The 67,225-nt window shown below is 43.4% G+C and overlaps 1 pseudogene; it reads right to left on the bottom strand.

Moving 5' to 3' along the window:
* Positions 1 to 15,227: 15,227 nt before the first annotated feature.
* On the bottom strand, positions 15,228 to 47,422 carry LOC148522948 (membrane-spanning 4-domains subfamily A member 4A-like; annotated as a pseudogene).
* Between the last annotated feature and the right edge of the window lie 19,803 nt (positions 47,423 to 67,225).

Raw genomic sequence — 67,225 nt, 5'->3', positions numbered from 1 at the left:
TTGGATAGGGGTTACAACCCCCTTGAATTGGAGATCAGTAAGCAGAAGGTTATAAGGTTAAACAGATCTGATTTGTTGGATGGTAAGGTTCAGACCAATAAGCCCCCAGCACTGATTTGGAGGAATCATTTTAGTAATGCTAGTACTAAAATCAATAGAGCTGCCAAAAATTTATGGCCAATGGTTCAATCAGACCCTGATTTACAGCTGTGAAATACTAGACTTATGCCTTGTTATACACGCGGGCACAATCTTCGTGATATTTTGGTGAGGACTGATATTACTACATCCAACAAATCAATTCGATCTACTAGCATTGGCAATAAGTCGAGCTGTTTTCGCTGCACCTGTATGACTTGTAGATATCTATTAGCTGGTGATGTATTTTGCCATCCACATTCTGGGAAGCCTTATCACATCAGATTTACACTTCCTAGTAATTCCACTTTTGTGGTATACCAAATTGTGTGCCCTTGCTGGTTGTCATATATAGGGAAGACCGAAAGATATTTCAAAGAATGTATGGCACTCCATCGCTTGGCCATTCGTGCAGCTTTGAATACAGGTACCAGCGAGCAGCCTGTGGCAAGGCATTTTGCCACAGTGCCTCATACCCTTGCTCCCTTACGCTACTGCATGATTGGCCATGTGCCAGCATCTATCAGAGGGGGTAATCCACCCCTTAAGTTACTCCAATGTAAGACTTGTTGGATCCATACGTTGGGGACCCTTGCTCCCAAGGGGCTCAACAAACAATTTGGATTGAATTGTTTTATTTAGGAGTTCTCCTTCCTTACGTGTAAGCTGCACTGTAATATTGGTTAATGTCTATTGCAGTTTTTCATATATATTAGGGATTTCCTGATGTTTAATTTTTATTGATTTTTTGTGTACAGTTGTCAATATATGTGTGTTAATTTGGTGACATTTAGTGTCTTGCGGTGCTATGTTCTGCATTTTGCTCGATATATGTTTGATAGTGCATTCCCTCTAATTGTGTAGTCCTTATGAACCATACGCTATTGCTGGATCTATTCATTGTAGCTGACATCTATAGTTAGTTTCTTCAACTTATGTGCTGGAATGACCAGTCCATTTATAATAGTCTTGTTGTATTTGTAATTCTTTATGTTTTGTTTCTTTTCTGTAGAGTTTTGTAACTATGCGTGTATCCATGGTGACGGGGAGCACCACCAGGTCATCAGTCTGTGCATACCATGTGACTTGGTGTCTGTTGACGTGTTTTTGCAGCGTCACCCGCTGGGGGAGTGGTCCCAATACGGGCGCTGCGTCTGTTCACTGGGTGCTAGAACTGTTATAAGGTAAGACGTGTTTTATTTGTTATACTAGTCCTGATGAAAAAGCCACAATAAAGGCTTTGAAACGTTGACTTCACACGCTGCCTGTCAGTTGTCATTTGTACCAGGAGTGCCGTTTGCTTTTGCATAATATATATATATAAAAATGTATTCCTTGTCAGTGGCAATTCAATTACATGTCTTGTGACCCATAATAGTTAATAGTTCATGTTCTCTATCACTGCACGCTGTTTATTTTGATAAGATTTATTTTACTTAAGATTGTGCAATATCACCTAACCTAATAGCTTAACCAACTAATTGGCTGCATACCAGTTGCAGATTGGGTGCAACATATTAATTGTTAATTACAGTACGTGTTTCTCCAATTTGTGTGTGGTGTGAATGTTCAGCATCCAATATCCATATGGATGCCTGCCAAGAGTACACAGACTAGTTGACACTTTAATACAATGTAAAAGTGTAGCAAGAATTCTAGTAGAAACATACATATTTACACACACACACAGTGAACACAGGGCCTGATTCATCACGGATCACAACTGCAACAGCGTACGCCAATCAGCCGATAGTGCATACTGTGCAAGAGTCTGCATCACAGTGTATGTGTATGAGTTAGCATTGAGATCGCACTGCGATCACCTACGCATGTACAAAGCCATTGCAGATCAAGAGACGAGGCGTCAGCGTTTGGGGAGTGGTGACGGGGGAGCAATCAGAGAATCCCAGGTGTGCCTGTCCGTTTGAACGCCTTGCATGGGCGTGCATAAATTAGCCACTGCGATGGCATACGCAGCTTGTGTACTCACTGCGTGCGACAAGGTTAGCAATTTCTGAGTAAGGTCAGACCTGTTGTAATCAGGGGCGTCTTAAGAGAGGAGGGGGCCTGTGTGCACTTCCCGTACAGAGCCCCCTCCTCTTGTCCCGGTGGCTTGCAGCTGACTGACGTGGCTGGCCAGCCACCGAAGCCTTAGTGGACTCCGGGCACTAGCGTGTTCCCGGAGTCTGCTGCACATGCGCAGAATGCCGGAAAAATGGCCGCCGCGGCCATTTTCCGGTGGTCTGAGCAGCACTGACACCCAACTCGGGACCACGAACAGGTAAGTTTACAAAAATATGGGTGCAAGGTGTGCGCCATGGTTTGTAATTATGCGTGAGGGGCTGATGTTACTTAATGTTCCCGAAGGTATACGCAGGACTGCAAGGTATTATGGATGTGAGATAGCGGTAGTGGGTGGTAGTGGGCATCTTTATGCTGTCTGTTTGCTGGCTTTGCAATTCATATTTTTGCAGCAGATCTGTGTGCGCAATTGCAGGTGTGATCGCAATAGCGATCCACAGTGCAGACTAAAATTTACCAGAATGAGAATATTAATTACAAATTAGTGCCTAGTAGTAGTAGTGGTCTACAGGCATATTAAACTGCAATCTGCAGCACAATATACTATTTTACCTGACTAAACATATGAGAGGCGTGCATCTTGCAGTGTGGAGAAAATTATCAGCGTGCCCAGCACTATTAATTGTCAGAAGTGCCAGAGAATTGACACCACTATCTACGGTAGACATCCTGTGTCACTCTAGCTGCTGTGGAACTACTGATCAGAGCATACTCCTCCATAGGGCATACTAAACTGTAGTAGAGCATGCTGGGTAGCGCCACAACAGGGCTTTTCTGCACCCTGTGGAGACCACGCCCCCTGAGCGCATTACATTATGACATCCTGCGGAAGGGGCAGGGCCAGCAGTGCCAGGATTTACAGCATTGACTAGAACATAGTCAGGATACTGCAAGTGGCTGTAAGGGCTGCAGTGTGCCCTGGAGCGTACAAAGGTCACTGTGGGCAGCACATCAGCAGCAATTCTGGCTACAGGGTGCCGTTCCAGGCACCCTGCTAGCCAGATGCAGTGGCTGTCGGTGAGCGCTGCTCACACACCCCTAGTTAGTTATAGCACTGATGCTAGGATGTATAGTTTTATAGCAGCTGGAGTGCCAAAGGTTGCCTACTCCTGACGGGAACCATTCTACAAAATGGAGGGAGTGTAAGCTTAGGCTTACTCAGATGGCTGCCGATGGCTGCGATCATTGTGACCAATAGTCTCAATGGTGATCCGATGCAGCGCCCTCGGATGCAGCACTTGGATCTGCGACGCTGGCAGGAGGAAATACGCATCAGAATCAGGGACTTAATACGGAAACATCTTAAACACAAAGTAAAGGATGCATTGTAGAGGAGGAGCAAAAGTCATTATAGTGACAAAAAGATATAAACTGTATAACTCTTCTGCGATGGAGAAGGCTCCTTTGTAGCTGCAGTGACACAATTATAAGGATGTTTTCATATTAGTACTTGATAGTCCTGTTTCAGGGCCTGATTCAGAGCCGGACGCTCTGACCATAGCGCTCGCTCTGAATCAGGGCCCTCCTCCATGAAAATGGAGCGTCCTCCTGGACGCTCGTATAGCTGTGGGTCACCACCCACAGCATATACGAGCGTCCAAAAAGATGGTCGCGATGGTCTTGACCATCGCGACCATCGGACTGCGGTAGGGTCTCCCTGCCACAAGCCCTGGAGTGATTTTGGCTCTATCAGAGCCAAAATCACTCCCACTGATGTCAGTGGGGCCGGCTTCAGACGGTAGGCATTCCCATGGGAACGCCTCCGTCTGGCAGGCACACCCCTGGCACGCCCACCAAAGGGGGCGTGCTGTCAATCAACATCGACAGCAGGCCCCCTTTGGTGCGAGACCCGGAGCGATGGGAAGCCCGTCGCTCCCCAGGTCTCGCGCATGCGCACGATGGAGCTCCCTCCGTCGTGCGCATGCGCAGTGGGGAACATCGACCCACTTGCGAGCATACTGCCGCTCGCGAGTGGGTCTGAATGACCCCCTCAGCTTGGATCGCAGTCGCTAATATGCATGCAATCGGACGATTGTTGCATTCTGCGCATGCGTAGGCATCACAGTGTGCAAACTAGCCACTGCGATCAGCAGAGACTACGCAGACCCATCGCAGAGTGATTGACAGGAAGTGCCATTTGTGGGTGGTGACGGGGGTTTATATATTATATTAAAAGTGAAGTTTTAATATAATATATAATGAGTGCCCCCCAAGAAAGAGAGTTCCTTTCCTTCTATTTTTGTCTTATCTAACATTGTACTTTCAGGGGTGCACCCCCATATATGTGATTCTGGTTAAAAGTGAAATAGTAATAATAATTATCCTGAACAGTGGGTTAATATACAATCTATTTTCATATCATAATATTATTATTTCATTTTACTTTCCAGTGCTCAGGTTCTCCCATATTCCCCTTCCCCTTGAGTGATTACATATCCTTGTGCTGTTAGTTGTAATCCCCATCTCTGCACAGAAGCTTTCAAATTGTAATTGTTATATCCATTAATGTACCGTTATGTAAGTGTGGGATTGCTGGAGTATATATTACACAATAGCTCATATGCTAACAATACATCTAGGGGTAAAAAAAACCTGCAAGTCTAGAACATGTGTTCGATTGGTTGATAAGGTATAATGCAAATGTTGCATCTAAATACAATGTTAGTAAATGAGCCCTTAAACTGTATCTTAAAATTATCAATTGAAACTTTTTTGATCTGGGTTGATATCTTTCTACATCCTCTACATGGGGTATATTAAGTGCAGGTTTTTAAAAGTGGAGATGTTGCCCATAGCAACCATTTAGATTCTAGTTATTATCTTCTAGGAGGTGCTAGATATATGTTAAGTAGAATCTGTGTGGTTGCTATGGGCAACATCTCCACTTCTAAAAACCCACACTTTAGTAAATATACTCCCATGTTCTTATTATGCTTATCCTAATGCCTGTGCTACTTTATATATGAGCTCCCGAGTGGTAAGAGCTGGCTGTTATGTTCTTAAATGTACTTGCACTTTTTATATCACCAGTAATGTCCACGTGATCTCAACCACACTTGGGTACTAGTTGATGACCCACAATGCGCACCAAATTTGGGGGAGTAAATGGAGCAGTGGAAAGGTGGGTATCCATTTAGCGATATTCGCAGTCGATTGCACGATAACGATGTTGTTATCATGCAATCGCTTGCAAATCGCGCATGTATCGGGCACATTTATGTCAGAAACGACCAGTGATGCGCGCCGGCTGGTCGTTTACAACATCTATCATCGCCCGTACATGCCGGTCAACCCTACGATCGCGTCAGGTTCAGCATGTACGGGGATGATGGATGTGCCTATGACTGAACGTTCAGTGTAGGCACATCACAGACTTAGAAACAACAGCACAATTACAATGTCGTAATCGTGCTGTCGTTTCTGTGTCTAGTAGTGGAAATGCACCTTAAGATGCACTATCTAAATTTTTTATTAAGTGCAAGCACCCACCTATTGTGTTGTACGTAGCACAATCAGTTTTTAAAATGCTTTAGTTGAGCCATGCTTACGTCTTCAGATTTTGAAGGTGGTAATGGTTTTGTACATGTCGTGCATCCGATTCTGGCAATATATTTGACTTCTGGGAGACTATGAAGCAACAAATAGGAAGCACTAAAAAACAAGCCATTTCATTGGGGACACCTGTGAATTGCAGCTATTAGAATAAGATAATAAGCATCACTTAGCTGTACACGTGTTCAGTTTATATAATCCCTCTGGGCTATACTGTAGATCACGCAGCATTGTTTTTAAGAGAATGTTTTGGCTCCATCTACTGGTCTTTACTGGCATTTTCTCTTTAAACAAACCATGAAATGGAAGCTCCAAACCATTTCACTCAGAATGGACCTGATTAAGAGTTGGTGAAAACTGACGCATCTCCTATTTTTGAGCAGACGACGCAGGCGTCTTAATTGCAAATCATGGTGCGCGCATATTGAATTGCCATCCAAAATCCCCACGGCGCGGGGCAAAGCTATTCAATTAAATAACCTTTTTCCCGCGCCATAAAATCGGAACTCATGGGCGGAAACACGCTGATTCTGCGTAAACTGTGGAATCAATGTTTTTTTTCCCTGTGCGCGAGGCCGATTTGGTTGCTTTTACGAGGATTTTACCTCCATGAGCTGCGAGGTTAAGTCCGACTGCAGGGACTCCCCGGTAATTGAATTGGTCCGGCATGGCAATTAGCGCGGGGAAAACCCTGCGGCTAATTGAATCTGCACCGTGTGTCCGTAGTCACATTGTGTGCGAACATTGTGCATCTAGATAGACAGAGCAGCTTTGGCTGATGGGTGTGCAATGGGAATTTCTAGGGCATGTATGTAAGGCTCTGTGCAATTCTGGGGCTGGCGCAAGTGCAGGTACTAATTATGACAGGTTCATGTGTGGACGCTAGAACAATGGGCGGTATATACTTGCTCTTTCAGACTCACAGAATTGTGACTTAATTTGGCGGATTGTAGCATTAGCATATGGAAGTCATTACAATGGCACGGCTGTAGGGAAAACCAACTGTAGAAATGTCCAAATTCAGAATTAGACCCCATGTTGTTGGATTTTTTGTAATGTTAAATATGAAGAGTTGCAAATTTCGGATTAATACATTATGTATGTGTGTGAGAAATGAGAATGCACCACACTATGCAGCTGCCTTGGGAGTAATTTACAGTTCGACTTCACCTCGCTGACAGAGCAGTACTCGCCCTCCTCAGCACCACACACGGAGGTGTTGCTTTTACAATTTCCCAGAAACGCTTTTCAAAATTAGCCAAATATGACTAAGATGGCTACTATGCAGACATCATATTAGACGTGTGCACATGCAATAACAAATGTTCACTATTTTCTATTACTGTAACTGCCCTATAACTTTGGTAGCCTGGTGGTTTGTATGAGTGCCAACCACCTTCCACACAAGTCCAATATAACCTACCTGGAATAGTTTGAAAGAGGCAGCTGCAGGGTGCTTTGTACATCTGTTTTTGTATTCCACTAACTCTGCTACTCTCAGCCGGACTCCATCAACTTGACTCTCATCACTTCTGGAATGTAAGGTCCCATCATCTCCATCCTGTCCTTGGTATCCAGGCTTTTCTGCAAAGTATTCCAGAACTTTCCAGGGAATGCATAGGATTAACCGGCGGTCGGGAATGCCGACGGTCATAAGACAAACAGCGTCATTCCAATGTTCAGAATCCCAACAGGGACCACTAAGTAGCCTAACCCACCCCCTCTTGCCCCATAAGCCTAACCCTCCCCCGTTGGTGCCTTACCCTAACCTCCCCACCTGGTGGCGCCAACTCCTAACCTCCTAACCTGCCTACTCCTAACCCTATCCCCCCTGCAGCCTAAACCTAACCCTCCCCAGTTGGTGCCTAACCCTAACCACCTCAGGAGGTCCGTAAATCTAACCACCACATCCCTGACTTGACCCTAACTCTAACCCGCATACTTATCATCGTGATGTAGGAGGTCAGGATGCTGACAATGGTATCTTGATGTCTTCGGGATAGCGGTGTCGGCATTCTGATGGGCGTTGGGATTCTGGAATCGGTATACTGATGTCCGGCATCCCATCCGTCGGCATCTTGACTGCATCCCCTTTCCATAACATAACATAACAAAGAAAAAATAAGTTACAAATTAAATTAAAAATATTAAATAATATTTAAAGTGAGAAAAAGATCAAATAAATTATTATGAAGCATACACACGATTTGAATGATTTTACCAAAGTTTTGAACGATTGAACGATTTTTGACTGCATTAAAATGAATGGAATCGTCCAAGTCTTTTACTGCGAACACATCAGATGTCAGATATCGTTATCTGACAAACGGGAACGCGCATCGTTCATCGTTCAGGCATGTCAGATATGTCAGATTTTCCTTCAGATATGAACGACTGAACGATTTTTAAATCGTTATCGTTCAGATCTGAAAGAAAAATCTGACCGTTTGTATGCACCATTAAAGAACAAAAAACTGTGCTTACAGTTTTTTGGTGTTGAACACTGTCTTGCTCCCATTTTTCAGCCCTTATTCTGATTGGTAGCCACCAGCAATGGGGATCAAAATCACACTTGGGGATGGGGGTGGCAGGGTCAGAGGTCAGTAGGAGGGATTGGAGGTGGGGAGGGTGTGGTCAGAGGCAGACTTGGAGGGGGTCAGAGGCATCTTTAGCGAGGAAGTTTAGAAGCACACCTTGGAGAATGGATTAGTGGCACACCTTTGGAACAGGGGGGTTAGAGGTACACACTTGGAGAGTGGTCAGAAGCACACCTTTTGAGGGGGTTAAAGGCACACTTTAGAGGGGGGTCAGGGGGGAGAGAGGGGGGACATAGGCACAATTGAAGAAGCTTGGAGTTAAAAGCACAGAGGCAAATTTTTCGAGGGATGGATCAGAGAAACACATGAAAAACCTATGCATGTACACCATTACTATAGGAGCAGATGTATGGCAGGCATAGGAGATACAATCGAGCACTACGAAGGGGGTGGAGGAATATCAAGAAGTAGGAGAGTTGGGAAGCAGGAACTAGGAGGACCTGACATCCAGTTGAGATAGATGATCTCACCTAAAAGTCCAGTCAAGTGTTGAAACACGGCGCCATGTGCCAGCCCTGCCCCCTGAATGCATGATGTTACACCGAGCGGGTGGCAACACTAACTCCAGGAAGAACAACACTGCCCAGAACGCCTGTGTGGCACTGCAGCAGCAATACTCACTGCAGGATGCCATTCCAGGCACTCTGCTAGCCAGATGCAGAGACTATGGGGCAGTGATCGAGCCACCATAGTGGCCCATTAGAAGAATCTTAGCTCCACATTCTCTCTTCATAGATCAATAACTGGAGCTGAAAGATATATATTACTTCATGATTACATTATTAGTACGCTTGCTCTTTTATTTTTTTCTGCACATGCCTTCAGACAACAGGGTAGATGTATTAAATTAAAGCTTGGAGATAGAAAAAGTGGAGAGAGATAAAGTACCAACCAATCAGCTTCTTGTGACTGTGTTTGAAAAATGACAGATAAAGCTAATTGGTTGGTACTTTGGGCCGGATTGGATTGTATGCAGATGGCATCTGTGCATGCACAGGACCTGTTCTGTATCACACTGCTTCCTGGTTCGGGTCCCCTGTGCACACTGCACATTCACAGCCTGCAACACCAGGGGGCAACAGTGAGGGAGCTGGAGGTTCCAACTCTGTCACTCCGTGGTGACGCATGCGCTGACCGACAGCTGTGCATTTGCGAATTAGTGGAGGGTGGTGCAAAATCAATGGGTGGTACGACTTTCCTCTTGCAGATACATGGGCCCTCATTCAGAGGCGGTCGCAAGAAGCGATCACTCTCTCTGAATGAGGGTGGGCACTTCTTTTTTTTTGTGCGGCCTCCTGGTCGCTAGCAAAGCTGTGGGTTACAACGGGGCTTGCGACAATACCCTAAAATTTGGTCTCGGCAACCGCAAACACAAGGGAGCTTCCTGCTCTGACTGAGCAGGAAACTCCCCACTGACATCACTGCTGATGTCAGTGCGGCCGACCACAAAACGGCAAGCATTCCGTCAACGCCTCCGTTTGCGTAGTCACCAACCCGCCCCACCTACAAAATGGGCCGAGCTGTCGATGAACATCGACAGCCGGCCCTTTTGTAGTGAGCTCCGGAGCGAGAGAGTTTCTCTCTCGCTCCGGGTCTTGCGCATGCGCAGTGCGGCTGCTGCGCGTGCGCAGGACCAAAACATCAACCCGGTAGTGAGCGTGCAGAGCTTGTGACCGGGTCTGAATGAGGTCCACAATCCTCCACATTAGATTCTCACATTAGCATTCGGTAGTAAATCAGGCTTTTACAACTACCAGCAACTACAGCCACTTTACTAGGGACTCAGAATCAGCCCCATAGGTGGAAACATCTCTTTGCTGTCATTCCCATGTGGGTTACTCTATGTGGGCAAGACTGAGAGACAATTCAAAGAACGCATAGTTCTTTACCGGGTAGCCATCTGGGCAGCCATGCTTTATGGCACTAGCTTCAGATGTGTCCATATCCGTGCGTTACAAGTTGCGTTATACATTACTCGTGAACGCCATGCAACTCAGTAGCGCCAAGTGTCTTCTTGTATGCCTTTTCCCTTAAAATGCAGCTTATTCACAAGAGATGCAAATAGGACACACAAGTAGCTTCTGCTGATTAAAATGATATGCGGCATGCTTATGTTCTGTGTGCGTCTGCGGGTGTATCTGCATGCTACTATACGCTAATGTTTCAGCACCTGTGGTGCTGTAATGTATAATTTTGCATGCAGATATAACCGCAGTCGCACACAGAATATAGGCATGCAGCAGCAGACACTGCTTGTGTGTCCTATTTGCATTGCTTTGCAAATAAGATGCATTTTAACTTTTTAAGGAAACAAAAGTTGCACAAAAAGACTCTAGTAGTAGGGCTGTTTAACGCGCAAAGATGCTACATGTATGTGGACACATCTCTACCAGCCGGTCACACGTCACTTTTCTACTTTTTCCCATCGTGTGGCTTTGGTGAGATGATTTACAATCATTCCCATCACTGGCTAGAGCTGATGATCAAGATAGGCTGTAATTACAGATGTTATTACCTGGGCACTTAGGTGGTTAAATAAATCCCTGGGGGATGCACAATTTCTCATAACAAGTTTTTTTTTACAAAAAATCTTCATTTTTAATCTGATTACAGAAACATTACTCATATTAGTATTAATAGTTGTTTCCATCTGATATACTCCTGTTATGCTTTTAATGTTTGATTGAGGAGTTTACATATTTTTTTTTTTATATTAGATACATTTGATATATACTGGGCCTGATTCATTATGGATCGTTATTTTTGTAATGCGCATGCAACGTGGTTGCTAATATCAGCGGTGATATGCAAATGCATTGCGATCGCAGTATAACATTATGATCACAGCCTCACATAAGGACGCCCACTTTCCCTTGTCTCACAACCGTAATACTGAGCAAGATAGCAAAAAAATCAGTAACATCGAGTAACATCGGACCCATACGCACACTTGCACAAGCCCAGACCTTACTCAGAAATTGCTAACAGGCATGCACGCTACCAGTGCTATGGCTGAGGATAGGCACGCAGTGTATAACTTATACACGCCCCTGCAATGGCATCGAAACACACTGGGACGTCTGCGTTCACCCAACAAATGGCACTTCCTGTCAATCACTCTGCAAGGGATCTGCGTAGCCTCTGCGATCGCCGTCCCGATCACAGTGGCTGGTTCGCGCACACATGCGCTGAACGCAACAATCGGCCCATTGGATGCCTATTAGCAACTGTGATCCTTGCTGAATCAGGCCTACTTCTGCATTATTTTCAGGTTCTATAGGTATATATAGGTACAGTATATATTTACTGTGTTGTATCGCTTTTATCTCTATTTGCTTATGTACCGTATAATAGTGCTTTCTTTACTGTAAATATTATAATGTTTTTTTTCTGAAGTACACACTGTGTGATCGTCATGTTGCTGATGATGTCATTTGTCAACAAACCCAATCCTGTGTCTCTAGTGGTCGAATCTGACTGATTAATACAGCTGTTTTCAAAGTTTGTATAATCTGTTACATAGTTTCACAATACCTATAAAGTTGCAATAAATGTATCGTGTGATACAAACATGTGGTTAGTTGTTACTGCTCACATGTTGATGTTCTCATAGATCTGCATATCATATATTGAATTAATAGTTTGAAATAATCTCCAAAAGGAGCTGTAGCAGCCTGTACTTTATCCGCAGTGAGATCTACGGGGATAATGTAAACGATGGAGTGATTTATTTCTAATTAACCAAATTCCATTACTATAATTGTCCTCTTATGTATTCACCTAAAGTGTATCTCATTCAGACATGCAGAGAAACGTGTTTATTCAGTCTGTGGCTTATTTCAGCATTTCATTTGCACGTTTGCACATATTGTGAATGAGGCTTATATGTTTTGGATATCCTTGAAATCCGAACACACACAAACATTGGGAATCTAAATAGATCCAAGCGGCAGCTCGGATATTTTCGCCTGACTCAGATTCAACTTCGAGGCAAATCGTCAACCTCACAGCATCGGATTCTCGTTAGTTTTGAATCCTATATAAGGAGCTGTGGACGGGACTTTGCAGCATTTCCTTGTTAAGCATGCTACTGTATGCTGCACTTAACTTGCTGTATAGGCTGTGCTGTTGTGTATAACTATACAGTATATATAAGGGGGTGCACACTGCTGTGCTGTACTCTGCTGTGTAGGCTGTGCTGCTTAGTTAATGTACATAGGGGGTGCACACTGCTGTGCTGTACTCTGCTGTATAGGCTGTGTCCAGACTCACAAGTGGCTATGCTGCTTAGTCAATGTGTAGTGTATAGTGGGTGCACACTGCTGTATGCTGTGCTGTACTCTGCTGTACAGGCTGTTTCCAGTGTCCACGCTCACAAGTCACAAGTGGCTGTGCTGCTTAGTCAATTTGTATAAGGGGTGCACACTGCTGTGCAGTGTTCAGACTCCATCAGTAAGACATTTATAAGCATATATAAATGTGCAGAGAAACATAAAATAGCCAACATGCCATACACCACACGCAGTGGCAAGGAAAGACTCAGGCCTTTGATTTTATTTATGAATGGTGGTTTGCTAGTGTCAGTTAGGCATCAATTATCAATTAGAGTGTAGAAAAGGTGTAAAAAAAAATAAAACCACTAAGGCAGTAGAACAAACTGTGCATTCAGAAATAGAAATGTCACAAATCCCTGAGCAGAGTTTACCACAATTCCTGGCAAATTTGAGTGTTTCAGCTGACAAAAGTCTCCTGTGTTTCTGCGATGCTGTGCATGTTTAAACTTAAGCAGTCTCGGACCAAACTCGAATTTTAGTAAGTTTACCCCTTAAGATCACAAAATCTATACACTTTGGGACAAGAAACTAATTACTATGTTAACAGGCCTCATTGCAGATGGCAAGTTAGGATAGTTAACTGTATATTTTATTTTAGATGTATTTCTTCTAATGTTAGTTAACTTATCTGGCTAATATTTAAAAAAAAATGCCCCCAAAATTGTTGATTTGTTTTTATTATCAAATTTTGTAAATAATAACTATTTAAACCGGACTAAGTATAATTATCTTTTAACAAAAATTGAGATTTGTTAATAAAATGAAACACAATAAAGTTCACATAGCCATTATACAGTAATTTGCTAATAAAATATAAGACCATTTTGAGGAAAAATGTTTGTAAAAAATGTTTTATACAGTTTTAAAAAAACAACTTTATTGTTTTTTTTTTACATATATATATATATATATATATATATATATATATATAGAACTCTACAGTCCCGCAAGAGATCACCCAGCAGCAGGGGACGAGCGTTCCAGAGGATTTCATAAAGCATTATGTGTAGGCATGTTTCATATCAGAGGGGGCAAAATTGCCTTGTAGGCAATGAATATTTGGTGCTTGCGATGGGTTGATTATGCAATTCCTGCGCTGATAATGCTGATGGTCACAATCCTGTTAGCGCAATCTTGAAGGTTGGAAATCCTGACACATGTAGGTAAGTATTGTAACCATTCTCCTAACCCTAACCCAGCTTTCCTGCAGCCTAACCCTCCCCTCCTGAAGCCTAACCCTAACCCTCCTTCCCCCTTCGCAGCATAACCCTAACACTTCCTCCACCCACAGACTAACCCTACCCCTCCTCCTAGTGCTTAACCCTAAACCTAACCCTACCACAGAAGTTCCCAAACAGAAGTCCTCAAGGCACACTAAAAAATAAGTTTTTAAGGATATTCATGTTGACCAGAGGTGACTTAGGGGTCTATTCATGAAGCAGAGAAGAGCCCTGTTTAGCTGAAATCAGGGATCTTCTCTGCTTCGTGCTATTCATGGAGCTAGTTTACCGTGCAGAAGTGTATTACTTCTCCAGTGTTAATCCTGCTCCATGCCTGTATCGCATCACCGTACTATTGTATGGCGAGTGTGATTCATGAAGGAACGGAAAGCTGAGATTTCCATTCCTCTCCTGCAGTACACATTCACCATCTGAGGATGGCATTATCTGTACCGCAAGCCGGACAGAGTATGGAAGCTGCATACTTCCCTCCTGTGTGCCCGCAACCCGGCACTGGCTCCGTCCCCTTTTCCCAGCGCTGGCTCTGCCCCCTTTTCTGACGTGACCTGCTGCTCTCGGATGCCGGAGCATGCACAGTGAGGAGCAGACATATTGGGCTCCCGATATATATGTCTTCTCAATGCGTACAGTAGAGCACGGAGGGGCCGGACAGCACCTAAAGACGTCGGACAGGTAAGTGTACATGAATGGCTACTAAACTTCACTATATATCGCATCGATGAGCTGTGATATATAGCGATATCTTTTAGTAGCCACTTCATGTTCTATATGAATAGACCCCTTAATTAGTACTTCAGTCAGTCTCATTTATCCACCTGTGCTCAACCATGGATATCTCTGAAACCTGAACTGTTGGGGTGCCTTGAGGACGGCATTTGGGAATCTGTGCCCTAATCCTAATACTCACCATCGGGATTGCAGCCATCAATATTCTGACTGCTGTCGAGATTCTGGCACCAGGATTCTGACCGCCGGCATTGTGTGCATTGGGATGCCAACTGCATCCCCTTGCGATTATGTTGTCAGATACACCTCTAGATGGATCAATTTGAAACATTCAACCTGCTCTGGTTCTGTAGTATCCTTAACTATGTCTCTCTATACTCCATCTTTAAAAACATGATTGAAAGTCTTGTTAATATTCTAGATTAATGTCGCATTACATTGGAAATGGATATTTACACATATATGTTGACACAATATTAAATTATTAGTTTATAATGCTTTTCTTATGAGTTGTTTGTACACAGCATGTTTACAGTGTTCAAGATGAGCAAATTCATTTATGCCCTTGGTTCAACTTTGATAGCACCTTGAGCCATATAAAATCATGGTGCTGGTGGTGATTGGACAGTTGCTGGAGAGGACGCTGGATATGCAGAAGGAGGTACTAGTAAGCCAGCACCATTCTGTATCATGAACATCTAAAGTTAAGAAAGCATATATGATTAGACAAACTACTAATAACATTATTTCTATTAACCATCTGAATAATTTTGGCCATTCCCATTTGCTGCTGCAGCTCACATTGCCATGAGTAAGTAAGAGCTTTGACTATATATGGGTGTGGCTTTATTCTGAGCAGTCCCACATTACTTCCTAATTGTCTATTCACTGCCTGTCTGAGTGTCACAGGCTTTCTATAGTTTACTTTTATATTTCCTTCTCAGCGCTGGGTACACCTTCTATACTTCATCCATTGGGGTCAAGTTGGGAAACCTCTATTTCCCCGTAGGCTGAGCAGATAGGTTACCTTTGGCACCATACAGTAAATGGTTGCCAGTAGATGACTGTGTTGGCATTGTATAAGTGGCTGGGTCATCTGTCATGCCTAATGACTCTCCTAATTACACCCGTACCACATCACAGTTGCTTGCTTAGAAATACCAGTCACCAATGGATGCTTTATTATTGATAATGCTTCTGCCTTACACTATCAGCATACCTTCTGATCCACCAGCTACACTTGTTAGTCCACTACCTAATGCATCAATGATAGTAATAATAATAATAATAATAATAATAATAATAATAATAATAATAATAATAATAATATGGAGATAATTAGGAATGCAGACATGCATATCTATATAGACAGTTTTAAATATCTGCCCCAACAACCATCTTATTGCTAATGTCATTGTTTCCCATGTCAAGCAATGACTGTATGCTCTGTGATCAGTACTAACAAGAACGCACTTAGGGGGGGTTTAAGTTGACCAGAATCCTCCCTAGACTAGTGAATGATGTGGTCAGGGGCTGGCCCAGTGATTAGTATGAATTTTTGAGGCTGACCCTCCCTGGCATTTTCTGATGCAACCCGGGAATGATCCTGATGTGTTTCTCCCTTACCTGCACCTACTTATGTGCCTGCCTTCACTTCCTGATAGCATGTCACATGTGGGATATGCATCACCAGACATGTGGACAAAATCAGGTTCAGATGATATTGCACAGATACAAGGAGGTGGCTGTGCAATGCTGTCTAGTAAATATTAAAATACTACAGGAGGCGTCTATAGGAAGAAGAAGCCTCCTGACAGCAATAGCAATCTTAGTTAGAATCCATAGACACTGCCTCAGATCACCAATGCCCCCATTGGTCGTGATCGTGGCAGAACTGGCCAGTCTGAGTAAGCTTCAGCTTACTTAGGCTGGCAGCCTGCGAGTCGGGAAATCTGCTTCCACCGATGCAGACTCTGGTCTCTGCACTCCCGGAAAATGAGGACAATATGCCCCCATTTCCAAGAATGCTGGCCAGGCTGTCCTGTGCATGCACAGTTTTTTTGATGGTCTGCAAACTACGTGAGGCCCCACAACAGCGTCTGGAACTGAATCAGACTGAAGAGTTTGCTTCTACAACATATAGTACAACGCTATATAGAAAAAAGGTTATTTTGGGTGGAAGGGACTCAATGTAAACTGGGTGGTGGCATGGGCTAGTAATTTAATAGTTGGGAGTGTCAATAATGATTTAATGGTGGCTATGGGCTATTAATGCATTGGTGGAATGATTGTTGGGGATATTTTTTTGATACTGAGGACTATTTCATATTATAGTAAAGTCATTGTGAAGCCTTTTAATTTACGGTGTGGTAATGATACTAGTAATTTAATGCTGGCTGCCAATAGTTGCTTATCTATGTGCATCATAGGCGTGCGCATAGGATCATATGACTGAAAAATTGGAATGGAGGTGTCGGTGAACTATGTGACCATATTGCATATGACATAAATACGGTATATTATTGGAAGGATGGCCATGCACCACATCTAGCTCTTAAGAGGGTGTCTATGCAGCATACACCTGGTGATTGAGAGGGTGCCTAAGCTGTGAGTAGGTGTCTGAGGAGCATTTGGCTGGCAAAAGGACTATTATTTATTTTATCTGCATATATTTATGGCAATGTAGTACTTATGTAGTACTTGTCTTTTTGCGGAATATAACTGTCAATTGGGTGTTGACAGTGCGTATGACTAGCAAGATCTGTGTAATATATAAGTGGTTATTGCAATTACCTGTGTAATATAAGGCTGACATTAGGACTTATAGTATATTTAAAATACATGGCTGATAATGTGTATCTAATGTAAAAATTAGAGAATAAATCCTCAGATTCCTAGCTCGTGGCTATAATACTTTATAGTATTCCAATTACATTTCTTACCTGTGGGGTATTTATTGGTGGATGATTTAGAGCCTTACACCCAAATACAGAGATGGATACAGAAATGCAGAATAACAGCAGATAGGTAATTACTAAAATTGCACGAACAATGTGTCCTCCATTCTGTGAACAGAAAATCATGGGTGAAAGAGGTATAATGCACATAATAAATATATTTTTATTGGATGATAGAACAGCTCTCTTTATGCCGACACATATGTAGAAGTTACTTACCGACTGCTGCCATATTTTTGAATGTCCAACATCCCAAGACAGTGTTTTATATTAAAAAAAATGGACCGACAGTATAAGCAACAGTATATTCTACAGCAGACTTGGGCTGGGTATACACCATATGACAGTGCGACCCAGCGATGTGGCGAGCGATGTAACGATGCATCACGTGCGCTGTACACACTACACAGTCCGCTGAACGACTGTGCTATGTATTGTTATATGAACTACGGCCAGGAATGACGGATCAGGCATACACACCATATGACGTGTACGATATATATTGTTCAGATCCGCGTTGTGGCAATATATCTGACAACTCACCGTTTAGCTCAGTGATTCCAAACTGTGCGCCGTGGCATCCTGGGGTGCCTCAGGACACTTGCAGGGGTGCCTCAGCTTAGTGGTTCAGCACCAAATCAAATTATTTACGGTCAATATAATGTAAATTTGTGGACAAACAGAAGCGCAAACCTGTCCATCTGTTTACACAAATTAGTAAAATACATAACAATGATTTACATGTCATCATTAATCAGTTAAGAACATCACAGTTGTTGGAAATAATGTATTATCTGTTTCTAATATATTATAATTATAATATATAGTATATTATAATTTCATATGTATAACTCAATTATCCAACCAATCAGCTCCTAACTGTCATTTTTCAAACACAACCTGTAATATGAAAGGAGCTGATTGGTTGGTAATTTTTATTTAATTATCTATTTATTTATTAACAGCTTCTTATATAGCGCAGCATATTCCGTTGTGCTTTACAATCGGAAACATTAATAGAACAAAACAGGGTAATAACAGACAGACATAGAGGTAAGAGGGCCCTGCTTGCAAGCTTACAATCTATAGGGAAATATGTATTGATTCCCAAGGGTAGGTGCTATATATTGCAAATTAATCCAGCCATAATGCAGAGGTTCTTGGTGGGCTGCATGGTCCAGTCACACAGGAATGTCGGCCAAATGTCAGGATTATGTGAAAGAAAGACAATATGTGAGGTTATGTGTGGACTGTGAGAGGGGATGTAATAAGACATGGAAGCTATGAAGGTTATGTGGTCGGTTCTGGAATCTGAAGAGGTGAGTTTTCATGGAACGCTTGAAGGATTGAAGACTAGAGGTAAGTCTTATTGTGCGAGGTAAGGCATTCCATAGAGTGGGTGCAGCTCGAAGAAAGTCCTGTAACCGTAAATGGGAGCAAGTAATGCGTGGGGATGAGAAACGCAGATCTTGTGCTGAGCGGAGAGGTCAGGTTGGGAGATATTTTGAGATGAGTGAAGAGATGTATGTTGGTGTAATTTGGTTAATGGCCTTATGTGTAAGTAACAGTATTTTGTATTTTGTATTGAATACGGTAGAAAAACGGCAACCAATGGAGGGACTGACAGAGCGCAGCAGCAGATGATGAATGTTTGGCAAGGAAGATAAGCCTCGCAGCTGCATTCATAGCCTGTTTTTTTGGGAAGACCAGTAAGGAGACTATTGCAATAGTCAATGCGGGAAATAATCAGTGCATGGATTAGGGTTTTTGCAGTTTCTTGTGTGAGATATGGTCGAATTTTGTATATGTTTTTTAGATGTATGTAACATGATTTTGAGACAGGTTAAATGTGGGGAACAAAGGACAGTTCAGAGTCAAGGATGACACCAAGGCAGCAAGCTTGTGGGGCGGGGTGGATTGTTGAGTTATCAACAGTGATAAAGAGATCAGATTGGTAACTGTTATTGGCCGGTGGAAATATAATTAATTCTGTTTTAGAAATATTAAGTTTCAGGTGGTGAGATGACATCCAAGATGAAATTGCAGAAATACATTCAGTGATACGGACCAATACAGATGGTGATAAATCTGAAGAGGATAGGTAGATTTGACTAATATCTGTATCAGTGGTCGAAGTGGGAATTTTGAAGTGGGGGTATGGAAATGTATTTAGTGTGTGCGCCGAAGGCGCTTAAAAAAGGGTGTGACCACATGTTACAAGGGTGTGGCTATGTGTTATGAGGGGTGTGGCATGCAACCATCTCTCACCCTTTGCTCCTCTTACTACCTCCTTTCCCAAACCAGTATGATGAGAGCAATCTACAGTATCCTAACGAGGACTCGTAGACCCAGAGCTACAGAAAGGAAGATCCAGAAATGCAAAACGGTGCAGGTTATAATCATATACCTGCTATTGGATGTAGTTATGCGCCTGTCCCAATCCCGACACCACAATCCCGGCAGGGGATTTAACATAGGCGTCAAAATACTGACGCCTCCCCACGCTGGGACCCCGCACCAATCGTCCAGCACCGGAGGTAAGTATCGATGTAGCCGGGGATGGGGGAGGTTAGGTTTAGGGACCTCCTCAGGAGGACTAAGGGTTAGGCACCCCCCCCCTCCCCTCCCCCCCCCCTCCCCTCCCCTCCCCCCCCCTCCTCACAAGCAGCCCCCTGGACCTGTAGGACATTTCCTGTTGTTACTAAAATCAAGCAGCTGCATTGCTACCATCATGGGACAAGTCACAGCACTGCTGCAGTGTGCTGCCGAGCTTCACTCTCATGTGGGCTGCCTGCACAGTGAGGAAGTCTTTACTCTCTCCCCTCCTGGCCAGGACTCCGCCCCCTTTCCCCGTGAAGCCCCGCCCCCTTTCCCCGCGAAGCCTCACTTATTTCATTCACGAAGCTATGTCTGGAGTTTTTTTTCCTAGTCTCCATCTCCAGTCTCTCTCCACCCAAACCTCCTCTCCGTCAAGGCTAGATCCTCAGCCCGGCAAGGCAGAAGACACGGTTAAAGTGGAGGGAAAGATTGCAGCAGGTCGGTGAGAGGAAGGAGCAGAGCTTTGGAGGGAGGGGGAGATCAGCATGCACACCAAGCCGTGCTGTCACAGTCACTGGAGCAAGCAAAAAAAAAAATTGTCTCAACAGGTGCCCCAGTACCTACCTGCCACACCGAGCACAAGTTCCTGTTGCACTTTCAACTGGAGTCGAACTGTCAGAGAGGGACCACGGAGCCTCTCCAGTCACTCTGGCTGCTGCAGGTTCGTGAAGGCAGGGAGGAGGAGGTGACCGGCCCCTAGCTGCTCTGGGAGGAGGGAGGGAACTATGCTGCTGCTGTCTGGCTGCCCATAGACAGTGTCAGGGTAGCGGACGGAGGCCACGCCACCGCACTCAGCTCAGCAGCAGCCCATGGAATAAAAAAAAAATGTTCAGTGCTTGAAGTGGCGGTATACCATACCGTTGTATACCGGCACACTTCGAGCACTGATCTGTATACAGATGGTACTGAAATCCAAAAGAGCGGATTAGTTTGCCAAGAGAGGTGGTATAGATTGAGAATAGCAAAGTACCTAAGACAGAGCCTTGCGGTACTCCAACTGATAAAGGTAGTGAAGAGAAGGCAGAATCCGAAAAAGGAACAGTAAAAGAGCGATCTGATAGGTAGCAAAAGAAACAAGAAAGAGCTTTGTCCTTAAGACCTAGGGATTGTAATGTTTGTAAGAGAAGAGAGTGGTCAATAGTGTCAAAAGCTGCAGAGAGATCTAGAAGAATTAGGTGAGTAATGGCCTTTAGCCTTGGCAGTGACCAGATCATTTACTTCCTTAGTCAGTGCGGTCTATCACTTTCCAATTTATCACTTTCTAGACTTAGTACTGTACATCTCCCCCATAGTCCAGAGCTTAGTCCTGTATATCTCTCCCATAGTACATACAGTACCTACCGTACATACAGTACAGTTATCATCAAAACCCCAGCCTCACCTTAGTGTGCAACTCTGGGCAACCAGTGTATCGGGACAGTGTGTCATCACAGCAGACTTAAAATTGATGAGAATCTCAATCTACCAGGGAGATTAATCAAATCTTGGAGAAAGATAAAATGGAGAAGTTGCCCATAGCAACCAATCAGCTACTAACTGTAATTTTACAAGCTGTACTAGAAAAATTACAGAAACTGATTGATTTTATAAATATCTCCCAACTGTATGTATCATTGGAAAAAGTTACAATTCTGCAACCAGATGACACAAGAACAGTGTTTCCACTAATAATAAAAAGATTCAGTCAATATTTGCTTTGTTTTGTTCTGTCTGTTGATATTTGTTCATGATTATGGTTGCATTTATTACATTAATGCAGGACTTATTTATCAATGAGTTTAATCATTCACAACAAGTGATGAAGCTCGTTGCGCATGATAAATGGTGCTCCAGCCAATCAGTGTAGGTGCCGCTCGGGATCTATTGCCACTAGGGGGTTCTGAGGATAATGTTACAATGGGGACATATGGACACGGGATGGGGGGTAGATACACCTAGGTATATTTTAAATTAAAAAACACAGTTGGCAGCACAGCACTGGGACCAATGGTCAATTTCAAATATCTGTGTGGAATTCGAATATTCTCCCCACATTCACATGGGTTTTCCTCCTACATGTCAAAAGCATAAAGGAAGGCATGTTGTTGGACCTTAGGGCCTGATTCAGACCCACTCACGAGCGGCTGTCCGCTCGCAAGTGGGTCGATGGTGTGCACTGCGCATGCGCACGACGGAGGGAGCTCCGTCGTGCGCATGCGCGAGATGCGACGAGCGAAGGACTTTCCTTCGCTCGTTGTGTCTGATCAAAGGGGGCGTGCTGTCGATGTTGATTGACAGCACGCCCCCTTTGGTGTGCGTGCCGGGGGCGTGCCTCCCAGACGGGGGCATTCCCAAAGGAAGCTGGCCCCACTGACATCACGCCCGAAGTGATGGAGCCAAAATCACTCCGGGCCTTGCGGTTGAGAAACTCAACCGCAGGCTTCGGCTCGCAGTGGCGATGGTCGCGATGGTCAAGACCATCGCGACCATTAACCTGCACGCTCGTATATGCTGTGGGTGGTGACCCACAGCTATACGAGCGTCCAGGAGGACGCTCCATAATTATGGAGGTGGGCCCTGATTCAGAACGAGCGCTCTGGTCAGAGCGTCCGGCTCTGAATCAGGGCCTTAGTGTTTGTGTGTATTTGAGTCTTTAAGATTGTAAACTTCAGTAAGGTTAGGAGGACTAATAATAATAATAATAATAATAATAATAATAATAATAATAATAATAATAATAATAATACTATAGATCATTAAAAGGTCATGAATTTATCAACTTTCCTTTATCTGTAACAATGCAATGTCTCTTTTTAAGGGTGAACCAATTGATCTGCATTATTTCAACCTTAATAACTATAGTATATGACAAGTAAAACCACCATGCTTCTCCTCACTTCCTCCCTTAAGCTGGGTATATGTTAGGCGATATATTGGACGATTTGCCGATTTCCAAAGAATCGGAATGACAAATTGTTCACATCGTCCAGTGTGTACGCACTATTGCGTAGTTTGTCGCATCTACAGAATGCTCTGCAGTGCAGGCCAATCTGAGGATTGAAGGAAGGACACCATGCTTCTGGATGCGGCGGGGGAACAACATATCGGGAGGTCATACACCAGATCATGCACTGTAACCGGACCGCCCGGTATATCATCCAGTCGCATCTGCTGTCGCTGGGTACACACATCATCTAGTGTGTACCCAGCTTTCCCCCCCCCAAATCTATCTTCTGTCCCCTTTCCTCCACAGAGATTGATTATCTCTCTGCTAAATCCAGGGGTCACTTTCTTTGTCATCCTTCTGGTCCTCTCTGCAGCTTTCGACCACCCCCTCCTCCTGCACATTCTTCACTCCATTGGATTGTGACAATGGCCCTCATTCAGAGCCACTCGCAAACAGCAGTACGCTCGTTGCGTTCCGATGTTGAATAACCGCGCATGCGTCGGTGTAACACTGCGCATGTGCGTACGGCAGATTGTGAGTTTTTTTGGTCTCGTTCGTCAAATAGCGTACAGGAAGTGACATGTCAAATGTGATTGACAGAACAGGGCGTTTTTGGGTGTTGACGGGGGTGGAGATGGAAAAACGCAGGCGTGGCGAGGCGTTTTTGGGGCGTACATACATTAGCAAATGCGAGCGTAAAATGTGTTCGGACCGACTCATACGTCACTGGATGATCCTCTTTCCCTTCAAAATGCTCGCACAGCTTAGGGTCTGGATTACTCGACCACATTGGCGATGGCCTTCTCCTCCGTCCCGGGACTCCACGATGTTGTTGCGATTAATCGCGGGAGGGCTGAAAAGCAATTAGTGTTGGATTGAAAACCGGCTTGGTATGTGTTTTGAAATCAGTTTTTTGGGATAGCACAAAACCATACGCAGGTGGAACTCAGAGCTGCTAATGTCAGGATGACACAATCAATTTGCGTACATTTGTGGGGGTTTATTTTGCCCTCAGTTTGGTGGTTAGGGCCTATTGTAACAATAATGTCATCATGTTTTAATTTTCGCACCATTTTATTTTTGCCTCTTGAATTTGCCTCGTTATATGATTTTTTAAACGTTCCTTAAAGAGCCCATTTCTTTTTTTTTAATTTTTCTTGTTTTTTGCCAGTTTTTGCCTTTTGGTCCAGGATTAAATGTAACCCATTTGTACAATAATTTCACAATCCAATGTCAGATTTTTTGTTTCAATTTATTGCTCAAACAAAAAAATTAAAAATTAAAATATTGGGGACATCTTTTTTTGCCAAAGATATGTCCCAAAATCAAACAAATTGGCCCAACATAACTGTCGACATAAACATACATCCAAAATTTAAAAACATTTCACAAGAAAGGAGAGGGAAGTTTTGACCAGAAAGGAATATGAGCCAAGCACAGAAGGATTGTGGGAAAAGTCACCATTGCTGTCACCGTTTTTTCACCCGTTTGGATGGGGGAGGGAGGGCGCCAGACCGGGTCCGGGATGTCATAGGGCAGGCCTGTCCAGAGGCAGATGTTGTGGCCTCTGGACTAGGCACAGGGCTAGGCACATTTGGAGGATTGGCTGATGTTGTGCCAGAGGTGGAGGATCCTGATGTTCCGGCAGGAAGGGAGGTCGGCTCCACCATGTGCTGGCGAACGAGCTGCTCCAGGGCATTGGCGATGCGGATGTTGGCCCTGGTATTATACCAGGGCCTGACCAATGGTCACGTTGGCCGCAGCATTTTGCTCCAGGGCCTCAGCCACCCGTACCAGACTGGCGTCCATCCTCTGCAGAATCTCCATATGGAAATCCGATTTGAAATTGAGTTCTGTGAGGAGGGACACTGCCTGCGAGGGGGATTGCCCTGGACTGGCTTCTGCAGGGTCCTCAGCCGGATGTACTGGTTCCTCCCCTGCAGAGCCAGCAGAAATTCGGCGGCCAAGGCTCCCCTCTGGAGCAGACTCATCTGCCTGTGTCTCTGTTAGGAAAAAAGAGAAAAGCCTCACATTAGAATCTACATATTGGCACAATAACATTTCAGAGTTGATGACATCAAAAGATTTACCTGGGACAACATGAGGAGCCGCAAAGTCTGGCATGTCCGTATCCATGTTTGACACGCCAAACACCTCCACAGGCTGCACACACCCCTGTGCCAGCTCTTCTAAATCCGTCAACTCCAATGACACAGGGGTGGGACCCCCACCTGCCCCCCTTGCATGCCTAGCCCTGTCCGCGAGTTTTTGCTTTAGGCGATATTTGAAGTCGCCCCATCTGTGGGGAAAAATGGAAGCCATTATCCTTTTGTTTAAAATGGTGTTTGTTTTTAGTGGGGGCAAGTGTTTACTTACCGCCGTTTGACATCCCGGGCTAGACGGACATAATCACCCACCCTATTGACAGCAACGGCTACCTCTTCCCACATTCTCCCCTTCTGGCTTAGATTCATATTCCTGTCTGCCTGTGGCAGGATGTCCACACACTTCTGTATCAAAACCTCCATCTCCTTTCTTGTGAAATGTGGCTGCCTTTTTTTTTGGCAGCTTTGGCCGGAATACTGGGCCCAGCAGCCTCTTCCATGTCATCCTCCTCACCTATTTGTGTAAATATTCAGATTTCAGCAAAATCACAACTTGCCCAATCTTATGTTTCAAATTAATCATTGATACAAAATGCATGAAAGACTTACCGCCTGACTCTTGGGCATTGTTTCCCTGGTCTGTCGCCATGTCTGAGGTCCAAACAAGAAATACACCAGAATTTTAATTTGTTTTCGTGACGTATTTATACATGCGTCCTTATTTTGCTGCCGCATCATTGATTGTGCGTTCCTATGATCTCTCCTTAATTTGTGCGGGAAACGAAACACTATTTATGGCTTGGTGTGTCTCGAGTCGAGGTTGCGTTTTTGGATTGTTGGAGGTTACCTTGGCTGGAGTGTATTGTTTGCGTATAAAGGAGTTGGCGGTTGGAGATTATTTTGTTTGGTAGATTTGCGTTTTTATTTTCCGTTCTCTTTTTTGCTTTTTATTTTTTGGACCTCGTTTCTTGATTTGGTAAGTTTTATGAAGTCTAACTTTTGATCAATTGTTGTTTCATTGTGTTTCTTCATTTTTTTAAATTTTGGATCCCTAATTTCATCTATTTTAGCTTTTGATTAATTTCGGACCCAAAGACCTTTTGATTTGGACTCTTATATATTTGCTCTTGGTAAGTCCATTTTTTATCTTGTATTTGTGAACTAATTAGTGCATTTTTACTACTTACTATTGTGACTTGTATTTGCGAACTAATTAGCGCATTTTTACTACTTACTATTGTGACTTGTATTTGCGAACTAATTAGCGCATTTTTACTACTTACTATTGTGACTTGTATTTGCGAACTAATTAGCGCATTTTTACTACTTACTATTGTGACTTGTATTTGCGAACTAATTAGCGCATTTTTACTACTTACTATTGTGACTTGTATTTGCGAACTAATTAGCGCATTTTTACTACTTACTATTGTGACTTGTATTTGCGAACTAATTAGCGCATTTTTACTACTTACTATTGTGACTTGTATTTGCGAATTAATTAGCGCTTTTTAAAATGCTTATTAATCATTTTTATATTTTTGAGGTTGCCCTTTCGCTTTTTGTGCAAACATTTCAACCCATTTTGATGTACTGTGTGCAATGTCGTTTTGCACTTTTGCCAAATGTGTGTTTCGCATATTTTAAGTTTGGTCTAGCACAAAATTTAGAAACAAAAATGCACAGAGTGAAATTTGTAAAATAATTTTTGTGATTAATTTCAGTTTGGACGTATCATGACATTACCCCGGCATGTAAGCAGCAATGGATGGTATCATCAAGCTAAGTTGTTTTGAATTTTCTTTTGGGGTGGGTCCAAAGCCTTACATTCCAATCTTGCCATTTCAGGTTGATCTAGGGCGGATTGTTCTGGCCATGCTCCCGGAAGCCGACCAACCTCAATCTCGTCCCAGGCGTAGGCGTGCAAGGCCCCAGATATTTCGAACACGTGTCACCCTTTTTGGAATGCCCGATGATGAGGTTTTAAGACGCTACCGTCTTCCTCCCAAAATCATAATAGACACTCTCTCATTAATAGAGAGTGATCTTGAGCGGCAAATTGACAGTCCTACAGCAATACCACCACTTACACAATTTATGGCGGTGTTACATTTCTGTGCCTCAGGATCATTTCAAACAACGGTTGGAATAGTGGCGGGCATCTCACAATCCTCCTTTTCACGGATCCTGAGGGCAGTGATGGAGGCACTTTTCAAGCACCTCCATCATTTTATTCAAATGCCTTTGGATATGGTTGCCCTTAGTGTGGCCAAGGCCAATTTTTACCAAATAGCTGGCTTCCCCCACATCATAGGGGTTGTGGATGGTACTCACATACCACTTCAGCCTCCAGCATGGCTGGAGGCCATATTTCGAAACAGGAAACACTATCACTCCCTGAATGTAATGGTGGTATGTGATGCCTCCCTCCAGATCCTGTCCCTGAATGCAAAATTACGAGGAAGTGCACATGACTCCTTCGTCATCCGGCAATCAGGGATATGGCACAAATTAAACAACCTACAAGCTGGTGATGCATGGCTTCTGGGTAAGTGGAGACCTTTAGTACATAACAATGTTAAGCTTGATACACAGTGATCCTGATGTTGTCTATTCTTTTTCACAGGAGACAGTGGATACCCTTGCATGCCCTGGCTGCTCACTCCTTACTTGGCTCCCACACCAGGTCCACAAAGTGAGTTTAATACTGCACTTACAGCCACCAGGCAAGTGGTGGAGCGCTGTATCGGCCTTTTAAAAGGCCGATTCAGATGCCTCCACCGCTCTGGTGGCGAGCTCATGTATTTGCCGGATATGGTTTCGAAAATTGTGGTCCTGTGTGGGATATTTCACAACATCGCCATAAGGAGTGGTGTTCCAATGCAGCCAGGGGATGCCTTACCTGAGGATGGCCCCCCCGAGGTTGGTCGGAGGTCAGTATGTGGGGGGGCCATACGCCATGATGTGGTGGCCCGATATTTTAGGTAATTATTGATCAAACAACAGTGTGTATACCCAATGTGTTCCGTTTTTTTAACGTTCATCTTTTTTATATTAATTCTTGCACCATCTTCTGTTTGTTTGCATAATCTTTGGCACTCCCACGATGACTACTTCCTGCTACCCTTCCAAAACCTTTCTGTGGAAACTTCGGGAATATATTCTGACACCAATATTGCAACGCCATATTTTTTAAATCATGTGGGCATGGACTTTCGTCAACCAGTTCTTGATTTGTTGTGTGTTTGTTTAGTTTTTTTGGTATGTGGAGTTTTTCTGATTATCACTGTGTGTTTTGTTTGTGAGTGACCACTTTGGATTTTGATTTCTGTTGTGAATAAATATTTGGAGAGTGTAATTTGTTTCCTTTTTGGGCACGTTAGAAGCAAGTGTAAACAAACTCCCAAATGTTAATTTTACCTAAGGGGTAACCCAGTAATGAAGCAAGTGGAGCTAAAATGTAATATGTTTTCGGGGTACTAACCAACACAACAAGGAATCGTGTACAATCAGTTGCCTTCGTAAGATTGTCCTGAGCAGTTTGGCCACCAAATAGGAACCTGAAAAATGGTGTAAACTATCATGTTGACCACCACAAAAAAGGAAAATGACATTGGTACTGGGAGGTGTTTCTTGTGCCTGTTTGCATTCGAAATACAACACACAATCTGTAGTGAGTTTCTGGGGCAAACCTTGCTTTAAGAGTCTACTTATGTCAGTGTAAAGAATCTTGGATTTACTCCAAACGCATGAGACAGAGCTTGATTTTAAACAGATTTATTAAGAAACAATTTGTAAAAAAAATAAAAAAAAAACTAATTCCTAAGGAGGACCAACAGATGCTCAAGGCCCTGTATTAGCCCGGTGACCTGCTCCCACATACGGCCCACACAATTCAGAATCTCTTCCCGATGCCTCTGTTCCTCTGTGGGTGACAAAAGTTTGGGGATTAATAAATTGATAATGAAGCAACATTGTAAAAAAACAAAAAACAAGCAAACACAAACTTACAAGCTTGTGGGCCAAAAAAAAATTACACGGATAAAACCCAGAACCCCAAAATGTCGTATGCCAAAAATACAAGGGCCCTAAAAAAAGGCACACAGGTGTGATATGTGTATGGTGACATCAGCAGGAACAGGTAAAGACAACCCCCAAAAATACCCTAAGGCGAAAAAAAGTTTAAAAAAATGGGGACGACACATGATTACATACAAACAGTTTGTGGTGTCCAAAATAAACTTTAAAAACATACCATTCTCCAAAACGAGAGAGCCAGAAGCCACTCCCTGGACCACCTCGGAGGTGGCAACATTGCCCAACCCGAGGGGCAAGGTGTTTTCTTGATCCTGGGAGGGGGTATTTGGAGGAGGGACGGATGGAGGAGAGGGGGAATTGGGCTGGAGGGGAAGTAGGCCTGAAATATCGGCCACAGGGTCTGGGGAGGAGGGGGGAATAGAGGAATTGGTGGTTGGAGAGAGGGGCCGGGACCGGCATCTTGTGTGGCGATGCCGCCGTAGTGTTTGCTGTGCCCCTAAAAAATGACCAAAAAATTGTTGTTAGTTTCAACAGGAAACCAAAAAAAAAAAAAAAAATAGGACAGACATAAAAACATGCACATGCAGATATGACTACAATGACTCAATAGGACAGACATGAAAACATGCACATGCAGATATGACTACAATGACTCAATAGGACAGACATGAAAACATGCACATGCAGATATGACTACAATGACTCAATAGGACAGACATGAAAACATGCACATGCAGATATGACTACAATGACTCAATAGGACAGACATGAAAATATGCACATGCAGATATGACTACAATGACTCAATAGGACAGACATGAAAACATGCACATGCAGATATGACTACAATGACTCAATAGGACAGACATGAAAACATGCACATGCAGATATGACTACAATGACTCAATAGGACAGACATGAAAACATGCACACGCAGTTAGGGCCCACAAGAAAAACTTGAAAACCACAGTCCAGAACACTTACTTTCCGCAATCTGCATGCGAAAGCATGCCAGCAAGCGGGGCGTCCGCCGGTGCAGGTCCGACCACCTGCGCTCCAGCTGGCCAATATGTCGGCGTGAGCCGAAGGAGCGCAGGCGTCGACGTACCTCCGCATATGCGGAACGCTTGCGCCTATTGGAGATGGGTGGAGGCTGACTGGTGATCCTCCTGTCCATCACCTCCGTCAGCACCAGCAGTTCGCGCCTGGTGAATGCGGCGGATCTCATGATGACAATGGTGTTTTTTTGACAAAATATTTTTAATAAAGCACCCCAAAAAAATTTGATTGGCTAATGTATTTGGGAAATTAACAGGACCAATTCTATTGGTTAGTGTATGAGTCATGTGTTCGACAGGGCCAGAAATCTCTTGAGAGTTATGATAGGCTTGATGCAGTGACATGCGTAAGCTAATTTAAATAAAGAAATGAACCACAGAAAAATTGTGGGGAGACAAACAAATAGAACAATTGTTTAATTGGGGCTAACATGTCTTTGGAACAATAAAAGCGAAGGTTTCAGCCGTACGTATTCTGCGAGCAAATACAAACACGGACAAGATTAAAGTTTATTGCATTGTGTTGAAAAAAAATAAATAAATTAAGCTAATTGATATATTGATTGGCATGATACGATTGAGGGAGGTAGGCCGAAAAAACGAGCAGGTAATCAAAATCTGACAGTCCCACTTCCGGTTTGTACTTGTGCGTGCGTTCCCTTCAAGCCATTTCGGGGATGTACGCTCGCTATTTGGCACGCTCGTTAGTCAGAGGAGGGGTCGCCTGAGTTTGGGGCGGATTTTTAGCTGCGTAGGAAAAAACGAGCGAGTGCTTGAATTTAAATATTTTTTTACGTACAGCGAACGTGCGTACGCCCACTTGCGAGTGGGTCTGAATCAGGGCCAATGTCCTCTCCTTGTGAACCTCCTACCTTTAAAGTTGCTCCTTCTCTGATTCTACCTCTGGCTAATCCTCCCTTCCTCTCCATCTTCCCACAAAAGCTCCACCTTGGTCTTCATCGATTCTTGTTGGAGTGTACACATCCTTCCTTGGAGAACAATTAAATACCTTCATTTCATAGCACCACCCCATGATGATGACACCTAAATCTACCTCTACAGAACTTAGCTGTCTCCTTCTTTCCTTATTCACCTTCCAGCTGTCTCTCTCTGCCATGTCCTCATGAATTTACGAGCATTTTCTCAAACTTAGGCCCAGATTTATCAACGGACGATATTCTTGTTTTCACTTGTTATGAATCTTACATGGTGCTCCATCCAAACATCTCCTAATTGTCAAGTGTTTGAATAAATGACAGTTAGGAGCTGATTGGTGGGAGCCCCATTTAAGATTCATAATGACTGATAACAAGAATATCATTCGCTGATAAATTTGGGTCTGTATTTGACCAAAATAGAGCATATCATTTCATCTCCCTTTAAATTCTCACATATCCTTCACCACCAACAACAGTACACTCTGCTCTGTAACTCATGCCCGTACACACTGCTCTGTAACTCATGCCCGTACACACTGCTCTGTAACTCATGTGCGTACACTATGCTCTGTAACTCATATCTGTACACTCTGCTCTGTAACTCATATCTGTACACTCTGCTCTGTAACTCATGTCCGTACACTATGCTCTGTAACTCATGTCCGTACACTCTGCACTGTAACTCATGCCCATACACTCTGCTCTGTATCTCATGCCCGTACACTCTGCTCTGTAACTCATGCCCATACACTCTGCTCTGTAACTCATGCCCGTACACTATGCTCTGTAACTCATGTCCGTACACTATGCTCTGTAACTCATGCCCGTACACTCTGCTCTGTATCTCATGTCCATAAACTCTGCTCTGTAACTCATGCCCGTACACTCTGCTCTGTAACTCATGCCCGTACACACTGCTCTGTAACTCATGTGCGTACACTATGCTCTGTAACTCATATCTGTACACTCTGCTCTGTAACTCATATCTGTACACTCTGCTCTGTAACTCATGTCCGTACACTATGCTCTGTAACTCATGTCCGTACACTCTGCACTGTAACTCATGCCCATACACTCTGCTCTGTATCTCATGCCCGTACACTCTGCTCTGTAACTCATGCCCATACACTCTGCTCTGTAACTCATGCCCGTACACTATGCTCTGTAACTCATGTCCGTACACTATGCTCTGTAACTCATGCCCGTACACTCTGCTCTGTATCTCATGTCCATAAACTCTGCTCTGTAACTCATGCCCGTACACTCTGCTCTGTATCTCATGTCCATACACTCTGCTCTGTAACTCATGCCCGTACACTCTGCTCTGTAACTCATGCCCGTACACTCTGCTCTGTATCTCATGTCCATAAACTCTGCTCTGTAACTCATGCCCGTACACTCTGCTCTGTATCTCATGTCCATACACTCTGCTCTGTAACTCATGCCCGAACACTCTGCTCTGTAACTCAAGCCCATACACTCTGCTCTGTATCTCATGCCCGTAGACTCTGCTCTGTAACTCATGCCCGTACACTCTGCTCTGTAACTCATGCACGGAACACTCTGCTCTGTAACTCATGTCCGTACACTATGCTCTGTAACTCATGCCCGTACACTCTGCTCTGTATCTCATGTCCATAAACTCTGCTCTGTAACTCATGCCCGTACACTCTGCTCTGTATCTCATGTCCATACACTCTGCTCTGTATCTCATGCCTGTACACTCTGCTCTGTAACTCATGCCCGTACACTCTGCTCTGTAACTCATGCCCGTACACTCTGCTCTGTAACTCATGTCCGTACACTCTGCTCTGTAACTCATGTGCGTACACTATGCTCTGTAACTCATGCCCGTTAACGCTGCTCTGTAACTCATGCCCGTACACGCTGCTCTGTAACTCATGCCCGTACACTCTGCTCTGTATCTCATGTCCATAAACTCTGCTCTGTAACTCATGCCCGTACACTCTGCTCTGTATCTCATGTCCATACACTCTGCTCTGTAACTCATGCCCGTACACTCTGCTCTGTAACTCATGCCCGAACACTCTGCTCTGTAACTCATGCCCGTACACTCTGCTCTGTAACTCATGTCCGTACACTCTGCTCTGTAACTCATGTCCGTACACTCTGCTCTGTAACTCATGCCTGTACACGCTGCTCTGAAACTCATGCCCGTACACGCTGCTCTGTAACTCATGTCCGTACACTCTGCTCTGTAACTCATGTCCGTACACTCTGCTCTGTAACTCATGTCCGTACACTACGCTCTGTAACTCATGTTCATAAACTCTGCTCTGTAACTCATGCCCGTACACTCTGCTCTGTATCTCATGTCCATACACTCTGCTCTGTAACTCATGCCCGTACACTCTGCTCTGTAACTCATGCCCGTACACTCTGCTCTGTATCTCATGCCCGTACACTCTGCTCTGTAACTCATGTCCGTACACTCTGCTCTGTAACTCATGCCCGTACACGCTGCTCTGAAACTCATGCCCATACACGCTGCTCTGTAACTCATGTCCGTACACTCTGCTCTGTAACTCATGTCCGTACACTCTGCTCTGTAACTCATGTCCGTACACTATGCTCTGTAACTCATGTTCATACACTCTGCTCTGTAACTCATGTCCGTACACTATGCTCTGTAACTCATGTCCATACACTCTGCTCTGAAACTCATGTCCATACACTATGCTCTGTAACTCATGTCCGTACACTATGGCCCTCATTCAGAGCCGTACGCTCTGAGCAGAGCGCACGCTCTGAATGAGGGCCGGCCTCCATGAAAATGGAGCGTCCTTCTGGATGCTCGTATAACTGTGGGTCACCACCCACAGGCTATACGAGCGTGCATTTTGATGGCCGTGATGGTCGAGACCATCGCGACCATCAAAATTGCGAGCCGGAGCTTGCGGTTGAGGTTTTCAACCTCATGCTCCGGAGTGATTTTGGCTCTATCAGAGCCAAAATCACTCCCACTGACATCACTAGTGATGTCTGTGGGCCGGCTTCTGACGGGAGGCGTTCCCGTGGGAACGCCCCCGTCAGGGAGGCACGCCCCCGGCACGCCTACCAAAGGGGGCGTGCTGTCAATCAACATCGACAGCACGCCCCCTTTGATCAGACACAACGAGCGAAGGACTTTCCTTCGCTCGTCGCGTCTGGCGCATGCGCACGACGGAGCTCCCTCCGACGTGCGCATGCTCAGTCCATAACATCAACCCACTTGCGAGCGGACAGCCGCTCGCGAGTGGGTCTGAATCAGGCCCAATGCTCTGTAACTCATGTGCATACACTCTGCTCTGTAACTCATGTCCGTACACTCTGCTCTGTAACTCATGTCCGTACACTCTGCTCTGTAACTCATGTCCGTACACACTGCTCTGCAACTCATGTCCATACAATCTGCTCTGTAACTCATGTCCGTTCACGCTGCTCTTTAACTCATGTCCATACACTATACTATGTCCATGCACTCTGCTCTGTAACTCATGTCCGTAAACTCTGCTCTGTAACTCATGTTCGTACACTATGCTCTGTCACTCATGTCCGTACACTCTGCTCTGTAACTCATGTCCATACACTATGCTATGTCCATACACTCTGCTCTGTAACTCATGTTCGTACACTATGCTCTGTCACTCATGTCCGTACACTCTGCTCTGTAACTCATGTCCGTACACTCTGCTCTGTAACTCATGTCCTTACACTCTGCTCTGCAACTCATGTCCGTACACTCTGCTCTGTAACTCATGTCCTTACACGCTGCTCTGTAACTCATGTCCGTACACGCTGCTCTGTAACTCATGTCCATACACTATGCTATGTCCATACACTCTGCTCTCTAACTCATGTCCGTACACTATGCTCTGTAACTCATGTCTGTACACTCTGCTCTGTAACTCTTGTCCGTACACTCTGCTCTGTAACTCATGTCCTTACACTCTGCTCTGCAACTCATGTCCTTACACTCTGCTCTGCAATTCATGTCCTTACACTCTGCTCTGTAACACATGTCCATACACTATGCTATGTCCATACACTCTGCTCTGTAACTCATGTTCGTACACTATGCTCTGTCACTCATGTCCGTACACTTTGCTCTGTAACTCATGTCCATACACTATGCTATGTCCATACACTCTGCTCTGTAACTCATGTTCGTACACTATGCTCTGTCACTCATGTCCGTACACTCTGCTCTGTAACTCATGTCCGTACACTCTGCTCTGTAACTCATGTCCTTACACTCTGCTCTGCAACTCATGTCCATACACTCTGCTCTGTAACTCATGTCCATACACGCTGCTCTGTAACTCATGTCCATACACGCTGCTCTGTAACTCATGTCCGTACACTCTGCTCTGTAACTCATGTCCTTACACTCTGCTCTGCAACTCATGTCCATACACTCTGCTCTGTAACTCATGTCCGTACACTCTGCTCTGTAACTCATGTCCATACACGCTGCTCTGTAACTCATGTCCATAAACTATGCTATGTCCATACGCTATGCTCTGTAACTCATGTCCGTACACTATGCTCTGTAACTCATGTCCGTACACTATGCTCTGTAACTCATGTCCGTACACTCTGCTCTGTAACTCATGTCCGTACACTCTGCTCTGTAACTCATGTCCTTACACTCTGCTCTGTAACTCATGTCCTTACACTCTGCTCTGTAACTCATGTCCGTACACTCTGCTCTGAAACTCATGTCCATATACTCTGCTCTGTAACTCATGTCCGTACACTCTGCTCTGTAACTCATGTCCGTACACTCTGCTCTGTAACTCATGTCCATACACGCTGCTCTGTAACTCATGTCCATAAACTATGCTATGTCCATACCCTATGCTCTGTAATTCATGTCCGTACACTATGCTCTGTAACTCATGTCCGTACACTATGCTCTGTAACTCATGTCCGTACACTATGCTCTGTAACTCATGTCCGTACACTCTGCTCTGTAACTCATGTCCGTACACTCTGCTCTGTAACTCATGTCCTTACACTCTGCTCTGTAACTCATGTCCTTACACTCTGCTCTGTAACTCATGTCCGTACACTCTGCTCTGAAACTCATGTCCATATACTCTGCTCTGTAACTCATGTCCTTACACTCTGCTCTGTAACTCATGTCCGTACACTCTGCTCTGTAACTCATGTCCTTACACTCTGCTCAGTAACTCATGTCTGTACACTGGGCCTGATTCAGAGCCGGACGCTCTGACAAGAGCGCTCGCTCTGAATCAGGGCCGTCCTAGCTGAAAATGTAGCGGCCTCCTGGCCGCTCGCATAGCTGTGGGTGACCACCCACAGCTTATGCGAGCAGCCAAAAAGATGGCAGCGATGGTCTAGACCATCGCAACCATCGGCCTTGCGACGAGACCCTTGTGGTAGGTTCTCATCTGCCGCAAGCCCGGAGTGATTTTCGCTCTATCAGAGCCAAAAACGGTCCCACTGACATCACTAGTGATGTCAGTGGGGCCGGACCCAGACAGTAGGCGTTCCCATGGGAACGCCTCCGTCTGGGCAGCCACGCCCACCAAAGGGGGCGTGCTGTCACACACCATCGACAGCACACCCCCTTTGGTGCGAGACCAATGCGCACTTGGGCACCATCGACCCGCTTGCGAGCGCGTCTGAATTAGGCCCACTATGCTCTTTAACTCATGTCCGTACACTATGCTCTGTAACTCATTTCCGCTGCAAGCGTATTATCCTTGACTTCTCCCTTGCATTCAGTTCCTTTCCCAAACCTCTTCCTTCCTCCTTCGCAAAATTGCAATGTTCTGTATGGGGTCTATTTACTAAGCCTCAGATGGAGATAAAGAGAACGGAGATAAAGTACCAGCCAATCAGCTCCTAACTGTCATGTCACAATGTCACAGACTGTGTTTGAAAAATGATAGTTAGGAGATGGTTTCCTGGCACCTAATCTCCGTTCACTTTATCTCCAAGGCTTAGTAAATAGACCTCTCTGTCACCTATTATTACAGTTTGTCTTATGCATTGTACTATGCATCTATAGTCTATAGTCTAGCTTTTAGGTTGTCATTTGCTGCTTTTGTTTCCAGTTTGTCCTCATTTTTATCTATTCTGTGTAGTGTAGTCTTTTTTATATGTGCTGTAATCTCCTTTGTACAGTGCTGCAGATTTAAGTGGCACCTTATAGGAAACATTAACATTAACACCATTATGCCTTTCTACATGTGTCAATAAAGTTGGATACCACCAGGCACATAACTAGTTTTTGAAGGCCCCATAGCAAAAGTTTGTAAGAGCCCCTATGTACCACCCAATGGTGAAAAATGTATACAACACATGCAACTTTGACAAGGAAGATGGGCCTCCCTCAGCTCTGCGCCCCATAACAGCTCAACTCCTTGCACCTATGGTAGTTATGCCCATTGATACCGCTGCTCTACACTTTTTTCATTTAAAATGAGTGATAAAACTCTTTGTGTATGATAAATGGTGCTCCAGCCAATCAGCTCTCAACTTTGATTTTTCAAACAGATGACAGTTAGGAGCTGATTGGCTGGAGTTTTATCACTCATTGTGAATGATAAATCTCGTTGGTAAATGAGGCCCTAAGGCGAGATGGGAGACTGGGGGGCCTGATTCTGAGTTGTTACTCACTGCCGATATCGGAAGCAGTTGAGCGATTTTTTTCTTCTGCGCATGTCACACTGCGCACACGGATCTCAGAAATGAGTTGGAAATGTAGTGGGCGTTCCTGGGTGGTGACGGGGAGGCAACTTAGCGCATGCACAGATATGGTCCGTTTTATAGGCGTGTTATGGGAATGTCATAGACATGTCACTGAAAGTGATTGCGGTCTATCACTCACATAGTAGACCATACTTGGATGGAGAAACTGTATCTACCATAGGACTGGTGTAAGATTAATGGATGCGACCAATGGCTCGTCTAAATAGGCATCAATCAGTATTTCAGCATCTATGGACGCTGACAGTGGGCGTCTCAGTACTTGCACACTTGGATTCATAGCAATACACCAGGGAAGGACTTTGTAGTGGAGTTTGCATAAATACACAGATGGGCACCTAAACACCAACAGATGCAGACACAGAAGCCTCTGCATCTCAGGGGCAGGATCAGCCCCTGAGTCAGATGCATGCTCAGACACATTGAATATGGCCATACATTGCTTTCCATCTGTATTATTAGCCCGCATACGCCTGTGTGTAACATGGGCAATGTGAAGTGGTTAAGTGTTAATGGTGCAACTGACACACTCTGGGGAACATTTACTAAATCTTCTAAAACAGACAAGTAGTTGTTTTGCCCATATCAACCAATCATATGCTATCATTTTCTAGAATGCAAAAGAAAAATGATAGCCATAATAACATGATTGGTTGCTATGGGTAACACCGTCACTTGTCTGTTTTTCAGAAGGTAATCTACCCTGAGTGAAATACATGCTGGATCATGCCATTTGTCACATATCAATGTGCTCTATCCATAGACTGTATAGTATGCATATAAGTTGTGTAACAGTTCAGAAGGGTCAGGCCATGCTATGATTTACCAATTGGGCATAATATAACTGCAATATACCTGTATATATCATGTTTCTAATACCCCTTTTCCACTGCCAGCAATAGCCCGGGTTATTGTGTAGTGTGAAAGGGCAGGGTTGAAATAAGCCGGCTTTTCGACCCTTGTCACGAGCATGGTTGAATGCGGGTTCAACCCGGCTCATGAAGCAGTGTGAACGGGTAACCCGGGTCGATGCATAGGGAGAGCCGGTGCATGCAGATGATCTCATCGCCAAGCACCGGCTCTCCCGGCATTAGTGCTGGGTTTTGCCGCCGGTTTGTAAGGTGTCTCAGCCGGGTCACAATGGGGTCGTGAGCATCATCCCGGGTGCGACCCGGCAAAGCAGTGGAAAAGGGGTATTAGTAGAAAAAAAAATGTAAACTATGTCTGTGCTGAATAACACTTACAATTAATGTATAGCAGTCAATATATGTACAGTCCAAAATAGCCCAATAATCAACTGCGTAATCCACAAAGGAAAATATTAGTCCAAACGCACTGACAACTGATGTTATGATGTTCAAGGTGAGAGATCCTTTAACCTGTAAAAAAAAAAAAAAAGGACAAGAACACAATTGAAAATGGAAAATTTCTAAATACTGATCACAAATTGCAATTTTTTGTTTTAATGATTAAACATTTTTTTTTTAAATTATCGAACATGATTTTATGGGAAAAAATGTTGTTCAATGTTCAGAACATTGCAGCCATCGCAACTTTTAATTCCACAGTGGCTGCTCCTCTGAGTGATTGGCAGCATGGCAGACACTGGGGGAGAGTGCAGGGATGCAGAGGAGCTAGGCGGTGTCCTTGCTAGTGGGCAGCACAGACCGCCTCACAGCACTGAGGTTGTGGGTTTGATTCCCACTATGGCCCTAACTGTAGACCGCCTCACAGCTCTGAGGTTGTGGGTTTGATTCCCACTATGGCTCTAACTGTAGACCGCCTCACAGTTCTGAGGTTGTGGGTTTGATTCCCTCTATGGTCCTAACTGTGTGAAGTTTGTGTATTCTCCCTGTGCTTGCATGGGTTTCCTTCAGGTACTCAGGTTTCCTCCCACACTACAAAAATGTACTGGTAGGTTAATTTGCTCCCTACAAAAAAAAACCCTAGTGCAGCTAGTGCAGGGGTTCCCAAACTTTTTAGAATCACAGCGCCCTAGAGAATCAGAATTTTTTCCAAGGCACCCCTTGGTCAGAAGTTGAGAAATTCAGCTAAAATTAAATGAAGTAAATTGTGCTTCTATGTCACCCTTAGGGTCAGTTATGTGGTGGCTGACAGGGCTGCTCTTCTTATTGTCCACATATTTTTTGATTGGCAACCACCAGCACTGGTTTTATCTATCACACTGATTAAAAAAATTTTTGTTTGGTACTGGACCACTAACCTGAGGAACTCCTGTAAGTGCCCTGAGGCACCCCAGGGTGCCACGGCACACAGTTTGGGATCCACTACCCTAGTGTGTAAGTATGTGTGTGTACACGTGTTAGGGAACTAACTTAGATTGTAAGCTCCACTGGTGCAAGTATTCTCTGTAAAGCACTGAGGAATATGTGTGTGCCATATGGATTACTGGTAATAATGGCGGGGGCTGCTGGAAGATTATCTATGGGTGCCATGCCATTTTCCTGGTGTATTGTGAAGCACTGCCACTGCCCATGTGGGACTCCAGAGAGGTAAGTTTTGTAGAATATGGGTGCAGGGTGTGTGGTGTGTGGCCCATGGACCCAGGGGGTGCATGTGCTCTTCATACCCTACACCCATTATAGATACACCTCCACTTGAATACTTTAATACACCATGTGCCAAATTCCAGTCAAGAATGCCTAGTTAGTTTGTTTTGGTGATAGACTTAGCAAACAATCACAACTAACCAGTTTTATGTAGAACATAAGAATAAGCTTACAGTACCTTTTATGCTTGCCTACTGTTGAAAATGCATTTCAGGGAGATTGTGAAAGTAACACCTATGAGTGCGGTGGTAAAGTGGGCGTGTACTGCTACATCTGAGGGGCGTGTCATAACACTGACTTACATCCAAATGTAAATGAGCCCCAAAGCAATTAGTAAGATCTATTTGTTGATAAAAACACACTGGTAATTATCAGAGAATGCATGTAGCCATAGGGATCATTGTGCCTTATAAATAATGCAGGGAAATGATACTAATGTATATATCTCAGTTATTATATATATATATAGTAGGGATGTGCAGGCTCGGATAGGTTCGAGTTTGCACGTGGAGTTCGGATTTTTCCCTCCAAAAAAACGGAACTCAGAACGAGGCAAAACGTCATCTTACATGGACGAACATCATCATTCCTGGACAAAAGACCAGGAATGATGATGTTCGTCCATGTAAGATGACGTTTTGCCTCGTTCTGAGTTCCGTTTTTTTGGAGGGAAAAATCCGAACTCCACGTGCAAACTCGAACCTATCCGAGCCTGCACATCCCTAATATATATATATATATATATATATATATATATATATATATATATATATATAAAACTGCATCATAATGTGGGTAAGGTGCAATCAGGGAGATTGTCAGGCTCTTCAGGGAGATTGCTGCTATTTCAGGGAGAGTTGGCAAGTATGCTTGCTTTCAATTTTGTAACCTGTCATTTACTGATTTATATTAACATGAAACGCTGCTGTCTGCGTCTGTGTGTTTAAATGGTAGGGATGAGAGATTATAAAATCCATTTGTGCTGGAATTAAATTTAGGCAGCACTCTGTATAGTATTGTGTAATATGTATTCTCTACATGCAGATGTGTCCACATACGTCTTACTTTCTTGCACGTTAAACAGCCCTTCTAGTTGTGCCATGCCGTGGCATGACTTGAAAGCGCAAATCCTCTTTTATTCTGAAATTATGCACACAAATGCATCTTATTTGCACAGCTGTGCTAATAGGACGCACAAGAAGCTTCTGTTGATTACAATGATATGCGGCATGCCTACATTCTGTGTGCGACTGCATCTACATGTGAAATGCTACGTTACAGTATAACAGTCGCTGAAACTGTAACGTAGCATTTCACATACAGATCCAGCCGCAGTTGCACACAGAGCATACTGTAGGCATGCTGCATATCATTGTAATCAGAAGAAGCTGCTTGTGAATTCTATTCACATCACTGAGCAAATAAGATGCATTTGAAGGCAAAAAGTTGCACGAAAATACGCTCAGTGCTACCGAGTTTCAAGGGCGCTCACACGTTATGTTTAACACGACTTGTGGTGCATGGAGGTAAGATGTATGTGGACACATTTGTAAATAAAGATTTAAAAATAAAATAAATGAGATGTAAAGATTAACAAAAAGGGCCAGACAGACCAATAGTACTGGAGGGAGAGACAGAGATTGCATAGTGGTCATGGAAGGTTTGCCTGGTTGATGTCTGGGCCCTCCTTTGGCGGAAAGCGGGCATTAGGCTACTCTATGAAAAAATAATCTCATTATTTTGAACATGAACATGGAGCCCTTTTTAAGGCACTGTTTAGTTTGCTTTCTTCTGAGGTTGTATTCACTTGTCCTTTAGAGCGCCATTTGCACTTTCTAATTAAACTGGATAAATCAGGTGCACGGTTCAATTTATGTCAAGTCCAAGAATAGATAAACAAGTCATAAAAGTTCGACTTGGCAAAGGCAGAAAACCCCAAACAGGTGGCTGGGTGCAAAGAACACACAAAAGTATCTCACACAATTATGAGTAACACAAACATTTTGCACATTGAAAGAGCTGTAAAACAATGTCATATATGTAACCCAGTAACCCATAGTTAATGTTAGTGCCTCCACCCAAGCTATTGTATATAGATTAGTGATATTAATTTACCCTTTCACAATATAATTGCTTGGGTACACCTACTGTAAACCTTGAAAGTCTCTAGTGTACTTCTGCAGGTACTAATAATAATATACCTGTTTTCGTAGGTAACACCATGAATGACATCTGGAGACATCTCAGGTAAGTAATACACTTAGAATAGCATATAGACTTTTCTCTTTTGAACAAATATATATTCAGATAAATATACGTTAAACCAAAAAATGGTGATGCGCTAATCAGAAAGGGTAATGTTCGCAATATGGCAGAAACAAGAATTCAGGACACCATCTGTTTAAATCAATACATTTTATATTATAAATACGTATACTGTACATCAATATCTAAAACTAAACATATATAACTTCTATATTTAATGCTACTGACAACATTTTGCAGAGTAAGATATGGACAGCCTCAAACATGAAAAGAAAAATATTATTTATAATCAGTAGCAAACTGTTTCAAAATAATATTAATTTGTCAGTGATCTCACCACACAAAATAACATATTACGGAGTCCCGATCATTGAGTGCTGGATGGATGAACAAGTCCTCTTATTACGCACATTTTGGGATTTTACTCCTAGTTGTTTGGTGGAAGTATTTGAGCCTTCAGATAATTGGAACCTCTATGCACGTTCCTGTTGTATGGAGCGTCTGACATCTACAGCCCCTCAGGCCGGACGTCACTAATGATCCTCCGGGATCAACCAGGTCTCCGCCTAGACCAAAAGTGGGACTTATCGCTGGTGAGTAGGGGTATGCACTCTGGAGGGGGGAACTGTATTCTGACTGATCCTGCCAACGTTCTCTATTTATACACTTCCCTCACTAACTGCCTCGCGGCCCCCTGACAGGCTTCCCGCTCTGATCTCGAGCTACCTCAGGATTTTACCTCCAGCCATTCCAGTATTTTCCATAAGTGATGTCATATTACACTTTATGCACATACAATTCCCACAATCAGGCCCTACCTCTATACCACTACAGTATATTACCAACATAAACATTTATAATAAACAGTAAAGTGATACCCTTAGTACTACTAATCATTTTAAGGCTAACTATACATTATAACTGTATACAGAGTATATACTAATATAAACAAGATACAACTCATCAATATACCTTCCCGGTCTTATTACAGCGTATTAGAGTAAATAAAATTCACCAAGGGGTTACATATACTTGTTATCCATCAACTTACCAGTTGTATTGAGGCTCTAGAATGACCCGCAACTGACAGAGATCCTGCAACGATGTACTGTAAAAACATGAGCATGCAACATGTCAGAAGACAAGCATATTGGACAAAAAGTAGTTAAACTGAACACTATAGGAGTTGAACATAAATCCATGTGCACTAAAATAAATGTGACATTTTGTCATACTCTGCATGTGAAAATCCATTCCTGTATTTTGAGTTGACTGTATCTTATGATTGCGTTCACTTGCGCTATGAAGGCTGGTTAATGGCATTCATATATAGGAAGAGATTTATCAAAACTTTCAGAGAGATAAAGTACAGAGAAATAAAGAACCAACCAATCAGCTTCTACTTGTCATTTTACAGGCTGTGTTTGCAAAAATGACAGGAGATGATTGGTTTGTACTATACCTCTCTACACTGAGGTATATTTACTAAAGGTTTATTTTAAAAAAATTTAAACAAATCAAAATTGATGTCGTGTTTCTGCGGCAAAATCACATATTTACTACAAGACAATTTTTGATTTATGGACCCATTTAAGTTGGTAATACCGCTCATTGTTAAGTACAGTTTTTCATAAAATTTAACTGGGAGTCAGTAAACAAAATAGCACTGCTGAAAAGCATCAGAAAAATAGTGCTATAAAGGGATATTAAATAGCAGAAGCAGCTTTTACATATGTAATGAGTTAAAAATCTCTTAAAACTCAGTGAAAAATGGGGTTTTGGTTTTTTGTATTAATAAATTTGTAATTTAGCCCCAGAAATAAATCAATTTTGATCGATTATTAGAAAATATACCCCTTTATCTCTCTCCAAGCTTTGATAAATCTTCCCCATAAATTTCAATTCAGTAAGGGCATAGACACAAGTCCTTTAGAGATACAGCCAATTTTCAGATATGCTTTTTAGCATGTGTATTTTTCTGTGCTGATGATGATGACACACGCATGTTCATTTTATTTGCATATCTATATGCTGGATATTAAGTTACTTACATCTCTAAATCTATGCTACTAAGTATACAGGGGTCTATTTACTAAGCCTTGGATGGAGATAAAGCACCAGCCAACCAGCTCCTAACTGTCATTTTTCAAATACAGCCTGTGACATGACAGTTAGGCACTGATTGGCTGCTATTTTACCTCCGTTCGCTACAGTATATCTCCATCCAAGGCTTAATAAATAAACCCCATAGTCACAGAATCAGAAATGTATGGAACATATTTAATTTTTTTGCATACAATAAAGCATACTTACCGACTTTCCAAACATCCTCTACAGGAGCAGCCCGGACAGGAGACTCTGCTGTTGGATTCGGGAGGCGGGGCTAGACTGTATATGTCATTAGGTCCTGCAGCTGGTATTTAACATAAATTTACCTGTTCAGCAACGTCCTGTGTTATACCCCTCCTCGGTGATGCCGCTGACAGCCTACAGCCGTCAGCAACGGGCTGTTGTGTCATGCATGACAGCCGCCTGTGTATGCGAATTATGCTTTCACCTAGCCTGGAAGACTTCGCTGAAGCTGGAAAGACTTTTGCTGAGTTCCTATTGCTGGCAATGGGGACGGTACCGCTAATGCCATCAATAGGATCCCTCCCAGTGTCCCCCGTGGGGCGCTCGTCATTCTGCGCATACACAGATGGACACCAGAGGGACTTCTGGATCATATACCCGAAAATCCCTCTATTGCAAAGGACAGTTCTTGGGAGAGCTGTCCTTTGCGATTGTAATCACATTTCTAGGTACTTACCGGCGTTATTAATGCCAGTATGTACCTGATAAGTGGCAGAATGTACTGCATCAACGATGCAATGCTTAGTACATCTAGCCCATAATGTCCATATTTAATATAAAGAAATGTACTGTATATTTATTGAGTTTTAAAATACAATGCAAATGTTACAAGATGCTATCTTAGTGTTCCATGACCTGTAAAAATACATTTAATTCTTTGACTTCATCACAGTACTTACAAAAACTGCTCCCCAGAATGGGATTCTACTGATTATTGTTATATTGGCCGCAACGAAGAACATGCCAATACCTAGAGCAATGTGTATGATGCCCAAAACAATCAGGGTGACCTAAAGATAAAACAAAAGATGGCGGTTATAATTAAGGTGCCTTCACTCATCTGTTTCTTTAAGGGCCTATTTATGGAGCCCAAAAATGTGATAAATCCTTCAAAAACAGTCAATTGCAAAATTTTTGGGCTTTTGTGCTATATACAGGAACAAGGGGGTACGTTAGCTGATATCTTCTGTGGTCCCCTTTTACATTCTCAAATGCAGTCCACATAGGTTTCTATAGGGTCTGTACAAATGCCCCATTTACCAAGCCTTTTTGGAGTTTGGTCCTGACATTGGGCCTTATTCAGTGTTGTATGGTAATGCAAATGCATTTGAGAATTGTGTTGCTTAGCAACTGCTAAAATATGCTAAAGCATCAGCCAGCAGAATTTCTATTGAGACACCCACTTGAGTCCTCAAAGCTGTCCGCAACTGGGTACACAAACGCAGCACTGGACGCAGATCCGGAAAACATTGACTCCTTAAGTCTTTGGTCACTCAGAATGGGCGTCGCAACTGAGACACTGGAGCTTTGTTCTCTGCGTGCGCGATCGCAGGTGCTGGCGAGTACAAGCCAAGGAAACAGCCCCGACAAGCCCGCGTTTTGGGTGGAATTCCCCGTAACCACCCACAAAACACTCTCTTCTTGTCAATCAATTGTGAGTGAATTCTCACAGCGAGCGCGATCACAATTAATTCGCTGTGGATGGGCAATGCGGCTGTGACACACGCGCAGACCACCATTTATTGCTCAACTGCGTGATCATCGGAATAGTGTTCAACTCTGAATCAGGCCCATTGTTAGCCCATTATAGCCTATGGGTTACATTTTGGTATATTTTTCAGATCCTTAACCAGTAAATGCCATTACCTGCAGGGACCCAGTGATGTAGTTGGATGTTTCTGCCAATAAGTATCCATGACGTAGAAAAATTAGAAGTCATGAAGGTTTAGTTAGGGGAAATATAAAAGCTACTGAAAAGTCTACTTTACCTTAAACATTAGTGCTAAGCACTACTAAATATAAATCAGCAAAGCAAGCAGAATAATGAAAGCACTTGAAAATCATACTTTAGAGATTTAGAATATAATAAAACTCATAAAAAAAATTGGGATGAAAAAAAAATCGCTCAATCTTACCCCCAGACCAAATGGTTTACCCTTCTGAAATGTCTGATGGAAGGCAGGTGATTGTGGAGTCTGTGAGGCAGCATTTCCATTCCACTGCTGAATGACAGGAAGGTTATGAAACTGTTGTACAGGAGGGGCATTCCACATCTGAGAGGTAGGAGGGGCATTATACCCAGGGGCACCTGGAGGGGGATTCCATTGTGCATTCATATGGGGGTAATTCATCTGTTGGGCAGCAGGAGGTGCATGCAATCCATTGTTGTCCTCTCTGTTGGCTTCAATTCCAGGAGATGACATGATGTGATCTTACTGGCAAAGAGAGAAAAATATTTTATGTCTGAGGAAAAGAAAACTAAAACATGACTCAGAAAAAATAACCATAATGTATTTCTCTGTAATATATTAAGAACATGGGGTATATTTATCAAGCAGTGAAAAGCACAGAGAAGTGGACCAGTGAAGAAGTTGCAACCAATCGGCTCCTAGTTATTATTTTATAGACTGTACTTAATAAATGCTACTTCAAAGCTGATTGGTTGCTCTGGGCAACTTCTCCACTGGCCCACTTCTCTGTGCAGTTCACAGCTTGATACATTTTTTATTTTTATTTATATTCATTATTTTTTCATTAACCGTTACTTATATAGCGCAGCATATTCCTTTGCGTTTTTTAATTGTATATTCCGTTGCGCTTTACAATTGTGATACATAGACCTCATTGTTTCCAGAGCTTCCCTGTGTGCTCATGTGGTTTCCAAGAATTAGGACTCTGCATGCATTCTAATTAACGGAAATGGAGGGAGGGGGTATAGCCTCGCAATTATTGTTACTTGACCTGGGTCACCACACAGGCCACAAGGTCGAGGGAGCACAGGTGCTGCCTGTTGCCTCATATTTACAACTTCACTGGCATTGTGACTATGTGCCTTATTTATCAATGAGTTTTATCATTCACAACGAGTGATAAAACTCATTGCGTATGATAATGGTGCTCCAGCCAATCAGCTCCCAACTGTCATATTTCAAATAGATGACAGTTGGGTGCTGATTGGCTGGAGCACCATTATCATACGCGACAAGTTTTATCACTCGTTGTGAATGATAAAACTCATTGAAGGCCCTATGCAAAGAGGCTCCTGGCTCATTTGAAGCATTGAGGACATGGCATAATGGCATTGCAAGGCTGTCAGTGAGAACAACTGAGAGGCGTGAACCTGGCATCTTTCTGCAAACTGTAGCTGCCAGCCAATAAAAGACTAAACCAGTGGTTCTCAACTCCTGTCCTCCTCGAGGTTGAGAACCATTGGGCTAAAAGAATGAAGTTTATTGTAAGTCAAGTACTGCATGACTGGATGAGTAACATAATAAATTGAATGCCCAATTAAGGGAGATATTAAAACAAATCAACTTAAAGGCACACTGGAAATAGAAACTTAGGTTTAAAATATCTAGTAATGTATACAGAGTAATATTTTAGTGGGAATGACATAGTTTGCACTGCAATACATGAAGGAACACAGTATTGAATTCAGTTGTGAGAATCAACAAGACTGGAGTTACTGTACTAGCTCAGTGTAACAAATACAGATTTTAAAAATCTGAGCCTCTTTAAAGGTTGTGTAATATTTTACACATTAAAATGAGATAAGCTTATATGAATGGGAGCTCTGTGCTGGTATGACACAATTATTTATTTATTAACATATCTAAATATAATCAAGATCATTACACTGTACATATTAGACAGATCTTTATAGAGAATATTTGAGCCCTGCCAAAGTAGGGTTTACAATATAAATTCCATACGAGAGATAATTTAATCAGCAACCAATTCATCTACCAGTATGACTTTGGAGTGTGTGGGGAAACTGGAGCACCTGTAGAATACCAGCTTAATCTCTTGGGAAATTTGGGAAACTACTGAATTTCTTTGAGTTCTCCCAGACTTGTAGGAGCATAGGGCCTGATTCAGAGCCGTACGCTATTTGCGGACGGTCGTTCTGAAAAAGGGGCTGGCTATTTAAATGAAGTGCTCGCTCTTTGCGATCTGTTGACGCCTCTAAGTCTGAACAAGCGAACAAAACCTGCGGCTGCTATTTTGAGAAAAAGGCCCCCTGGCTGCTCGCATCATACGTCATCACCGGTATTTATTAGATTAATCGAGTACATCGAACGGCGTATGAACTGCTCGCTATTCTTGTGGTAGCATTTTCCTACCGCAATCATGCGAGCAGTTCTGGCTAAAAGACAACCAAGTGACGTGATCGATGACGCTGCTTTGTTAATTATGCACTCCCATTAAACGCCCGTTTTGACCGTTAGGCACGCCTGCGTTCGGATCTCCACTCCCCGTTTTCAAGCACCTTCCCCTGTTACCACCCACAAACGCCTCATCCTGTCACTCAAATTAGCAGGCATTCGCTATTTTGCGAGCACATGAATTTCGACCGCACTGACTGGTTCACGCATGCGTATTATGACCCGTACGCATGCGCAGTTATGCGAACATCGCTCGGAACGAACGAGCGGCCGCTTACAAGTGGCTCTGAATCAGGCTCATAGACCAAAATACTGGTTCCCACCACCTCCACAGTCAAGTGGGCAGTCTGGGGGCTGGACGACCTAATTTGCACATTGGGCCATAACGGATTGCATCAACAGCACCATGGGAATGTCTCAATTAGTCCTCCCTTTCAGGGAACTTCCAGGGTGAGATGTATTAAATAAAGTTTCAGAGAGGTAGGGGGTATCCAGATCTGTATTCATGCTCGGAAACCCACCGACTCCATGTAAACTTCGGAATCAATGGATTTTTCCCCATACACAAACCTGATTTAGTATTTTTTTCCACAGACTTTACCTCCATGAGCTGCGAGGTTCAGTCTTACTGCAGGGGCTCGCACGTAGGGTAAGCCACGCTAAGTGAATAGCTCCGGCCCGGCAATACCCCCCATAAAATGGAGAATTTGGCCATAGCTATCAAACAACTTCTAACTTCCATTTTATAGACTTTGCTAAATAAATACACTTTTGCTTTGGGCAACTTCTTCATTTTATTTCTCTACAAGATTTGATACATCACCCCTCCAGAGAGAAGGCATACAATGTCAGCAAGTATGGAGGGGATGAAAGCCATGCATACATAGGGAGAATATACAAATGCCATACAGATTGGACTTTGGATCGAATTTAACTTTTGACAGCAGACCTGTAATGGAGCAATGCTAATCACTGTGTCACCATGCTGTCCTCTATACAGTATACACAGTTACATCAGATGGAAGGCATTTGTTGATCTACCTGTAGAAATAGTTTTAATTTGTGACTTTTATTTACATGGCATGATAGCACAAACACCTTCCAAAGGGCTACATAGTATAAGAAAAACAACCCCCCTCCCCGATATAATAGACAGGGCCTTGATCTTAATAGTAGCAAATTGTATTTTCTTGCACTTATGTTCCTATTTGTACCCTGAAAAAGTACATATCCATTCCTAGTTTTATTTTTTGTATAAAATGCACTCCAACTCCTGCCTTCTCCTCCAAACTTTGGGGTGCCATGTTAAGTAGAGATGAGCTGTTTGGTTTCCCTGTAAAACAAAAACTCCCAAACTTAAGCTGGCCACACATCTAAAGATTATCTGTCCAACCAGCCAACTAGTTGATTGGTTGGAATGAAAATCTGGTAACGTATGGGAGTAAATGATGATCAGCAATTTGCTCCTAAAAGCCAGAAAACAGATGAAAATGGTATGCAGTCAGGAAGCCGGCGGACGTAATCCCGATGGCCGGCTTCCCGGCCATCGGGATTAGGCCCCCCCGGGAGGTTAGGGTCAGGCTAGGGGGAGGGAGGGTCAGGGTTAGGTACCCCCGGGGGGGACTTAGGGTTAGGCACCCCCCCCGGGGGACTTAGGTTTAGGCGGCAGGGAAGGGGGGGTTAGGTTTAGGCACTTAGAGAGGGGATTAGGGTTAGGCACTGGGGGGAAGGTTAGGGTTAGGCACCCCTAAGAAGGGTTAGGGTTAGGGGGAGGAGGTTAGGTTAGTAAATACTTACCTGGGGACGATCAGGATTTTCACCCATGTCGGGCAGCCGCTGTTGGGATTTGAACCACCGGACGCAAGTAATTCATACCAATTCCAATGAAAATGGTCGTTCAGACAAGTTTGTTAAATGTTTGATCTAAACAATTTGTTCAAACAACAGTTTTTGTCCATTTTCCAGCATTTGGGAGCAAATTGCTGATTGTCATTTGCTTTCATATCGTACCAGATTTTCATTCCAACCAATCAACTAGTTGGCTGGTTGGACAGATAATCTTTAGACATAAAACTTTCCATTGTGACAACAGTTTGAAAAATTGCCGGTAATCTCCTCTAACAAAAAGTGTAGGGCACCACAGTTCACACATTGCACTTCCATAGGACCCAAAGATAAGTATTGTGGTGAATATGTCATGTCCAATGCAAGCGGCGTATCAGTTGTTCTTGATATATGTTGTTTACAATCTTTGAACTGGGTGCTCGGGGCTACCTGTAATGGTTCCACCATGTTGGCATCCTCAAAGCTGGCCTCTAAGCATGTTTGGTGTAAACAGTGCAAGGTGAAGTGAATAATGAAATAGTACAACAGTTGGTGATTGAGATCCCCGCAAGATGCACTGATATATTTGGCTGCAAATAACTGTCACAGTTTCCAGATTTGCTCAGATATCCGATGCTTGCCTCGATGGTCGCCTATAGGCTTCTATTCAGAGAGTGCTGTGAGAGGGAGAATGGCACCAGAGCGACTTCTGGATCATAGACATGGAAGTCCCTTATTCGGGAAGGACAGCTCTTACTGAGAGAGCTGTCCTTTTTGATTTTGTTCATGCATACCGGTGTAGTTAATGAAGAGTGGTGGGATACATCACATCCCGAATGCGTTGCATCATGCATCCCGCCTCTTAACTCCACCCTCTACTAGACTCTTAGGAGATGTAAGAAGCCTTGGCGAGTGATCAAGTGGAAAGAGATAAAGTACCAACCAATCAGTTCCTAACTGTCACTTTACAGGCTGTGTTTGAAAAACTACTGGTTGGTTGGTACTTTATCTCTTTCCATTTTATCTCTCTCCAAGGTTTGATTCATATCCCCCTAAGTGCTCACCTACCAGTGGACAGGTATGCAGTCGGGAAGCCGTCGGACCTAATCCTGACAGCCGGCTTCCCGACTGTCATATCCCGGCAAGTGTCTAATGACAGCATCAAAATCCCGATGCCTGTCATTAGACCTACGTTGGGAGCCCGACGCCCGGGCACCGAGCACGGATAGCCACGCGGGGTGGGTTAGGTTTAGGGTTCCCAGGTGGGATTTAGGGTTAGGCATCCCCCCCGGGAGATTAGGTTTAGGCTACAGGGAGGGAAGGTTAGGGTTAGGCATCCCCGGGGGGAGGTTAGGATTAGGCACCCCCCCGGGGGACTTAGATTTAGGTGGTGGGGAAAGGGGGGGTTAGGTTTAGGCATTTAGAGGGGGGATTAGTGTTAGGCACAGGGGGAGAAGGTTAGGGTTAGGCACCCCTAAGGGAAGGTTAGGGTTAGTGGGTTAGAAATAGGTTAGTTTATACTTACCTTGGACGATCGGGAATTCCTCCTCTGCCGGGATGCTGCTGTCGGGATCCCAACTGCCGGGCATGGGTCCGGCGGTAAATCATACCGATTCCAGTGGACAGGCAGCGCTAGCATCCAAGCTAATGTCAGGTCAGTGGGCCGGATTGTAGAAGTTAGCTTTGGCCTGTGGTGAATCGTTTGGGCCCCCCATCCTTTTCCACAGCACTTAAATACATATATCAGCACTTAAATACTTCTATCTAGTTATGTGGGAAGGGATTCTATGTGTGCCAACACTGTATTGCTGCAGAATTAGAATACAAAGTTAAATCCTATGTAATGTCTTTCTCCAAACTTGTTAGTTAACAATGATACATCATAATAAAGTGCACAACACTAAAATATATCAATATGCAGTTTATTAGGGATATAATGTGAATACCATAACTCAGGGCTGTAACTAGGGTGGTGCGACATGTGCCATGGCACAGGGCAATGCAGGGCAGGAGGCGCTGCTCAGGCTTGTCAATTTTCGGTTTATCATTCTCACTTGTATCTTCCTCTTCTTTTATCCCCAGCATCTCCTGGTCACCCCTGTCCTTTCGATAACTCCCCCTCCATCTGGCCACCTACCCAAGCACCTTCAGTCACATCTTCTTTTATATAACACACACTTTTCAAGATATCCAGGACCCAAACCCATCACCTCCCACATGGCAGTCAGACACCTTACACATTGAGCTATCTGCCTGACAATTTCTGATAGCAGCCCATGATGCCACAACCCTTTTTCGGGTGCACTTCTTATGTCCCATTTGAAAAATAGGGTGGTTAGGAGCACCAATGATCTTTCAGGCCCAGGGCACCAAAAAGTATTTTTGGCTTTACCATAACTCCATGAATAGTAAAGAAAGGGTTCACTTAGTTTACCTTCTGCCACATAATCATATTATTTTTTTTATTACTCAAGTAAAGTTACACATTTACAGAGCTGACTCTGAAATAAAGCCTGATATCCATCTTCCTTATCTAAAATAGTGTTTCCCAACCTCAGTCCTCAAGGCACACCAACAGTCCAGGTTTTAGTGATATCCATGTTTGAGCACAGATGATTAAATCAAACTAACTGAGGTACTAATTAAGCATACTTGCCAACTCTCCTTTATTGACAGGGAGACTCCCTGAAATAGTGGCAATCTCCCTGACTCCCTGAAGAGTCTAGCAATCTCCCTGATTGTACCTTACCCCCATTATGTAGCTGTCATATAAAAAAACCAAGAGATATATACATTCAAATGGGATTACTAGTATAATTTCCCTGCATTGGTTATAAGGCACAATGATCCCTATGGCTACATGTATTTTCTGAAAATTATCTGTTTGTTTTCATCAACAAATAGATCTTACTAACTGCTTTAGGTCTCATTTACATTTGGTTGTAAGTCAATTTTATGACACGCCTCTCAGATGTAGTAGTACACGCCCACTTTAATGTGCGCTCATAGGTGGTGCTTTCACAATCTCCCTGAAATGCTCTTTCAAAAGTAGGCAAATATGTAAATAAGACACCTGTGCTCAAGTATGGCTATCCTTGAAACCTGGACTGTTAGCATAGGCGTCTTTATAATGGGTGCAAGGTGTGAGGTGCACACGGGTTTAGGGGGGCCCACACCGCACACCCTGCACTCATAGGTCATTATACTTAGCTCTCAGCCAATCCTGATGAGCTGCACCGGACCAGCGCTGCAGAGCAGCAAATGCTCACTGGGAAAATGGCAGCAGCCAATTTCCCAGTGATCTGCGCAGACGCAGAAAAAATGTTCCCGGGAAAGTAGACGCGGGTGCCATTTTCCCGGAGACCCGCACATGCGCAGTAGATTCTGGCATGAAGCTAGAATCTACAGCGCTCAGTGTCGCTAAGCTGCTGACAGAGAGGAGGGGGCCCAAACAGATGTTGCACACAGGCCCCCTCCTCTCTTAAACCACCTCTGACTGTTAGTGTGCCTTGAAGACCGTGGTTGGGAACCCCTGATCTAAATAGAAAGGGCAAGCTTGAAACAAAACCATTTCAGCTATAAAGTGAATTATTTGGCAGTTTTCTTAAGCTGGGCATCCACTATACAATTATCTATCAGATATCTGGCCCCGATTCAGAGCCGGACGCTCTGACAGAGTGCTCACTCTGAATCAGGGCTGTCCCTCTTAGTTTTTAGAGCGGCCTCCTGGCCGCTCGCATAGCTGTGGGTGACAACCCACAGCTATAGCGAGCGGCCAAAAAGATGGTCGCGATGGTCAAGACCATCGCGACCTTCAGGCTTGCGACGATACCCTTGCAGTAGGGTCTCGTTGCTGCAAGCCCTGGAGTGCTTTTGGCTCGATCGGGATGCAAGGCGCCGGTCTCCCGGCGTAGGTTAGTTTACCCATGCCGGGATTCTGTAGTCCACATGCCGGTGGTCGGCATTGTGACCGCCGGCATCATAAACGTATACCGTTTGAACATGTTGGACCTTGAAGCAAGTCCGAGTTCATATTGGCATGTTTTAAATGTTCCTTCATACAAACAGTGAACTTTAAGGATCGTGTCCAATTAGACCAGATAATGTGTTAAATTTTCGCACACTTTGGGGCAAAAATTTTGCGTCTTTTGCCTATGCGTGCCAAGGTTCACAGTTACACTACAGGTTGAGTCTCCCATATCCAAATATTCTGAAATACGGAATATTTTGAGCATGACTGAGATAGTGACACCATTGCTTTTAGATGGTACAATGTACACAAACTTTGTTTAAGGCACACAATTAATAAAAATATTGTATAAAATGACCTATAGGCTGTATATATAAGATGTATATGAAGGTGCCTACACACATAGCGATATTTTACACGATTTGCCCGATTTCGACAAATCGTGTAAAATATGCACAAATCGTGAGTGTCCACTCACGATCACGATGCCAATGTGCATCCCCGCTGGTCGCACATTGCATCTTCAGATCTACCATGCTGTCGATATGCCAATCTGGTACACAATGCACTGGATGCACGATAGATCTTAAGTCAGATTGGACATTTTTTACTCCAAATCGTGTGTAAGACTGCCGGCTAGAGTGTGCAGATCGCTATGTGTGTAGGCACTTTGAGACATAAATGAATTTAATTTATGTACACAAACTTTGTTTAAGCCAAGGCACAAAATTATTGAAAATATTGTATAAAATGACCTGCAGGCTGTGTGTATAAGGTGTATATGAAACATAAATGCATTCTGTGGTTAGATTTGGGTCCTATTCCTAAGACATTTCAATATGGTATGCAAATATTCAAAAATATATAATATTCCAATATCCAACATACACCTGGTCCCAAGCATTTTGGATATGGGAGACTCAACCTGTACTTGCTCTTTTTTGCTTTGCTTACAACTCAGAACCAGCCCTAATATGTGAGGATGCCCTACCTGCTGTAATTATACAGTCACACTGCCATCTCAAACTAAAATTAGAGATGAGCAGTTCTCGATTCTCATGTGTTTTGTTTTGCATTTAAGTCCCTCCCTCTTGATTTGCTGTGAGGTGGTCACAAGTGACTGGAAATTAATGTTATTGATGTGAATAATACTATAGGAACAAAGACAGGTCCAAGTTACATGATTTTAGCTGTTTTTATTAATTAGTAATGAAATCCAGATCCAAAATCAACAGGAAAACTAAATAAAAGCACTTGAGGGTGTTGCCTAAACCAAACCCAAAACACGACAGTGATTAAGAACCTAAACCAAAACCCAGGGCTCTGCACACATCTCTGCTACAAAGCTCAGTGAATGTACACTGCAAAACACAATCCCTGCACATTAGAATTGGGCATACAGGTTTAAAAAGAGAAAAATATAAGTCAAACGTTATGCCATCAAAGAAAAAACTCTTTTAAAAAATTTACTTTTGCAATTTTTTTCATGAAATAATTAATAATTAATCTGAGAGTGAGGCATGCTGGGAATGTATGTATTAAGTCTGACAATTTTGTATGTTTAAAGCTTTTTATTGCGTTGCTTGGAAGGGGAAAAATACGTCCCAGTAAAATTTTCGATGAGATGTGAATACCACCATCTAATTATTTTGTGTAATTATGGCCAGGATCCTATCTGCATGGAGAGAATTACTGTAGGTGCGTAGTAACCAAAACTGATTCTGTGCTGCATGTCAACAGTCTTTTAGGTATGAGATTTGACAATAAAAACACATTTTCAAAGATTGATGGTAGATTTTGGTACACCTTAGGGTACTTCTGAACCTTTTTTTATGGTAAATGTGTAACTGACAAGGCCTGTGTGAGGACATGAGATGTGTGTTACAAATGTACTGGCAGCATCTCAGTCCTTGCAGAGATCAATTTACTTTTTAGTCCTTTTGTGTTCAACTTCCCGTCTCCTAGTGTATGTGTGATCATTCTCAGGACACACATTTTCATTAGCATGTCTATTATGTACTGTAATAATGTAAGTTATTGAAATGTTTAATACTGGATAAGCCTTGATGTTAGCCTGGTCCATATGTCTGTGTTAGAGCAAGGTGACACCTCCCAAAACAAAAGACCCTCTAAGTTAATTCCCACCTCCCCAGGGGACGCTCAGGATTTACTCCTCCTTCCATTTGCCTGTTTTGTGCTTCACGTGAACCTGGTAGACTGAACGGAACCATCCCAGCAGGTTTTCGTCAGGGAAGTAATACCCAGAGGAGGTAGGAGAAAGTGACAGCATAAGGGACTCGCACCAATCAGGAAACGGTGCAACCCCCCCTGGGAGGTCACAATATCGTGGGAAATTGGAAGATTTTAAAACATGTCACCGAAGGCAACTCTACATGTTAGTCGCTGACTTTGGCTAAGAGGCCTCGCTCTGCCATGGTACTAGTGGAACGCATCACCAGTTCTGTGGATTTATACGTTGGAAATTCTGCAAGGACCTATACGCTATTCATTGCTGTGTGTTCTGTGATTAGCTTCTACTGTATGGGGTCCTGGAAATGCTTGATTGTACCCAGGGACTATCACTGCTGTGTGATCTCTGATAGTTTCTACGTGTGGGGTCCTGGAAACGATTGAGTGGACTTATGCGCTATTCACTGCTGTGTGATCAGTGATAGTTTCTACTGTGAGGACTGAGGGTCTCTAGCTATTTCGTGGAATTGTTCTGGGACATTGTACTCTACTGGGACTGCCTCTGTCTGGACTGCTACCTGTTTATTGCCCGTTGACTGGATTTACTGCTTGTCCTGACATATTATCTATTTCTGTGTGCTGTGGAAAAATAAAACCATCACGTTGGTTTCATCTGCTCGTTGTCTGGGTGATTGAGAGAACCCCGTATCCTCACAGCCTGATAAGGGCTAAGCGTGATACACATATGAATGACGATGTGAACCAGCAATGCAACAAGCAATGTAACGATACATCGTGTGCGCCGTACATGCTGCATGAACCGGCATACGGTGGTGCGATGTATCATTACATGCTGCATGTACAGTAACTACACAGCATTCTTCATTTCATTGTCCCATCTAACATGCAAGACAGCAGATGGGATAATGCGATGAACAATGGACGGGAACGTTGGATTGGGTTTACGCACTATACAATGTGTACCATATATTGTATCGATCCACGATGGAATGATATATCATACAATGGATTGTATAGGATGTGCCAAACTTTAGATGATACAGTACAACGAAGATACAATGCTAACTTCAGTATTTCGCTTCAGGATTATGCATCCATAAATAATACATGTGTCTTTTTTTCTTAGAAACTTAGGCCCTCATTCAGAGCCGCACGTTAACAACAGTACGCTCGTTGCGTTCCGATGTTGACTAGCCACGCATGCGTCGGTGTTACACTGCGCATGTGCGTACGGCAGATTGCGAGCTTTTTTTCTCTCGTTCCTAAAATAGCGTACAGGAAGTGACATGTCAAATGTGATTGACAGAACAGGGCGTTTTTGGGTGTTGACGGGGGTGGAGATGAAAAAACGCAGGCGTGGCGAGGCGTTTTAGGGGCGTACATACATTAGCCGATGCGAACGTCAAATGTGTTCGGACCGTCTCATACGTCACTGGAACATCCGCTTTCCCTTCAAAATGCTCGCACAGCTTAGGGTCAGGATTACTCGACCACATTGGCGATGGCCTTCTCCTCCGTCCCGGGACTCAACGATGGTGCTGCGATTAATCGTGGCTGGTCAGTAAAGTAATTAGTGTTGGATTGAAAACCGGCTTGGTATGTGTTTGGAAAGCAGTTTATTGGGATAGCACAAAAGCGTACGCAGGTGGAAATCAGAGCTGCTAATGTCATGATTACACAATCAATTAGCGTACATTTTGGGTGTTTTATTTTGGCCACAATTTGTTGGTTATGGCCTATTGTAACAATAATGTCATCATGTTTTAATTAGCTCCCCTTTTTTTTGGTTTACTGTGGAATTTGCATCGCTATGTGATTTTTGAAGCGTTCCTTAAAGAGGCCTTTTTTTTTTTTAAGAGGGTCAGTTTTTGCCTTTAGGGCCAGGATTAAATGTAACCCATTTGTACAATAATGTCACAATACAATGTCAGTTTTTTGTTTTTAATTTATTGTATAAACACCAACAAATTGGCCTAATATTTTTTGGCCTTTTTTTTGTGGCAAAGATATTTGTTAAAATAAAAAAAAATGCCATAACTGGTAACATAAACGTAAATACCAAATTTATAAAAATTTCACAAGAAAGGAGAGGGAAGTTTTGACCAGAAAGGAATATGAGCCAAGCACAGAAGGAGTGTGGGCAAAGTCGCCATTGCTGTCACCGTTTTCTCGCCCGTTTGGCTGGGTGAGGGTGGGCGCCAGACCGGGTCCGGGATGCCATCGGGCTGGCCTGTCCAGAGGCAGATGTTGTGGCCTCTGGACTAGGCACAGGGCTAGGCACATTTGGAGGATTGGCTGATGTTGTGCCAGAGGTGGAGGATCCGGATGTTCCGGCAGGAAGTGAGGTCGGCTCCACCATGTGCTGGCGAACGAGCTGCTCCAGGGCATCGGCGATGCGGATGTTGGCCCTGGTATTTTCCGCCAGGGCCTGAGCAATGGTCACGTTGGCCGCAGCATTTTGCTCCAGGGCCTCAGCCACCCGTATCAGACTGGCGTCCATCCTCTGCAGAATCTCCGTATGGAAATCCGATTTAAAATTGAGTTCTGTGAGGAGGCCCACTGCCTGCGAGGGGGCACGCCCTGGACTGGCTTCTGCAGGGTCCTCAGCCGGATGTACTGGTTCCTCCCCTGCAGAGCCAGCAGAAATTCTGCGGCCAAGGCTCCCCTCTGGAGCAGACTCATCCGCCTCTGTCTCTGTTAGGAAAAATGCGAAAAGACTCACATTAGAATCTACATATTGGCACAATAGCATTTCAGAGTTGGTGACATCACAAGACTTACCTTGGCCAACATGAGGAGCCGCAAAGTCTGGCATGTCCGTATCCATGTTGGACACGCCAAACACCTCCACAGCCTGCACACACCCCTGTGCCAGCTCTTCTAAGTCTGTCAACTCCAATGACACAGGGGTGGGACCCCCACCTGTCCCCCTTGCATGCCTAACCCTGTCGGCAAGTTTTTGCTTGAGACGATATTTGAAGTCTGCCCATCTGTGGAATGAAATTGGAACCATTATCCTTTGTTTTACAATGGGGTTTGTTTATAGGATGGGAAAGTGTTTACTTACCGCCGTTTGACATCCCGGGCTAGACGGACATAATCACCCACCCTATTGACAGCAACGGCGACCTCCTCCCACATTCTCCACTTCTGGCTTTGGCTCATATTCCTGGCTGCCTGGGGCAGGATGTCAACGCACTTCTGGATCAAAACCTCCATCTCCTTGCTTGTGAAATGTGGCTGCCTTTTTTTTTTGGCAGCTTTGGCGGGTTGACTGGGGCCAGCAGTCTCTTCCATGTCATCCTCCTCACCTATTTTAGGTAAATATGCAGATTTAGCCACTTCACAACTTGCACAATATTATGTTTTAAAAGAATCATTGAGACAAAATGCATGAAGGCCTTACCGCCGGATTTTTGGCCATTGTTTCCCTGGTCTGAAGCCATGTCTCTGCTTCCAGAATGAAATCAACCAGAAATTAAATGTGATTTCGTGACGTATTTATACATGCGTCCTTAGTTTGCGGCCGCATCATTGATTGTGCGTCCCTATGATTCATCCTTAATTTGTGCGGGAAAATAAACACTATTTATGGCTTGGTGTGTGTGGAGTCGAGGTTGCGTTGTTGGTTTGTTGGCGGTTAAGGTGGTTGGATTTGGTTGTTTGCGGTTGGAGGATTTGGCGGAGTTTGTTTATTTTTGGTTTTGCTACAGTTGTTTTGGTTTTCCGTTCGCATTTTTTGGGTTGATTTTTTTCCATCGTTTCCTGATTTGGTAAGTTTTGTGCAGTCTATTTTGTGGGCAATTGGTGTCTACTTCTGGTTTTTGGTTTTATATTTTTTTTTTTACACTAATTTCATCTATTTTAGTTTGTTTTGGCTTTCGGACCCAAAGACCTTTTTGTTGGAAATCTTATATATTCGAGTTGGGTAAGTCCATTTTTTTTCTTGCATTTGCGAACTAATTAACGCATTTTTGACAGTTGGTGTAGTGACTTGCATTTGCGAACTAATTAACGCATTTTTGACAGTTGGTGTAGTGACTTGCATTTGCAAACTAATTAACGCATTTTTGACAGTTGGTGTAGTGACTTGCATTTGCGAACTAATTAACGCATTTTTGACAGTTGGTGTAGTGACTTGCATTTGCGAACTAATTAACGCATTTTTGACAGTTGGTGTAGTGACTTGCATTTGCGAACTAATTAACGCATTTTGGACAGTTGGTGTAGTGACTTGCATTTGCGAACTAATTAACGCATTTTGGACAGTTGGTGTAGTGACTTGCATTTGCGAACTAATTAACGCATTTTTCGAGGCTTATTCATCATGTAAACCAGTTTTGCTTTGCCCTTTTCCATTTTTGGGGTCCATTTGACCCCTATTTGACGTACGGTGTGCAATGTCATTTTCATCGATGGCCAAATGTGTGTTTCGACTATTTTATGTGTTGGCTTGCACCAATTTGACAAACAAAAAATCACCCTCTAAATTTTTGATGTCTCATTTTTGGCTTTTTTACAGTTTATACGTATCATGACAATACCCCGGCATGTAAGCAGCTATGGATGGTATCATAAAGCTAAGTTGTTTTATGTTACTTTTGGGGTGACTCAAAAGCCTTACATTGTAAACTTTGAATTTCAGGTAGATCTGGGGCGAATTGTTCTGGCCCTGCTCCCGGAAGACGACCAACCTCAAACTCGTCCCAGGCGTAGGCATCGTAGGCATGCAAGGCCCCAGATATTTTGAACACGTGTCACCCTTTTTGGAATGCCCGATGATGAGGTTTTAAGACGCTACCGTCTACCTCCCAAAATCATCATAGACACTCTCTCATTAATAGAAAGTGATCTTGAGCGGCAAATTGACAGTCCAACAGCAATACCACCACTGACGCAATTTATGGCGGTGTTACATTTCTGTGCCTCAGGATCGTTCCAAACAACGGTGGGCATAGTGGCGGGCATCTCCCAATCCTCCTTTTCCCGGATCCTGAGGGCAGTGATGGAGGCACTTTTCAAGCACCTCCATCATTTTATTAAAATGCCTTTGGATATGGGTGCCCTTAGTGTGGCCAAGGCCAATTTTTACCAAATAGCTGGCTTCCCACACATCATAGGGGTTGTGGATGGTACTCACATACCACTTCAGCCTCCAGCACGGCTGGAGGCAATATTTAGAAACCGTAAACACTATCACTCCCTGAATGTAATGGTGGTATGTGATGCCTCCCTCCAGATCCTGTCCCTGAATGCTAAATTACCAGGAAGTGCTCATGACTCCTTCGTCATCCGGCAATCAGGGATATGGCAGAAATTAACCAACCTACAAGCTGGTGATGCGTGGCTTCTGGGTAAGTGGAGACCTTTAGTACATAGCAATGTGAAGCTTGATACACAGTGGTCCTGATGTTGGCTAATTTTTTTCACAGGAGACAGTGGATACCCTTGCATGTCCTGGCTGCTCACTCCTTATTTGGCTCCCACACCAGGGCCACAAAGTGCGTATAATTCCGCACTTACAGCCACCAGGCAAGTGGTGGAGCGCTGTATCGGCCTTTTAAAAGGCCGATTCAGATGCCTCCACCGCTCTGGTGGCGAGCTCATGTATGTGCCGGATATGGTGTCTAAAATTGTGGTCCTGTGTGGGATATTTCACAACATTGCCATAAGGAGTGGTGTCCCAATGCAGCCAGAGGATGCCTTACCTGAGGATGGCCCCCCCGAGGTTGGTCGGAGGTCAGTATGTGGGGGGGCCATACGCGATGATGTGGTGGCCAGATTTTTTAGGTAAGTTGTAACAAAACTACAGTGTTTATACCTAATGTGTTTGTGTTTGTTTGCGAACATCTAATTTTGTGTTTTTTTTCTCACCATCTTCTGTTTGTTCACATAATCTTTGGCACTCCAACACTCACTACTTCCTGCTACCCTTACCAAACCTGGATCTGGTCCTTTTGGGCATATATTCTGGAACCCATATTGCAACGCCATGTTTGTGGAATCATGTTGGCATGGTCCTTCGTCAACCAGTTCTTGATTTTTTGTTTTTATTTAATTATTTCTTGGTATGTGTTGTATTTGAATTTATCACTGTGTTCTTTTTTTGGGAGTGACCACTTTGTTTTCTCTGTTATGTTGTGAATAAATGTTTGGAGAGTGAAATGGTCTTCCTTTTTTGGGACGTTAACAGCAAGTGTAACCAGGTTAACACAAGTTACATTTGACTAAGGGGTAATCCAGTACTGACGCCAGTTGAGCTAAACTGAAATATGTTTTCAGATTCCTAACCCACACCCAAAGGAAGCCTGGCCCAACCTTGGGATTTGTAAGATTGGCCTAAGCAGCTTGCGCACCAACTAGGAACCTGTAAAATGTCGAAATATGTAATTGACACTACACCCAAAAAGGGAAATGACATTGTTACTGATATGTGTTTCTTGTGTCTGTTTGACATACAAAGACAAAACACAATCTAACTTTTAAAAAAGGGAAATCCTTGCAGGAACAGTCTACTTATGTCATGCTAAACTATCTTGGTTTTGGATTTAAAAAATGAGCCAGAACGTATATTTGTCAGAATAAATTTATTTAGAAACGATAACAAAAATAAAAAAACTACTGGCGAAGGAGGCCAGACAGCCGGTCGATGGCCACCAGAAGGCCGATTACATGTTGCCGCATCTGGCCAACACAATCCGCCACCTCTTGCCGACGCCTCTGTTCCTCTGTGGGTGAGAAAAGTGTGTGGGTTAATACAACATTAGGGAATCCACATTAAAAAAAAAAAAACACAACGAAATCACTCCTAAACCTAAAAAAAAAAAAAAAAGGGGGGTGCTGCCAAAAATACAAGGCCTATGTACAAATTCCCACAGGTGTGATATGTGTATGTTGAAATCACCAGGAAGAGCTAAAGGCAAACTGCAAAATCACCAAAAGTCAAGCCACAAAAACACGAAGAAAGGCATGACACATGATTACATACAAACAGTTTGTGCTTTAAAAAAAATAAAAATAAAAACATACCGGGAGCCAAAACGGGAGCTCCGGAAATGCCTCCATGATCCTCCTCGGAGGATCCGTCATTCCCCAAAGAATGGGGAGGAGTTATGATGGACTCCGGGGAGGGGGTAATTGGAAGAGGGGTGGGTGGAGGAGAGGGGGAAGTGGGACGGAGGGGAAGGAGGCCCGACATTTCCGGGAGAGGGTCTGGGAAGGATGGGGAGGAGTGGGGAATAGGGGAAAGATTTGGGGTGGAGTGTTGGCTGGGGGTTGGGGATAGTGGCCGGGAACGCCGTCTGGACGGACGGTGACGGCGGAGTCTTGGCTGTCCCCCTAAAATATGACAAAGAAATTGCGGTTAGTTTCTGGACAAATCCGGGGACCAAAACTAAAAAAAAAAAAAAACCAAAAAAATAAGCCAAATAGGAGTAGAATGAATAAATCAGAAATAGAGGGAAAACATGCACACGCAGATATGAGTACAAATAATACATAGGACAGACAGGAAAACATGCACACGCAGATATGAGTACAAATAATAAATAGGACAGACAGGAAAACATGCACACGCAGATATGAGTACAAATAATAAATAGGACAGACAGGAAAACATGCACACGCAGATATGAGTACAAATAATAAATAGGACAGACAGGAAAACATGCACACGCAGATATGAGTACAAATAATAAATAGGACAGACAGGAAAACATGCACACGCAGATATGAGTACAAATAATACATAGGACAGACAGGAAAACATGCACACGCAGATATGAGTACAAATAATACATAGGACAGACAGGAAAACATGCACACGCAGATATGAGTACAAATAATAAATAGGACAGACACGAAAACATGCACACGCAGTTTGCCCCACAAACACAAACATTAAAACCACAATACATAACACTTACTTTCCAGGATCTCCATGCGAAAGCATGCCAGCAAGCGGGGCGTTCGCCGTTGCAGGTCGGACCACCTGCGCTCCAGCTGCCCGATGTTGCGGCGTGAGCCGAAGGACCGCAGGCGGGACTGTGCCTCCGCATACGCGGAGCGCTTCTGCCGGTTGGTCATGGGTTGAGGTTGGCTGGTGATCCGGCGATCCATGACCTCCGTAAGCAACAGCAGCTCGCGCCTGGTGAATGCGGAGGCTCTCATGATGGCAATGGTGTTTTTCTTAAAATTCATTTTTGATAAAGTGTGGCAAAAATTTCTGATTGGCTAATGTATTTTGGAAATTAACAGGAGCAATTTTATTGGTTAGTGTATGAGTCATGTGTTCGACAGGGCCAGAAATCTCTGGAGAGTTATGATAGGCTTGATGCAGTGACATGCGTAAGCAAATTTAAATAAAGAAATGAACCCAGGGAAATATGCGGGGATCCACAGCAATAGAACAATTGTTTAATTGTGGTTCACATGTTTTTTGAACAATAAAAGCGAATGTTTCATCCGTACGTATTCTGCGGGTAAACACAAACACGGACAAGAGTAAAGTTTCTTGCATTGTGTTGAAAAAAAAAAAACAATTAAGCTAATTGATACATTGATTGGCATGATACGATTGAGGGAGGTAGGCAGAATAAAGGAGCAGGTAATCGACATCTGACAAGGCCACTTCCTGTTTATACTTGTGCGTGCGTTCCTTTCAAGCCATTTCGGGGATGTACGCTCGCTATTTCGTACGCTCGTTAGTTAGAGGAGGGGTCTTCAGAGATTAGGGAGGAATTTTAGATGCGAACGAAAATACGAGCGAGCCATTGAATTTAAATATTTTTGTACGTACGCCTAACGTACGTGCGCTCGCTTGCGAGTGGGTCTGAATGAGGGCCTTAGATTGCTATCAGTTCTCTCTGATTTCCATTTCATTTGTCCTAGTCTGAAGTACAACTAGGACAAAAAGTTGAGTCCCTTCAAACAATGTGTCATAATAATATAATAACTAATATAACAATATAGTTAGCATGTTACATATACAATACAGCTTACTTGCAAATCTGATATTGTATATTGTAACTTATGTGTTTGTTGTGTAGGTGAATTCTTCCCAAGACAGGTACATTCAAATGCAGAAAGATCACTAGCACATGACTGACACTATCCATACATGGTCAGTTTTGTTTGTTATATTCAAACAATTTAAATATCTTTGTTTGATTATTGTAGCATCTTTGTCAATAACATTTTGCTGGGCTGCAAACTTCCATATGTTCTTGGTTGTTCTCTGTCCATCAAACCATGTGTGCACTATTGCTTTACTGTACAAATCAATGATCATAAATAGTGCATGTTTAAAATAAATATCATAGGAAACTCTATGTGTGGGTGTTTGGCATTAGATCAGGAGGTACAACTATGTTTCACTTAAATATTCCCTTATATGTCTAAAATTGTGAAGTTTATGTCCTCCAATAATATAAGTGCTCTGCGTATATTGCAATATGTTACAGATTTATTGTATTGATGTCTGATTAGTTACTAAAAAAAGTTTCATATGTTTCTTTTTTTTTTCTTAAATGTTAAATGTTGTGTTTGAAGTTGTGAAGTAATTCATGCTGAATGTCAGAGCTGATTTTTTTGTTTTGTACTTTATCTATTTAAAAACATTATATTTATAATAATTAGAGATGTGCGGTCCGGTTTTCCTGAAATACAAACACAATTCGGAATCACTTTGGGGTTCTGAGTTGAGCAGAGGCGCGGCTTGGGTCTGCAGTCAATTAGAAACTCGGATTTAAAAACCAAACTCGGGTCTTGGATTGCATGTTCACAGGTCCAATTTACATGATTTTCTAATTTTGTTTGAATTAATTTTAGTTGATTTT

Source organism: Taudactylus pleione, unplaced genomic scaffold (assembly GCF_031769625.1).
Source record: "Taudactylus pleione unplaced genomic scaffold, aTauple2 ptg000136l, whole genome shotgun sequence".
Lineage (NCBI taxonomy): Eukaryota > Metazoa > Chordata > Amphibia > Anura > Myobatrachidae > Taudactylus > Taudactylus pleione.
Note: the sequence above shows the minus strand (reverse complement) of the source record. Positions and strands in the feature narration are given on the sequence as shown.